The sequence below is a fragment of the Nipponia nippon genome, unplaced genomic scaffold, assembly GCF_047370975.1.
Source record: "Nipponia nippon isolate SJK-2023a ecotype South Korea unplaced genomic scaffold, ASM4737097v1 scaffold_6, whole genome shotgun sequence".
In the NCBI taxonomy this organism is placed as follows: domain Eukaryota; kingdom Metazoa; phylum Chordata; class Aves; order Pelecaniformes; family Threskiornithidae; genus Nipponia; species Nipponia nippon.
This window is the reverse complement of record NW_028262380.1, coordinates 72,924,296-72,992,631: the sequence shown is the minus strand read 5'-3', so window position 1 is coordinate 72,992,631 and position 68,336 is coordinate 72,924,296. Positions and strand designations below refer to the sequence as shown.

Below are 68,336 nucleotides of genomic sequence, written 5' to 3'. Positions count from 1 at the left end.
TTGCTGTCTTGAGTGCCGGAGTCGATCAGCCTCTCCCGAGACCTTGGAAGTGCGTTGAATTAAAAGACGTTGCCTCTCACTAGAGGCAGGATCGGTTTTGTATTGGCCGTTGCTCCTCCTGAACTCAATTGCAGCGGCATTCCCCTCTCCCCCCCCCCCCCCCCCCCCATCTTGCAGTACTGTCATTTCTTTCCAAGCTCAACATCAAGGTTCATGTAATTACATATAAGCATACGTATATGATTGTATATGCATGTGTTACTTCAAAAAGATTTGCATAGTAAAGCCTGCAAAATGAGAAAACACCAGTATTAAAGGAAGCAGGTGTGATCCAGCAGCTTGTTGTGGGCATGTTAGGAGACAGTCACATGTGGCTGCAGACTTCTTCAGTGCATATCATGCCAACCCTCCGCTTCCTATAGAATTGTAATCATCTCCGGAGCTCTTCCCATCGTACTCCAGTGTTTCACAAGTATTCATCCATTCATGTCAAAATATATTCAGCAATACTGTTATAGCCCTTCTTAAAACGGAGGAACCAGGGCGTACGTTACATATGTTAACACACAACAGCATTTGGCATTCAACATATTTGACTACGAGACCTTTCTTTTCCTTCCTCGTGCGTTGTATACTGTTAACAGAAGCTGAAGTCCTGCAGGTACTAACCAGCTCTGATTCAACATCAGCTGCACTGCTCGCAGTGTACACTGATCAAACAACAAAAGCTTTCTTGGAAAAGATCTTGTCTCAGAATAAAAACCTGGTACCGGTTGCGTCCCTCATTCCAATGAACAAACTGCAGGACTGATGGGCAGCGGGGAGGGATCTTTTAGCAACAGATCACCACAACGCACAGGCTCATTAGAAGCAACATCATAAGTAACTTTGAAATCAAACATTTCTTAAGTCTGATTATGCAACTTGCATACTTTGTTAATAATTTTTCCAAAGTTTTGCTGAGTGAGGCGTATCATCCCTGTCCTGCATAGCTGCAAGATCCTGCTGATCCGAGCAACCTTGCAGCTGCGTGAGGCGGTGGCTGCTGGGCCCACACAGCCCCCAGAGATCCCACGTTTAGCACGGACTTCTGTTGAGAGAGACAATCTTTTGTTTTGATTTCTTAATTGAAAAACTGTAATTGTAGCAACACCAGGCCCCAACTTGCATAATGAATAGAGTGTGGACCATTGAGATCTATAGCACAGCCTACTCCTCCTTCACCTAATTAAGTAAGAGCTAGCAGTTGTGAGCTTTGCCGTATGCATATGTAAAGCCTGCTGATAAAAATGGAAGGGGAACTCTCACAGCTTTTTCTGTTGTTAGGCTGCAGGAACTTAGGAAGCTGCTGAAAAGTCTGGTAGGATATTTAGCTTTGTGTTTATAGTCTGATTGGTTTTACTTTTAAGTCTAAATGCTTTTTAAAATTTTTCTCTTTTATCTTTGCTTTTGCTGCACTTATCCTTTTATAGTAATTTCTCTATACAGTAGTACTTGTGATCTCCTTTTTCTGCTATTCTATGTGTTGTTCTATATGTATGCTTTTCTTTTTCTTTCTCCTGCTTCCCTACCACTAGTGGGAGTAGTAAGTGTACGGATGAGAAGTGTATACATGCTTCAAATCTATATCCAGCTCTACAGGGAGCCCGCAGAACCCTAGAAATAATTATTCTGAGAAAAATGGCATTCATCCTCCACAGCAATTGTGTGGAACATATGAACTTGCAGTTTCTGTCATGCAGTCCAGCCACTAAGCAGGAGTTGTGAAAGGAGACGTCTCATACAGATTTTTCAAGGACCAACTTAAAAATTTCTGAGAGTGTGTAAGCTGAGGCTTTTCAAGGACTTATCACTTTGGTGTATCTTCCTGAGAATGACAAAAAGCACTCTTGAGACCTCCATCTGCTAAAGTCACTCTTCCAAAATGTGGAGGTGGTAACATTTCTGAATTGAATGTTGCAATATTTTAGCATAGACAAAATAATGTGTTTTCCTTGATCGTTGCCTCATAAATGACTAAACTGCTTTCCAACTGGAACTTCCTCAATACTGAAATTGGGGTGGGTAACACTACAGAAAAGCTGATGCTAGCCAGATGCAATCTGAGGAGAAAAAGCAAGCACCTGAGTATAGAGTCTTATCATGTGAAGACTCAAATAGGAAAATGCAGTCTTAACGATTAGTAGTGAAAGCAGCTCCACCAAGAATAGGTATAAAAATACAGATGTGTGCTCTCTTTCTGAGTGACTACATAATTATAACCGTTTTCCCCATCTTTCTCCTTTCCCTTCCTAGTCGGTGCTATTGTTATCTGCTGTGTAGTTGGTATGATGACTCAGATGATAGAATTATGCTGGAGATTATGTATACATGGAACACTGAGGCCCAAGAATGCAAATTCTTCCGGGCAAACAGTCTAGGGTTTTTTTGTATTTATTCTGCCAAGCACAACACATACAGCATTATAAGGATAAGAATAAAAGTTTTATATTTTTAACTACTGCTTTCAAGCTGAACCTCAAAACAAGGTATGCTTTAGTTCAAGGCTTGAACTTGCTGTTGAAAAGAAAATCAACAGAGCAATTTTCTCTGTCTTGAGTAACTACATCTACCTATGGCTTTGAGTGTATAATAAGAAGCTTAACAGAGTTTCAAGCAACTGGAGTGTTCCACTGCAGTTTTGTCCTCATTTGCTCCAGTAATCGTTCAAGCTTAGCAGCGTTTGTTAAATTCAGATACAGGTCAACTGTATTTCGATGAAGTTCAAAGAAATGGGTGCAGCTGATTGAGCCATATCATGAAAAAAAAAAAAAATTATACAGAAAATAGTGGCTTGATGATGCCTGTCTTGATAAATGTGATAACATATTTCTTCTGAGCTGATGCAATACCAGGTGTCTATGGAGTAAACCATCTTTCTGAAAATTCTAGTCAGATGATAAGTAATTTGCCTTATTGTAAAGTATTTTGTCAAGAAATATCTTCTGTGAGGTAAGTTAGATACAGATGTCATCTCTCATCTGCAAGTAAACAGATAAATTACAAGGAATATGTATTTTTCACTGATCACCTTGTGTAAAGTCATTTTTGTTGGTTTATAATGTATCTGCAGCACTACAATAAGTGGTAAGTTCAAGATTGTCAGATTTGCCACTAATTGAGTAAAAATAATGGGACATAAGGCAAGCTCATGGGAATCGGGCCCAATGTATGTTGGTTAGTGTCGAGCCATGCATACAGAAATGAGCATTTTGAAGTGACCAGGGCCTTGGCTTGCCTGATCTGCACACTGTAAAAAGGCCTGGTTTCTAGAAAATGTTGAGAGCTTAACTGTGAAAAAAGTTTTCTTAGATTTATTTCAATACAGACCTGAATCAGCTAAAAATGCAAGTCATTAAAACAGGCTGGGATTTTTTTTTTGCAATAAACATTATGATAGACTCTGAAAGCTGGAGAAGGTGGGATAATTGCAATGGACTGCACCAGTCTACTGTTTCACAGTGAACAGCTTCTTGCTGCTTGAGTGGTCTCCCTGAGATCTGTATGAACGTTTAGGGGCAAGGAAGAGGAGGCAGAAGCTGGCCTTAAGAAACCCCTATAGGATGCATCCGCTGTAATTCTGTTCTGGACTGTGGTGCATCCACTGCAATTCTTATTCAGAAAGACTCCCAGCACCTTCTGGAGAGGCTCTATCATATCTGATCACTAGTGCAGCACAGAGCATGTAATGAAGTAATACTTTATCTTCATTTATTAAAACAGCTGTCTAAGGTCATAAATACAGCGAGTTGTTTTTATCACCAGGAGTCCTCCCATAAGCATGAGGATGATGATTAACATCATCTCTCCGGTTCTGCTTACATTTGCAACCTCGCAGCAGATGCTTGGTTCCAGTGTTGTTTAAAAGCCATCAGAAAATGTCTCGATCGCTGGTGACCTCTGCAAGAACTTTGGTGGCTGCTACATCGATCTGACCCAAGGAGTGCTCCTCAGGCAAACATGAAGCCAGGCTTTTTTTTATTGATTAGCCAAATGGTCTAGCCTTCCTGTTTTGTCTCCTCATTGGCAATTAAGAAAGAAATCCATTGAGGGAGTGGTGGCAGTGAACCTTTCCCTCTGACACAAATAACCTTAATCAGACCTCTTAGTTAATTTCTGAAATTGTTCTGTATCGACCTCTGTTTGAAGCAGGATTTTCATCCTACGACCCTATCAGTAAAACACACACATCTTCCTGTTAGCAAAGCAGGCTTTTTCTAATGGTGACATCTTTTACTTCTTATTTACAATCCTAATCACATCATTGATTCCGGTAATCTTTCCTGCACTAAGAGCTGTTAATAATTCTCTCAAAGGAGAACCTGGGTGGGTTTTGTTGTGTGTTTGGTTTTTTTGGTTTTTTCTTAAACCTAGATAATTAAAATTAAATCAAGTAATGACAATCTAGGAGATTTCGGGGGAGGAAGTCCAATTCTCAACGTGTTTTTAACATCCAGACAGTGAAGAGGCCACAATGTTCCTCAGCCTAAAACTAAGACTGATACCTAAAATAGAACCAAAAGATAATTTTGGTGACTCAACTAAACAATGGGGATTAGCTTTCTCCACCCAAAGCTATGATTGTCCAGGTTAGGAAAGCGATTGTTTAATCCAAAACCCAGCATTTGGGCATTTCCTTACTTGTGTGAGTCCTTTTGTGTCTGAGCAATGGAAATACTACACTTGGGTAATGAGAAATGGAGCATTTCCTCTCCTCTTCCCCAATAATCACTGATTTAACCCCCTGCAAATGAACATATTAATCCCCTGCCTCCATCTTCCCCATCTCTGTTTTATACTGTTTCATGAAAGGCCAGGGCTTGTTTGTCCTTCTTAATGTCAAGTGATATTTTAGACTAGGAACCATGGAAATAATCAGGAATGTTCATAGCTTATGTCACTATGACTTCATCGCTACTCTGTGATGAAGGGCAAAAGAACTTGGTTGCAGGAGAGGGGAAGCCCTGGCCTGGGGGCACTAATGCAGGCTGAATCTGGGGCTAAGCCCCCTCCTTATCCGACAGCTGCTCTTCCCCTTACGCACACGGGTTTTCGTGTCGATTCGCTCTCCCAGCGTTGTGCGAGTTAAATGCAAAGTTTTTTCTCTTTAAGATAATCCGTGAGATTTGGTAAATGGAAATGCTAGGGAAGTTCCGGTTGAGCAGGAGTCCTATTTATCCTATGTTCTCCTTGCTAGAAAATGCCCCTTTCTACTTGGGGTGTCAAAGAGGCACTTGAGGATTTTGGCAGGGAGGGAAGGCTTGACTTACCCAGGTGCTAGCCCTGTCAGCACGGTAGATTTACAAACCTGACGTCATCTATTTACATTTCTAAATCGCGGCATGGAGCGAAATGCAGCGATATGAAAGATTAGTCTTCATTTGGCAAAGTAACTGCCAAATTAAATGATGACAGATGGAAAAACTAAAAGCCACGGTGTCAGGGGTCCGATGATAGCCCTCTGCTTTAGCGAGAGGTAAATATATGAACCTCAGCTGGTGCCTGCAGAAGATACGTCTCCGGTTTAAAGACGGCCCTCGGACTTTTTATTTAATCAATACCCCCTATCGAAGAGAGCAGCGTACAGCATTAGAACTAAAACAGTGTTATTAGAAAATGATATACTGCGCATTAGGATGTATAATTCATGTCGCCTTCATCTGCTCAGACCGTCGTGAAAATCCATAAATCATTTTCTCGTTCATGTATTGCCTAAGTGCAATTTGTCATTTCGCATTAGAGGGCTGCCTCAGATCATCGGCTCCTTTAATTCACTGCTCGGGCTCTAACACGGCGCGGAGCCGGCGGAGGGACCGGCGCTGCCTCCGCCGCCTCGCACAAGATGGAGACCCGCCTGCGCCTGGAAGCGCGGAGCGGCGGCGGGAGGGGGCTCCGCGGCGCCTACGGATGTATAGGAATGTATATACGGACGTCCCCGCCTGCTTATGGCCGCTGTACAAAAGCGCTGCGGGGGTGCCGCGCCCGGGGAGCGCCCCGACGCCGCGGCGGCGGCGGCAGCGCGGCCCCCCCGCCCCCCCTTACCTCCGGCCCCGGGGCGGGTTCGGTCACGGTCACGGCCCCGGGCGGGAGCCCCTCCGCTTCCGAGGTCGCCCGCTTTCCTCGAAGGCAAGAGATCTCGCCGTTCCCGGGGCTCCGGCGGTGGGGGGTTAGAGACGGGCTGCCGCGGGCCACCTTAACGACGGGAAGCGGCCGTTTCTGTAAGGGCAGCTTGGAAAACCGGTCCCTTGCCCCCGGGTGCGAGAAGCGCCCCGGCTCTGTTGGCTGTGCTCCAAGTTGGTGGGGAGGTCGCGCCTGGGCGCGGGGAGGGAGCGCGGCGAGCTCCCGTCCGCATCCAACAGGCAGCGGCGGCCAGGGTTTTCCTGACGAAATCCGTGTTACTGGAAAACGCCCACCGAAATCGACCCGCCGGCTCTGCTCAGATCTGCCGTGAGCGCCGAGAGGCGGGCGGGGGGCTGGGGAGGACAAGGTGGTGTTCGGGTGGCATTTCCCTGCCCGCAGCACCGGCGGCTCCCCCGCACACACGCACGGTTGCCGCTTTCCCGCCGCCCCCGCCCCGCGGCGAGGCGGCACCGTGCGCCGCTGGAGCGGGCTTCAAAGCTGCTTGCGGGCGGGAGCGCGGTAGCGGGAGCGCCGCGGGGGGCTCGGGGGCTACGGGAGAGGAGAGGCAGGAGCAGGGGGCTCGGGGGGTACGGGTGAGGGGAGGCAGGAGCAGGGGGCTCGGGCCCGGGGAGCGGGGACGCCGCGGCGGGGACGCAGCTCCGCAGCCCCGCGGCGCGGAGGCGCAGTGCGCCGCTGCCGCCGCTGGGGGGCGCCCGCCGCCCGCGAGTGCGGCCGCTGGCGGGGGCGGGGCGGGGCGGGGCCGCCGCGGGCTCCGGGGGCCGCCGCAGCCCCGGAGCGGAGCGGCCGGGGCCGCCGTCCGGAGGCCTCCCGGCCCCCGGCGCCACGCCGAGCTCGGTTTGGCCGCGGCGGCGTGAGCTTGGCTGTGCCCCGGGCTGGGCTGAGGGCGGCCCCGGGACCCCCTCCCCGGGGAGGGCGGGCAAAGGCGAAAGTGTTTTTGGCAGACGCGCAAGTTTGGAGATGTGGGGTCCTGCGTGTCCGCGGCGGGAAGCGCACCTGAGCACATCGCTCGCTGACGTGTACGGGAGGGAGCCGCTGCTCACTGTCGGATTGAAGATGGGGTCAAAGCAGAAGCTGCTCCTACCCGCTTTGTGGTGCTCTTTAGAAACAATAAAATAACACTTTGGAAAAGAAAAACCAATGACAAACATTTAATCCTTTTTACTCTTACTTTCCTCCTTTTGTAAAGTGAGGGACGGCGCGAAGGGCCCCGGGCAGCGCGGGGCTGCGGGGTCTGCCAAGGCCCGGCCCCGGCTGCGCCCCGCGGCGCGCCGCCCGCTGCTCCGCGCCAGCCCGGCTTCGCAGCCAAGCGCAGCGATCACGAACGTGTCAGTCGAGCACTTGACGTGCTATAGACACTACTGGTAGGATCGACTTTATTTAGCGCCGAGCTGTCTTCTCGCTGTCTGATGGCAAGGGGAGGGAAACCGCCCTGTTGCCGTGTGAGCAGAGGGGCACCGGCGCGGGTTCCTAAAACCTGCGAGAAGCCGCAAGCCCGAGCCTCGGCGGCGGCTGCGACCGCCGGCTCGGAGCCCTCGGTACCGGCGCTGGCAGCGTGGAAAGCTCGGCTGCGGCGAGCACCGGCACCCGGCACCGCAGCCTTTCGCTGGAGAACGCACAGACGGGCGGCTGCCGGCCTCTGCCCGCTGTCCCCCGGGTAGCCAGGGACGGCGCCGTGCCCGGCTCCCCTCTGCCCTCCTACCCCACAGCCGCCTCTGCCGTTAGTGGAAATTCCGAAGTGTAAATGGGGAAAAATTGGAGTACTTTAAATTGGCTGGAGCTGGAAACACTGCACAGACGTTACGATGGAAAGTTGCACTTTCTCCGCCGTTAAACAAACTAATTAGCTACGGCAGCCCGCGGGCGGGGGGGAGAGGAATAATCATCTCAAGTTTTCCCTTGTTTATGCTTTTTCTAAAAGCGTTACTGCGCCCAGCCCAGGGTAGGAAAGTTAGGAGCTGGTGGAAACTCCCTCTCCAAGGAGAGGGTTGTTTACCATTACCCGTCTGTGCGCGCTGATGACGAGCGGTGATCTCCCTGCCCAGCCACTGCGCTGGGGGAACAGCCGCTCTCGGCGGCAGGCAGGCAGGGAGGCAGGCAGGGAGGCAGGCAGGGAGGCAGGCAGGGAGGCAGTCCCCAGCAGCGCCTCGGGAGCTGCAGGCTTAGCCTTGCGCGGCCCAAGCTCTGCCTGCCGCTCTGCCTGCCGCTCTGCCTGCCGCTCTGCCTGCCGCTCTGCCTGCCGCTCTGCCTGCCGCTCTGCCTGCCGCTCTGCCTGCCGCTCTGCCTGCCGCTCTGCCTGCCTGCCCGCTCTCCCGCCCGTGACGCAGCCTACTTGACGTGCGCCGCGGCCAATGGGGTGCCGCCCCCGGGGGCGTTGCTGCCGGCTGATTGGTTGGCAGGAGCCGAGCGCTGCGCAAAAACAGAAAAGCCGAGCGCTGCCGGCTCAGAAACTGCCGGCAGAGATCAGAGGAGCCGGGGCCGGGACCGGGGCCGGAGCCGGGACGGGAGGCGAGCGGCGGCGGCGGCAGCAGCAGCAGCAGCAGCAGCAAGCAGAGACAGAGAGAGAGGGAGAGGGGCTAGACGCAAAAGCAGCAAGAGAGGAAAAAACCTGATCAGCACGTCCATAAAAAGCAGAGTGATGATGATGAACATAATAATAGCAATAAAAGAAGAAAATGAAAGACTATTAATAGAAGAGAGAAAAATCTAAAATCTTTAAATAAAAAAGAGGAAATCCCAGAGAAATCAGGGAATGAAAGTTTTGGGTAGCAAAGCTGTTCTCTGCCTTTTTTTGATATGAAATCTTTTTGCGGGTTCTAATTTTTTTTTTTTTTTATTTCGCGGTTTTCTGCCTTTTTCTTGCATCTAAAGAGGGCATGTCCACCGGCTCTTCCAGCAGCATCTACCCCTCCAGCTCCCACCAGGAAGACAAACCGAGGACAATCTTGAAATATAAAAATTTCCTCCTTGGGATTTGCTGCTGCTGCCGCCTCCGCCGCCACTGCTGCTGCCGCGGTGCAGTGCCAAGACTCTCGGAATAAATAAAAGCGGGCTGCTGTGTATCTCTAGATACATCCAGCTAATAGCTATTATTAGTTGGCCATTTATTTCGAAGATCACAGATGAAGTGGGGACGCCTGTCTTCTTCATTTGGTCAGCGTGTGAAACAATAATACTCGTAACAAAAAGGAGGGAGATGGGGGAGAAAAAATCCTAACATGAATCAGAAGAAATAATATCTAGCACCCCCCTAAATCAACCTTCCCCCCCTTTCCTTCCCCCTCCCCCGCTCCCTCTCTCTCCACACGCTCGCAGGCGCGGACGCGCGCAGACAGACAGACAGACAGGCACATAGATAGACGCGCACAGGCACACACACTGTACTGGGTATTTTCGGAGGAGAAGGTGGTGGTGGTGGTGGCTTTTGGAAGAGGAGGAAGAGGTGGTGTTGGGGAGGGGGGATCTCTTTCCCCGGTTGGAGATGATTGTGCTATTCCTCTTTGCCTTGCTCTGGATGGTGGAGGGGGCCCTTTGCCAGCTCCATTACACGGTGCAGGAAGAGCAGGAGCATGGCACGTTCGTGGGGAATATCGCCGAGGACCTGGGCTTGGACATTACAAAACTTTCGGCTCGCCGCTTCCAGACGGCGCCCAACTCCCGCAGCCCTTACCTGGAGCTCAACCTGGAAACCGGGGTGCTCTACGTGAATGAGAAGATCGACCGGGAGCAGATCTGCAAGCAGAGCCCCTCCTGCCTGCTGCACCTGGAGGTCTTCCTGGAGAACCCCCTCGAGCTGTTCCGGGTGGAGATCGAGGTGCTGGACATCAACGACAACCCGCCCGCCTTCCCGGAGCCCGACCTGACGGTGGAGATCTCGGAGAGCGCCACGCCGGGCACCCGCTTCCCCCTGGAGAGCGCCTTCGACCCCGACGTGGGCACCAACTCGCTGCGCACCTACGAGATCACCCCCAACAGCTACTTCTCCCTCGACGTGCAGACGCAGGGGGACGGCAACCGCTTCGCCGAGCTGGTGCTGGACAAGCCGCTGGACCGGGAGCAGCAAGCGGTGCACCGCTACGTGCTGACCGCGGTGGACGGCGGGCAGCCCCAGCAGCGCACCGGCACCGCCCTGCTCACCATCAGGGTGCTGGACTCCAACGACAACGTCCCCGCCTTCGAGCAGCCCGTCTACACCGTGTCGCTGCCGGAGAACTCGCCGCCGGGCACCCTGGTGCTGCAGCTCAACGCCACCGACCCCGACGAGGGCCAGAACGGCGAGGTGATCTACTCCTTCAGCAGCCACATCTCGGCCCGCGCCCGGGAGCTCTTCGGCATCGCGCCGCGCACCGGGCGGCTGGAGGTGAGCGGCGAGCTGGACTACGAGGAGAGCAGCGTCTACCAGGTGTACGTGCAAGCCAAGGACCTGGGGCCCAACGCCGTGCCGGCGCACTGCAAGGTGCTGGTGCGGGTGCTGGACGCCAACGACAACGCGCCCGAGATCAGCTTCTCCACCGTCAAGGAGGCGGTGAGCGAGGCGGCGGCGCCGGGCACCGTGGTGGCCCTCTTCAGCGTCTCGGACCGCGACTCGGAGGAGAACGGGCAGGTGCAGTGCGAGCTGCTGCAGGGCGACGCGCCCTTCCGCCTCAAGAGCTCCTTCAAGAACTACTACACCATCGTCACCGAGGGGCCGCTGGACCGCGAGCAGCCGGGCGGCGACGCCTACACCCTGACGGTGGTGGCCCGGGACCGCGGCGAGCCGCCGCTGAGCACCAGCAAGTCCATCCAGGTGCGGGTGAGCGACGTGAACGACAACGCGCCGCGCTTCAGCCAGCCCGTCTACCAGGTCTACGTGAGCGAGAACAACGTGCCCGGCGCCTACATCTACGCCGTCAGCGCCACCGACCGGGACCAGGGCGCCAACGCCCAGCTCGCCTACTCCATCCTGGAGAGCCAGATCCAGGGCATGTCCGTCTTCACCTACGTCTCCATCAACTCCGAGAACGGCTTCCTCTACGCCCTCCGCTCCTTCGACTACGAGCAGCTCAAGGAGTTCAGCTTCCAGGTGGAGGCCCGCGACGCCGGCGAGGAGCCGCAGCCGCTGGCCGGCAACGCCACCGTCAACATCGTCGTGGTGGACCAGAACGACAACGCCCCCGCCATCGTCAGCCCCCTGCCCGGCCGCAACGGCACCCCGGCGCGGGAGGCGCTGCCCCGCGGCGCCGAGCCGGGCTACCTGGTCAGCCGGGTGGCGGCGGTGGACGCCGACGACGGGGAGAACGCCCGCCTCACCTACAGCATCCTGCGGGGCAACGAGGCCAGCCTCTTCCGCATGGACTGGCGCACCGGGGAGCTGCGGACGGCCCGCAGGGTGCCGGCCAAGCGCGACCCCCAGCGCCCCTACGAGCTGGTCATCGAGGTGCGCGACCACGGCCAGCCGCCGCTCTCCTCCACCGCCGCCATCCAGGTGGTGCTGGTGGACGGCGCGGCCGAGCGGCCCGGCGGCGGCGGCGGCGGCGGCCTGGGCGCGGGGGCGGGCGCGGGGGGCGGCGGCGGCGGCGGCTCCGGCGAGCATCGCCCCAGCCGCTCCGGGGGGGACACCTCGCTCGACCTCACCCTCATCCTCATCATCGCCCTGGGCTCCGTCTCCTTCATCTTCCTGCTGGCCATGATCGTCCTGGCCGTGCGCTGCCAGAAGGAGAAGAAGCTCAACATCTACACCTGCCTGGCCAGCGACTGCTGCCTGGGCTGCTGCTGCTGCTGCCCCTGCTGCAGCCGCCAGGCGCGGGCCCGCAAGAAGAAGCTCAGCAAGTCGGACATCATGCTGGTGCAGAGCTCCAACGTCCCCAGCAACCCGGCGCAGGTGCCGGTGGAGGAGTCGGGCAGCTTCGGCTCCCACCACCACAACCAGAACTACTGCTACCAGGTCTGCCTCACCCCCGAGTCCGCCAAGACCGACCTGATGTTCCTCAAGCCCTGCAGCCCCTCCCGCAGCACCGACGCCGAGCACAACCCCTGCGGGGCCATCGTCACCGGCTACGCCGACCAGCAGCCCGACATCATCTCCAACGGCAGCATTTTGTCCAGCGAGGTAAGGCCCGGCCGCCCCCCGCCACCCCCCCCGCGCCGGGCCGTTGGGCGGGCGGCCGTTGGGCGGGCGGCCGTGCCCCGCCGCTGCACTGCGGGCTTTCCCCGAGCCCCGCGTCGCTTTCCCGTCGTCTGCCCGAGCTCCCGCCCCTCCTCTCCCGGCGGGGAAAGGCACTCGGCTTTCCCTCTTCGCCCTTCTTTTCCCTTTAATTCAGCCGCCCGCCGCCTCTCTCCCCGTGGGCCCCTAACGTTTGGGAGGCTTCAGCGGCGGGCGAGGGAGAGGTGAGTGCGGGGCAGCCCCCGGCCCTCCCCGGCCAGCCGCGGGCTCCCTCTCACCCGGGCTCAGCAACTGTTGCAGCCAAGCCTGTCCCGTCCCCGTCCCCGTCCCCGTCCCCGTCCCCCCCCGGTGCCGGTGAAGGGAGCTGGACCCGTCCGGGCAGCAGCGGGGCGCAGAGATCCCCCCGAGCCGATGGCTGCAAGCGGATCGCCTGTGGCTTGGGGCGAGGGGGGGTTACTGCCTTTCGCAGAGTCGCTGCAGCTGACAGGAGTAAAACGCCGTGAGGCGTCATCACAGGGTTTTCTGAAGCAACGTTTTCAAACCGTGCCTTTTTTCTTCCTGAAGTCTTTGCATGTGCAAGTAAGGCTTTGGGGGAACCCCCCTCTGGGACTGTGACAATCTCTACAGTTAGCAGGAACTTTAATTAATTTGTGAATTAGGGTTTATTAATTGACTTCTCTTTACTCTGTCTGAACAGCTCTTTATAACCCAAAAGCTGGGTTCGCAAAGGAAAGCATCAAGAGTTCCGTGAAATTCTATGCCGAGACTTAACGTCTCCTCCTGCTAAACATGTTGCCTATATTGTGTTATCTAGTGTGTAGAGAATTTCTACCAAAGCGTATGCCATACCGTAACACTCCCCTGTTAATCATTTTCTGCTGGGTTAGCTCATACACGCTCTCAGTACCTCTCTGCCTGGGCCCTAATGAAAACAACACGCCCTCTCTTAACATGAATACTGAAACTTGAATACTGCCCAGTCTGGCAAAAGTGGTTTGAATGATGTTTCCTAAAGCATTAAGTTTTGCCGTAAAATTTCTAATATTGGCTTGTAAGATTGACCTTTCCTCAAAATGTCTAGAAAACTCTGTCTTCTGTTGCCTTTTTAAGGACTTGAGGGTATCTCAATCTATTTCCTTCCTTAGGGTGCAGTAACTGTACTGTCTCCCCCTATTTTTATACACTGCAATTAAAAACAGGCTGAAAACTAGATTACAATAAGTTTTTCCTCAGACTGAGTAGTACACAACTCCAGAAATAGTTCTGTTGATTTTTGTGGGAGTCCTTGTGATGCTCGACAGCATGCACTGTGAGAAAACGTGTCAGAATCTCATCCCAAAAAACTCAGGAAAAAATCCCTCATGCCTTCCCATCTGTGCGAATAAGAGCTGTTTTTTGTTTTTTTTCCCCTTACATCCCAGAAACAGATTGTGTAGGCCTACTTGCAGCTAAACGTTACCATTTATAGTGAATATGGTGAGCTGCTCTGGTATATTTTCTGATGCTGGTTACAGAAATATCAAGAGTTAAAATATTTCCCAATATTTTCTTTTTCCTAGACAAAACATCAGCGTGCTGAGCTCAGTTACCTAGTTGACAGACCCCGGCGAGTGAACAGGTATGAGCTCCTTAGCCTTGTTTTCCTAACGCATGCTTTAGCAAGTCTGAATGGGGTGCAGAGATGTGTTTACTGCAGATGTAAAATAGTAGTAAAGCAATGGGAAACTGAATGTATGTAGAGGTATTAAATAAAACGCTGTCGACTAAATGCGTTTGAATTACGGCTTTTCTGAACTGGTTTCAAAACCAACTGAAAAGAGAACAAAATCTCGTTTTGTATTAGTCTAAAACGTGCTTTAAATACTTATGAATGCTTCTGTAGGGTCTTCCAGAAAACATTGGTCTCTCGGAGTTAAAATTGAGCTATCCAGCTTAAGTAAAGGCTACCAAATTACTTATACCAATTACATGCAAACCAGGCGGCGTACTAATGCTTGCTGTCCGTTTCAGCTAGACTACCAAGGTCTGAAAATGCCACTTTTGTTCATGGTGGCCAGAGCACCTCTGCAGAAGCAGTGCAGCAGGCAGGAGTGGGTGAATGCAGCACCGTGTTTGGCCATGTGATGGCAGAAGAATGTTTTATGAGTTCCTCTTTCATGTTTATTCTAATGTAAAGATGTTTCTGTGTCTAGTTCTGCATTCCAGGAAGCAGACATAGTAAGCTCTAAGGACAGTGGTCATGGAGACAGTGAGCAAGGAGACAGTGATCATGATGCCACTAATCGAGGTCAATCCTCTGGTAAGTCTGATAAGAGAATGGAAATAGTAGATCTTTAAGTAGGGAGACTAGAAAGAACAGTTACTTATAGGAACGTAATACAAGAGCGGCATAAATGACGTGAGCATATTGTATGGGAGTATGTTTAAGTCAGCTTGCTACTGCAGTTACCCGGGCAAGGAGACAATTTTGAACCCCTTTCATTCACGGGGCAGAGTTTATTTTATTCATTTAGTTGTGGGGCGGGGCGTGATATGCTATTCTGTATCATCTGCTGTAGCAAAACTTCCCGCACATTAAAACAAAGTTGTTGGTACATTTTACAGTGTATTTTTTTTCCACGGCAGATTTGCAGAATTTCAAAGCGTTAGGCAATTTTGTTTAGTAGGCACTTCAGCTGGCATGGCAGTGTGAAGTGCAGGGGGAGTTCCCAAGGGAAAGAATGAACCCAGTGACTGAATGACAGCCAGACTGTGAGGATTTTTGCTGGGGATCAGTGGAGACACATTGGGTGCTCTGAATGTGTAATACCTTAGCATTTTCTGAGGATTGTTTTTAATTCAAACTGAGGCACCGTATAGCATAAGTGATCTCCATGTTAATAAGCCTGAGGTATTCTTCAGTACATTTCCTTCCGTCCTGACAAAGGAAAGAAATGCTTTAAAAGACTATGATTTGAATCACCTAGAAAATATATACGTTGCAGTGTTATTCACATGTGTACAGCTTGCTGTCTTTGCTCTCATACTGCCAGTTTTCCTCTGAAAGGGACATTTGTTTAGAGCCTATGCATTAGAATTCATTCTCACCCTCCCACTGCATTTTAGCACAAATGCTTGTGCTTTCTTCCCTACCACAGTCTCCAAAGGTCTGGTATGTCTTGATTCAATACAGTGATTTCTTTCCCCTTGTTTCCTCTGTGCTCTATCATGTATAAGGATTTGCTACAAGTGTGTCATACAAAATACTGCCAGAGTTTCTCCAGTTGTCCATTTTTTTCCCCTGACCCCCTGTCTTAGAAGATACCAGGGCAAGGGACTCGGTGCTGTCATAGCAGTGCTGCCTCACCCGCGTGCTCTGTTAAGGTCCTCTATTTTCTTGCTGCTGTAGTCACTGTGCCCTTAACGATGGGAAACCCAGGCACCAGGGGAAGAGGAGGCTGCTACAGGGCCCCTTTATATTGCTGCAAGTCATTAATATGCAGACCTAATGAGACTCGAGAAGAGCCAAGAGTCTCCGGAGCTCCCTGCTTCTTGCAGGGCTTCATGCTAAGTGAACAGAGTGCCTATTTTGTGTCTGGGAACCTGACAACAAACCAGGTCTTGCCAGAAGTTTACATCTGAACACAGAGCCTCTTTCATTTTTGGCCTATATATGGCGTATGATTTATTGTTGTTTTAAAAAGCCATGTATTTAGCCTCCCCCCACCCTTTCTTTTGCACTGTTTCTGATGCAGCAATCAGTGCTACTGAGTTATAAAAAGCTCCCTCTCCTCCTGCCCTCCCTGCATTCCTTTTTTTTTCTTTTTTTCTTTTACGCATTTTACTGCAGCAGTCATCTCAATGAACATTTCAATCAGCTTAGTCCCTCAACATAATGAACCATAATAACCAAACAGGAGAGAAAAGAATAAACATCTGCAGAAGGGGCTGGATTTGACTGATGGTGGGAATATAATCATATAGTTGCACATCAACCGAAAGCTATTTTCTTTTTGATGCATTCAGTGCCGTTATTGTTGTGCCTCTGCTCTTTATTCTTTCTCTCCATTTTAAAAGTAGTCTATCTCAGATATGAACACTGGAACTACTGTCAAACTTGGCATTCGTCCTTAGCAGGGTAAATTCTTCATTTTCTTCTGTTCTATTTTATAAAACTAGGGAGAAAATCTAGTCTATACTTTGAAAACAATTTCAAATCATTTAAGAATCTGATGTCATTTGTGAACTTCTGTGTCTTCAATGGTGACTCCACATGAAATAATGAAAGCTGACAATTAGGTTTGGTCTACTCACAATTAACAGTTTGAACTGAAACCTCAATTACACAGAACTTTCAATTTAATATATTGGTGCTGTGATTTGAGAATAATTTGCACACACAATTTTTAAAATGCTAGTTCCAAATTGGTATTTAAATGCAAATCTCTGTAGAAACTGCTTTAATCTTCTACATACATATAATATAGTTTTCCTGTAAGTTTTGGGCTGGATCCTGCTGTTGTGATGCAAAGAACGTGCCCCTTGACCTCAGTGATGACAAGATATTTTGATATAAAAACTTCACTCTTGCTATTAGCTTTTGGTGATGAATTTTATGGGGGAAAAAAAAGGAGCATAAATCTTGTTTGATCTTGAATGGCCAGAGGAAACATCTGAGGGAATGCCTTCTCAGTTTTTCAGTTGTTCTGGTGCTCTATAATCAATTCTTTCTAAATTATTGAAGGCAAATACACTGGTTGATAACATGGCAGAAGTTTGGGCTGGTTTTTTCAAGATGTTACCTGATACCATGCAGCATCACATTTGTTTTCAAAAGCATTGTATTTGCATCCAAAAATATTTAGTAGATAATTCACACTGACAAATAAAACTCACTCCCTGCCAGTTTTAGTCAGCAGCATGTTCTGCTCACAAAACATCTCTTTACTGTTCTGTACATGGCTTCTGTTACTGTCACCAGTGAGCAGTCCTGTGGCACACAAGTAGCTATTCTATAGTAGTCCACTGCTAGCCAAGCTGACTGTCAAAAGTCATGGTCAATTATTAATTGGGAAGGAAAACATGCAGGATGAAAATCTTATCACTGTGTCGTAAATTTATCCTGCGCAATTATTTAGGGAAAATTCTGAACTAAGTTGTTCTATGTATCATAAAATGTTTTGTTATGTTTTGAAATAAGATTCTAGTTCACCTTTTCACAAAATATATTTTCTTAATAGTGACTTAATCATGGTTTCAAATGTGCTGGAATGTATGCAGGGGATTCATATTGTTCCCATTAAAGTACCACCTGAACGCCTTGTAATTATCCACGTTCTTGTCTACCTTAACATCCACGAAGTACAAAAGTACTGTCATCCGCATTTAGCGGGGAATGGCAAGTAGTGGGATACTTGAGAGCCTAATTTTCATGGACTGAACAGTCATTTCATTGACTGGGATAGGAATCTGAGCTTTTTGGAAAATGACTTTCCAAAGGTGAAGAAGCGCAAGAAGTTGTTGGCAAACAGAGGAGGGGTTTCTCAAACCCCAAGTGCGTGTTCTAATTACTTGTGCTCTTCTTTGTCTGAAAATTGTTGAGACAAAAGCTGCCATTTGTTGTAGAATAAATGCAACTAATACAGCACTACTACCTATTATTAACACACTGTATTTCAATCATGTTCCATAGGAGTAATTTCTAAGCATGAGGTTAGTTTATTTCCCATGGTTGATTAAATTCTTGGCCTCCCTTGTGAAATTGCCGACTTGGGTGCCAATTAATACTCTGCGTGTGTGTATGTTTAAATTGTATGATTAGACACCTGTCCTGTAAGATCTGGACTCATGCCATCAACTTCTTTCATATGGCTGCTCACTAGCTACTCAGCTTTCTCAAGCCGAACACGCAGAGTTCTTCACAATATTACCTTTGTTTCACGTTTTTCACTGAATTGGCATGATGCACTTCAGGAAGGAATATCCAAGATGTGAAGCTAAGAAAATGTACTGTAATGACGGGTTCCCTTTCCCTGGGGATGGCAGGGGGGTTGGAACTGGATGACCTGTAAGGCCCCTTCCAACCCAAACCATTCTATGATTCTATGTATATACTATAAAATGCACCAGCTTTTTTGCTAATCTTCTCTGTGCAGTACTGGACAGTCTGCATTGGTGACCGGGTGAGATCTAAAATCAGGCTTCCACTAGTGGACTTTATGAAGGGAATTGAGAGGGGTCTAATACAAAGGCACAGGGTGAAACATTGCCTCACACCTTTTCAGTACAGATTAGGTAAACTCCAAGAGGGTTAGTATGCATTATTGCAGAAGAGCTATGATATTTCAGTGTTCGTAAGGAGAAGAATTTGAGAAGCCAGAAGAGGAATTTTAGCGATAAGGGGACAGAGAAAACCAGCATTCCTTCTGAGCCTATGCAGGGTGATAGCTAAATCCTGTTTTGAAGATCACTTGGGCTAAAAGTCTGCCTTGGATAAAGTGAGAGCAAACATGAAAATGGCTTAGAAAAGTGCTTTGACTCAAGCTGAGGGCGGTTTCTTTTTCTTTTTTTTCTCTTCTTTCCTTGGGCTGCATGCTTCATACATGAATAATGTTCACATCTCAATGGTCCAGATAGGGCTTTGAAGCTGAGATTTGGAAAAGCTGAATATTGAAGATGTTTGAGTCTTTATTCATGTTCTCATGCAGATGAAGTCAGTTTTATCCAAGGCAGCACACCAATTACTTAGCAAGAAAGAATGATAACTTTATGAAACAAAGTCCAGTTCTCCAGTAGATCAAGTCTTCTACAAAGGAGGTTAACATCATTATCCTTATTTACTGACACAAAACATAAATCATAGGGAAATGAGTAACTTGTTCAAGGATTATCTAACCAAGTGGATAGTTGTTCTGGTAATGGAGCTCTGAAAAGGAGGCCTGGTTCCCTGTGTCACACCTGTCTTGCATCTAACTAGCTTTTTTTAAGAAAAACTACCACAGAAGAAATGGAAAATGCCATTTAATTCCAAGTAAAAGCCAAAGTAATGGAAAAAATGACACATGTTGGGGAAAAAAAACCCCTCTCAATAACAATACTATGAAAATACTTTGTCAACATTTAATTTTTTATTTTTGCTTTTTATGACATCATTTATTCAGTAATACATATGAATGTTTTCACTCATTGCTCTAAAGGCTTGGTGTATGGCTCTTCTCCCTTAATTAAATTAAGAAAGAATACATTATTTAAAAATGGTTTTAGGCCTAATTTTTGCTTTGATCTAAACTGTCTTTCAAACCAATTAGAATTCATGCACATAGAAATTTTGATTTTCTCCTTTTGAAATACAAAAAGGAAGCAAATTGGGAATAGGCTTCAGAAATGCAACACTACCAAGTATCTGATTCAAAGCACCTGAGTTCAGGAAAGTCAGATGCAGATATCAAACTCAATATTTAACTCCTTTCCTAGTTTTTGGTTTCCTTTGAGGGAGGGGCAGGGTCTTGTTTTCCTTCGAAATCTGCAAAGTTAATGTTTTGTGAGGGCTTGTATTGCCCACTGGCCTATCCAGTAATAAGGCTTGAACAAATAGGAATGAACTAGTGGCCTTTGCCCTGAGCTTTTACGTGTATGCTGTATTTGGAATAGTGCAATGCTTATCATTTTTCAGCACTTCAGTGCACTATACTATCTATTTGTATCCACAAAGGACATTTGAAATTCATAACTCAGAGTCACCTTTAAAATCTCAGTTTATCTGTATGCAAGGTCTAATATGATAACTAAGTGAAAAATATAAAGCATTTTTCTTTAATGTGGATTTGCAATTATGATGGATAGTTTAGTTCTGAAGGATCATATATATAACCAGATTTATGAGGGAGATGAGATGGAAGTGTTACACTGCTGAACGTTTCTTTTTGTTATAAATCAAGAACATGATTCTTGGTGTATGAAGGAGTTCTGTGCTGAATGTCTTACTTCATTTACCATGATATATCCTTCCTTCTTGGAAAATAGAAAATAGCCTTCCCCTCCACCCTGTTTTAAATGTTTTTCAATTAGAAACAAAGAATTCTATACCATGACCCACAGGAAAAAGGTGGAGGAAGAATAGCCAGCATTTATATCATAGTCAGTGTAAATATACATAGGTGCTCAGGGATTTAAAAATCAGACTGCTAATTTGAATTTATTTTTTGTGAAAATGCTAAAACCAAGGGCTTGGTTCAGCACTCATTAAACTCTTAGGGAATGCTGTGACTGGTTCAAGTAGGAACAATACCCAACCCAGGCCTCTCTGAACATTTTGTTCCCATCCTAAACAAGCATTTACATTCTAGCTGTGTTTTCCAGCAGTGTATATTAAAATTCAGATGTATATGTATATAAAGTTTTTTTTTTCCTTTTACAAGTTCTCATCTTCAAGGGGGAAAAGTTTGTCATACAAGTTTACATTTTATATCCCCTACATTCATGACTTTGTTTATTCAAAATCCTGATTTGTAGTGGTTATAACATTTCTTTTATAATAAGCTGTTATATAATACTATTCAGTGCACTGCAGTAGACAAGCAGTATTCAAAAGGGAACTAAAAAATAATATTTGGATAGAGACATTTTGCAGTTTAGCAGCTGATGTGAAAACAAAATAGTAAAATGGAGGGTAATTTTCTAGGGGAAATAAAAATCCATGAAGGGAAAAAAAGGGTCCATCTTTGAATATATATCTTAAAACCAATATTATTATCATGTCTCCCTCCCCACTGACTAAAGAATGTAATTTAATATTTATCCGTAAGTTTTTCTTTCTCCTGCTGTCGTTCAGGAAATGCTGAATGAATATGGTCTTGATACACTAAGTGAAATGTAACTGTAATAATTTTCCTATTAAAAGTAGGGTTATTTGTTGTTTACATGTAACTTTGCTAGGAAGTCTGAAGATTGAAATAACCATTTTGTGATAATTGTCACTTAAATCTTCTGAATGGCAAAAAGTTAGATTCATAAAATATGTCTTTTCTTGCATAAGATAAATTTTTGTGCAGACGTTTCAATATATGAGATACATACACACACGGTTTCATAGACATTGTTACACGTTAGTTTCTTTCCGGGAAGCCTGCATCTGAGTCTTTCATTTCAGTCTGTGGTAGCTACTACCACTACAGAATTTAGAACTATACAATTTGTACACCTTGCCTGATGATCTTCATTTGATTCCTTAATCATATCTGCAGTGCACGTTTGCATTCTTTAACAGTTCACTGATCAGTAATTTATTTTCAGACTTCTGCATGCCAATTATCAATGCAAGGTTCTAATCGAAACTGGACCTTGCATTGCATATTACTTAATTTAAAATTAAAAAGTCATTATAAAGTGAGATTAATCTGAGGTAAAAAGCTTTTTTTTCTTGATGTTTTTTCTAAGTGACTGCCTTTAGTACTCAAGCACTTGTTGATAGCTCAGAAAGATTCTTGCTTGCTGAAGAGATTGGTTTTTTGTAGTGTGAGATATTGCATAAATATTACTAATGTAAGTCAAATTATGTTTCAAAACAGTGGTGGAATTCTTAATACTAATCCTCACATTGGAGATCAAGCTAATCCAGTTCTTTACAATGTTGGCTGGTGAATGAGCTACATTACATGAATCTTATTACAGCTGTTCAAAATTTTTTCCTATTCCTTTTGCAAGTAGTGTCATTTTTTGTAATTCTAATGCAATGCTTGTAAATGCAATGTTTATAACAGATTTAGTTCGGTTTTGACATACACCTATTCTAAGACACTCAGTTCTCTTTATAAATACAGGAAAAAGATATTTCTTTACTGTTCTGCTTTTCTGTACAATGTTGAACATCAACTTGGAGATGCTGGTATTTATTTTACTCTATGCCTATGATTTCATACACCATTCCTCTCAAAACAAGTATAATCCAACAACTTAGTGACTCACAGTCAGGAAATATTCTTTTGGAAGGCCGATCCGAAGGCAGTCAATAGAAGCATAGCTTGTCATTTGAAATCTTAATAGCATTAAAGGATTTGTAAGCAAACAGTTCTGTGTTGGCAGGGACAAGTGTTTGCTTATATAGGGGAAGCATTAACAATTTTGTCAATAGTATCCACAGCCATGTCACATCGGACTACGGCTATCTTTGTACCGCTAATTACAGTAATTTATTATAGGATTCTTGGATGACTTGCTGATAGTAAGGACTGCTGCAGTAGCAATGAAAACTTTCTGTGAAAGGATGATGTAACAATTGATTAAATAAGCCATCCTGATCACTTGATTCCTACTTTGTAAGATCCACTTTTAATATCGATAGGCTCTAATAGGTGTATACTAATGTATGCACAGATAGTTCCTTTCCAGGACTCATTAATATTTCATTTTCATAAATGAAATCTGCGATTCCTCAGTCACGACATTTCATTTCTTTGGTCAGAGATACATTTATGTAGGAACAATTCCTTCATGCTCTTAAGCAAGTACTTTCAACTGGTGAACCACAGACATCAAGCTACAAGTGGAATTGAACTTTATTTGAACGGGTTCTAAACAGTGAGCTCTGCAAGTGATTTCGTGAGACAGAACCACCAATACCCTTCTTCTTGTGATATTTTTGTGTGTGTGACATTCTGGCATTTAGTTACACTTATTAAATGGTGTCTTTGACTTCTGAAGACTGGACAATCAGATTTTTTTTTGTTGTTGTTGAGGAGATGAAAGTAGTGGAAGAAGTTCTTACGACATTTCTCTCTCCACTTCTCTCTTTTCTCGGCATAAGCTTTCTTATCTGTCAGCAGCTGTTCGTGATGCTGAAGCTTATATCTGTAGTTTCTTTTTCTCTCATGCTTGCAGGCATGGATCTCTTCTCCAATTGCACGGAGGAATGTAAAGCACTGGGCCACTCAGATCGGTGCTGGATGCCTTCCTTTGTTCCATCTGATGGACGCCAAGCTGCAGATTACCGCAGCAATCTGCATGTACCTGGCATGGACTCCGTTCCAGACACTGAAGTGTTTGAAACACCAGAAGCCCAGCCGGGGGCAGAAAGGTCCTTCTCCACCTTCGGCAAAGAGAAGGCCCTTCACAACACTCTGGAGAGGAAGGAGTTGGATGGACTGCTGTCTAATACACGAGCGCCTTACAAACCACCATATTTGAGTAAGTACTATTCAAAAAGCTGTGTGAAAGTGTTCCCTTTGCGGGAATAAAAATGAGCTCTTTCTGCTATTCATAGTAGGAATAATACAGACACAATTTTAGGAGCAATGGGGAAAAATGGCTTCTCTTGGATTCAGGCACCACTGAAGAAGGCATTGTTCCATGCTTTTAGAAAAAGACAAAACCCTGATTGTTTTTAGTGTGACATGATTGTCAACAACAAAAGTATCAGCTGATGTTAGTGGGGGAGTTGCTCAGTTTTGTTTTCTGACGCTGGATTATTTTCAAAGTTTTCTTGGATAGATGGTTTAAACATTGACATTGCCAGGATAACATTTTTTAAGACTAAAATTAAGTCGAGAGAACTGTCCTAGGAGTTTCTTTTTATCATTGAGCAGTATCTTGTGAATAAACAGTATGTGTATTACTTTGAAGTAACTAATTACATAGTTAACATTAAGGGTTTGGAAGGAAGAAGACAAAACTTTTGGCCTTCGGTCTGATCATCTTTCAGCCTACACAGTATTGACTTTTGTCAGTGCTCCTCCGTGCCTTCTGTCTTGTTCCAAAATCTTGCCTCTTTCTTTCGTCAACTTTTGACTGTGGTTGGGTGGCATGAAAAAGCGTGTTAGATCTCAAAAAGACCTTCATAATTCCTTTTGGAGTCTGAGACAGTTATAGAACCCTACGGGTAATACTTTGATCTAATATGTCTTTTCATTCTATTTAGCAGCCTTCTGTATTTTATTAGAGACTGTAATCTTCTTGACTTCAAGAGTCTATGATGTTTATCTCATCCAAATAAGCCAAAGACATTAACATTGCAATACTGACCCTTTTTAAAGCAACAAAAGTCTTTTAGGACAGCAGATCAAGGGTAAAAAAAAAAGAATGTCACTGAATGGTATTAATTTATTTATTTTTATAAAGCCTTTAGTTGTTCTGAAAGGTGCTGCACTGACAGTCCTGGCGTGTGAAGATCTTTGCTACAGATCATTCTCAGCACAGACAGCTCAGTTCTCCCTTCCTAATTAGCTGTCCAGGTATTTCAGTCCTTCAGAGAGGTCTTTATACCAGTTCACTCTTTAGATTTGCTTTACTGAAAGCTTCTAAATTTGGATATCAATTCTGATATGTGAAAGCCATTCCTAAAAAACCTGTCCTGAGACAATCAGCTTATTTTGTGTAGGCTAAAATGTCCGGCGTCAATCATCTGGTCATACTCTAAAGACCAATGTGAAATTTCAGTTAGCTATGACCTAACGCCTCATGACTCTCTCTTTCCCTATCTGGTCTTCCATCATTTACCTCTAAGAAACATTTTTTAGTACTTAGCTGTAATCTAGCAGTACTAATTTCATCTCTATCACTTCAGTTAAAAATTTTGAGTTTTGTAGCACTGATGTCTAGTCTAAATCACAGCAGAGATCCGATGCAGTATGTGCATTACAATGGTGATTGTATCTGGTGACACCACAATGGTAGTTCTGTTCCGTTTTGTTCTAGGCCTGGGACTTTTATTTCAAATAACAATGAAATATTTATTTTATTGATAGTTTAGGGATTTTAAATTTTGTTCAGCTAACATAAGTAGTGTTGTTGAACAATGTGTTTACATATAGACATTGGTCTACATTTTACACTTTTCTGGTATAAGGGCGTAAAAAATTGGAGGTAAAATGTCAGAAGTAAACAATATAAATGAGTGGTATTACATAATCCACACCTGAGCATCCAGATTTAGTTTTGCTTTTTTTCATTGGACCTCGAAGCTAAAACTGCTACAAAACCAGAGTAATATTTCTTTGTTTTATTTTCGCTTATTTAATATTTTCTTTAGTAAAACTTTAGATTATAATTGTATAGCAAATAAAAGGGGCGAAGAAAAGAAAGTGAGCACAACAGTTGTAGTAATGAGTAAATAATTCATTATTAATAATGTATTCAATGAATAAGGCAAGAGGAATGCATAAGAGGAAGTTGATTCAGGAAGGAACTTTAGCTGAGCCACTGGGTAATTGCAATTGTAAGAAATTCAACTTCTTAACAGAGAAGATCACATCAAAATCAGTTTGTTGGTAGAATGATTTTTTTAAAGAAGTGATTAAAACGTATGAAACAGAACCCTCATATTCTGCAAAAATGTATATAATATATGTATAAAAAGTTGCAGCATGTAGGAAAATGGCCATATGAAAAAACAGTAGCAAAGAAGAAAAAGTATATTGCAGAATGCAAGAACTATTTGAACTAAAAAGGTCTCTTAAAAAAAGAGAGATTCTTAAGCAAAATGGTAAGAAAAGAGCATAAGTTCTAGCAGGTAAACTTTAGGAGTGGAGATCAGAGGGACTTCTTAGAGCACATAGCCAAAGGCATGCAAATAAATATGGACAATTTTTAAGATGTCAAGCGTAGTAAGCTAGGAGAGAATTGGTGGGTCTCTTGAGCTCCAGTTTGTGAGGACAAGGACGTTGCAGAGATTCTAAACTGTTTCTTTGCATTTGTATTTACCAGAGGAGGGACGGAGAAAGACAGACGGGCATATTTAGGAAGCCACCCATCCCAGGTAATCGTTTCAAATAAACGTGCAAGACTGAGTGATGGAAGAGGATGTTGTTGAAAAATTGACTAAAACAAATAGGAATAAGTCAGTGGATTACGTGTTTCTTTAATTTTCAGTTTCTAACAAAAGCTAGTAAGCAAAGAATGTCAGAAGTTGTGTTTATCATTAAAGAAGGTACTAGAAAATCTTGTAAATTAGAGACCAGTGAGAAACCTTAGCATAGGACATAAAATGGTAACTCGGGGGTTTTAGGAACAAGGTAGCTGGCATCTGCCGAGGAAAATTGCACAGAAAGATTGTCAATCTATTAGAATTTTGATAGAGCGGGTGAGAATTAATCAATATAGTGTATCTGAACTGTCAAAAAAACCCTTTAGCATAGCTTCTGTGTAGTAGAAGAAGCTGCTAAAGTAAGCAAGTGTTGTCACAGGGCAAAGCGCTACCAGACTTTCAGTGCCTAAGAGAAAAAATCCATAAGGATAAATGGAACATTTTAGCAGAGCTCTCCAATTGCCTATGCGGAGATCCATGGAGTTTAAAAAATTAATTATCTAGAAATGGAAACAAGAAAAAGTGGGCTGTATTTGCAGATGACATAAAATGGTTTAGGTCAATCAAGTCTCTAATAGCCTACATATGCCCACATCGTGCACCGAAGCATGATCCAGCAAACCCAGCCTGCTTCTGACCTAGCTCGCTCTGGAATTGAAAGCTGCAGAGCAGTGTCAGCACAGTGGAATAGCTGAGCAAACTTACTCGCTTAAGCTGTGCCACTTGTGCAACAGCTACAAATGTGTAAACTGGTAGCTCTACGTGGAGCCTTCACTGTGCCATATGAGTGTACCTGCTCCAGTTTGTGTCTGCTTGGTGATGCCTGCACTGCGTTCCAATGGGTACGTTCAGTGCAGAACCTTAGAAAAGATAAATGAGGAAGGCGATGTATATTATCATGAGAAATTTGAACTCTTCTTGAGAAAAAAGACCATGGAATAATTCCCTGAAAAGTGTCCCCCAATGTACAAAGCCAGCAAGAAGGAAATAAAATGCTAGGTTGTAAAAAGGAATTGAATTGAAAAGACGCTAAAAAAGTATTACAAAACATGTCACTATGTTGCTCTAGCCAGTCTATTAGTTCCATCGAAATACATAGCATAATGGCAAAAATACTGAAAATATTTCTAGGCAAAGTCATACCAAAAGCTTAGTACTAATTAATTTATATGAGCTGTGGTAGGGACATGAAGTAAACAGGAGACTGCATGAAAACAGAGCTGGGTGCTTTCGTTTTGCCATTCTCAGTAACAAGAGAGCAGCAAGGCAGCAAAACAACTGAAGGACAACCAGGTCGTGAACTGATAAGATCATACACATTTGACAAAATGATACACATTTGACACAAATAATACAGCAATCTGTTGAACTTATGATTATGGGGTGTGATTGAAACCAAAGGCTTAATAGTGGGGATTTGGGTGGTTGCTTCTTTGTTCTTTGAAGTTTAGGTCATTGCATGGATAAATGAAAAGAGCAGCAGGTATATTACAAATTATAATGTAGAAAAAGATATAAATCCTCATACCTGAACGGGTTTCTTTATGTCCCATTATCAAATTTTCACCTTACTGGTCTAAGCCATTGGACTTATTCGTCCACTAATTTCCACATAAACATACATATTCTGTATATTATTCAGAGCAGAATACACCAAAAGTAGATTTCTTTGTACTCAAATAATATCTTTTGAAGAATATATTTTTTACATATGGTTTTTTATTATGAATACAAGTTATAAAATTGTGATGGGATCTATAAATTGTAGGGGTTTTGAAAAAGTTTTCTCATAGACTGACTCCAGGATTCTTCTAACTTGCATATTCTTACTGCGTAACTTACACTTATTTCTTCTTATTCATCTGTGTGATTTGAATGCTGCCTTTCTGCAAACAGTTAAGAAATTTTCATAATGACTTGAATGTTCATAGAACATGAAAGACATTCTGAATTTGACTGGAGAAAATAAAACAAGTGAAATAACGTTGGTGAGGAAAATAAAATGTAGCTTTTGAACAACTCCTATATTTAAAAAAAATATTCTAACCATTTCTATCTAATTTTTCATTCAATGGTGGTTATATTAGCCATTATTTTTATAAGTATTTTTACTGTAGTGACCAAAACCCCTAATCCAAGATTCAAACTCTGTTGTACCAGATTCTGTAGGATATCTAACAGAGACTATCTTCACAGTGAATACCTGATGAGTCTGATTCTGATCTATTTCTAATACTTTGGGCTAGGTCCTGAGATGGTAACAGTAGGAATAGCACCATTACATCCATCTCAGTAGTGTTTTGGTCTGTAACTGATGATAAGAAGTAGCTTTAATTTTTTTTTTCCTGTAATTGTGGATCATTCTAGATGTGCATTTATTTTATAATGCTTTAGAGCTTTCCTAAAGTTACATAGTGACATTAGTGATAGAATATTTTTTTCTTCCTATTAAGAGGATAGGATTTTTAAATATGTATCAAAACAGTCCAATATTGACATAATACCTTAACTTTCTCTGTAGAAATGCTTATTTTGCTGTAAAAAAATTACTTCGGCATAGCTTAATCTACTTTGGAAGCAAGTTAAAATAAACTACACAAAGGCACAATTTACTACACAGAATAACAGTGTGTATACAGGGAGACATTCCGGAATAATAATTGTGTTCTAAAGTAGCCCCCTAACTAGCTCTGCAATATTTTCTATGTACACGCAAGCACCTTCATCTTCACTGATGAAACTATATCATTATCATGGTAATTATTGCCAACACCATCAATATATTTTATGTATGAATCAGGATTTTACCATGTTAGGTATGACATATACATAGAGACAGAATAAAAAAGCTGGTCTCTTCCCCAAAGAGCTGGCCGCCTAAGCAAGGTGCATTGGAAGGGAAAAAAATCCCTCTCTTTCTTTGGCTAACTGTTTTGATTTGTCTGGCATTGTTACTAAACATCAACACCAGCTTTGATAGATGCACATCAGTTTAGGCTTTCAGAGTCAAATGATTTGCATAAGACTTGCTTGTATATTCCAAAAAATTCAAAGGTAAGCTTGCCCTCAATCTGTGCCTCTGTTTCTTAGCCTGGATAGCCACTGACTCACTCTGCAGTAGAGGTACAACGAAGGTCTGTACACAATCAGGGAGACTGGGCTAGGGTCTGAGCACAAGTCCCTGTGTTTATGGGAAAGTGTAGATGTAATCCACAGTTCCCATTCTACAAAATATTTGTCACCTGCTCAACTTGACCTATCCAAGTCAAGCTGGTTTACAAATAAAATTAAAAAGCTTTCAAAAGTCTTTGCACAGCTGAATGTTTAGGAATTGGACCATCAATTTATTTCAAATCATCTACCACGGAGGTAGCGCAAAGAACGGTTTAACTTACAATCATTATCCATCTCCCTGAATTAGATTAGAACAAATGACCTAGAGGAGAAAAATGTTCATGTCTTTATACCAGGACAAGAAGTGTCTCACAATCCTTTGATTATTTTTCAAAGGAATAAAAAAAGTACATGTAAATATTTTTGGGGTATTTTGATCTAGTTAGCATCAGAGAGGCCTATTTCTGTATGGCAGGATATGTAACAGAACATTTTCTGCTGATGTTTAACATCAATATATGAAAAGATGTTTTGACCAAGAAGTCTTTACTGTTTTGGAAAAGTTTCAAAAAAAAAAAAAAAAAAAAGAAGGAAATTACAATTTTGTACATTTAATATAATGGAAGAAGAATTTTCTTTGTTTTTTGTTCAGTTACATCTCATTTCTGGGAATTATTTGTGTAGTTTTATCACAGCTGTGATAGATGTTATAGTATTACATTTGCATACACATAAATAACAGCCATTTTGAATGAGACACTTGATTAATTTTAAAGAATGAGGCCTCTCTACATTTTTGCTTTTAAAATTAGCCTACTTGAGTTCTAATACAGATCAGGTAAACTTTTGAGCTGTCTGATCCCTTCATTAATCATTTTTAACTCAATTGGTGATTTTCACACATACTTGAAGTAAAAATGCACAGAAGTAAAAGCAAACAAATTAGCACCAATAAGTTGCACGTACATATTATAGGTTTGGGGGTAAGAAGAAAGAAAGCATTGTAATGCCGGATTAAAAAAAAGTTGCATTGAAATGCAATTTTTATGAGTATGAATAAACAAATGATATGTGCATAGTAAAAGAGTTGTTTCTTTGTGAATAGTACAGTTTTGTGCTCAAAAAGCATGTTAAAATTGTATCTTTCAACTTTCAATCTGATCTGCATAGCTGAATATCCTGCATATCCTGTCACAGACAGTGGAACTCTTCACTCATATTCAGGAATTTATCTCTGGGACAGGATACAGCTCTCATATCGGCACAAATGAGGATGACTCTGTACAGGCAAATTTGCTCAGCAACAATGGAGGCTGAGTTGAAAAGCCAACATCTAATAATGCTAAGAAACCTAACTGAATACTTTTCTAAAAAAATCTAATAGAGCATTCCCATTTTTGCTGTATCTGAAATGCTAAGAGATTTATTCACTTATAGCTCAAGTTTGCCACTTCAGATACATCATCTCTATTAGATAAATAAAGCTTACAAAAAAAAACCCAAACCTGAAATAAAACTTAAACAGGTAATACTAATTAAAATATAAGGGGAGAGCAAGACTGTGATGCATTTTGACTCATTATTGTAGGTGCTTGATGATCTTGAATAAACCACTTATGATGATTCACTGTTCAGTGATCATTGCATAACTTCTGAAAGGTATTTTTATCTCACATTCATGACGGGTTTGCATTCTTCATCTGAACGTATTCCTCTTGCAGCTCTCGCTCAAAGGGAAGAACACTTACACAGTATTACTGCAATAATAGAAAGGAAACGGATAATTCAGAAAGCAAAATCAGAAAGGAATATATAAATATGCAAAACCAACTTGGTCATAGCCCAATAAAACCTATAAATTACATTAGTTTTATCAATTTTTATGAAAATAATGACTATAAGAAAAAGAAATAAGCATTCTTCTTTTAATTTTAAAGCACAGGTATTAGCTGTTCTATTTGCAAATACTATTTGCTTGAATCTCTTTATAGAATTGAGATCTTGGACAGAATTAACAGTACCCTGTGCTGTACACAAAATACTGATAAAAAAATGTACCTGTCATTAGGCTTGCATAGCATCTTTTATCTTAGACAACTCTACAGCTCTTTGCAACTAGAGTGCGGGAAAAAGTTAGACAAACTTGAGTAACTTTTATTTAAAAAAAAATATATTTTTAGTTTGTCTTAAAAATATATCATTTCAACTATTTCTTTTCCTGTAATAGCTGTAAAAGTCTGTATTTGCCAGTTCTGACTGGAACACATACAAATCTTGTGTATCTAACTATCTCAGACTGGTGCTATATTTATTCATTTTTCAATTTTGAGAGTGCTTATGTCTGCTGTGAATATACCATCTGTGGAGATTTTTTTTTTAAAATAACGAAATACCATTTTCTTGATTCCTACCAGTGGGATATGAAAAAAACCAGCAGAAAGATTGCTTGAAACTTTAGGAGTAATTTTTGAGATTACTGTGTCATGCTGGTTTAAAATTCCAAAATGCCTCTTGTCCTATAAATTTAAATCCTATGACAAAAGTAATTTAGCCACTTATGGACATGAGTCTCTTTGGAAAGCAATGAGATGTTTGCAGTTAAAATTTTCAAAGGCACTAAAGTTATTTATTTTTGATAGGCAAATTCTATTCATTATGAATAAATGCTATTCTGACATGTACAAACCTCCTTATTGTGACAGTCAGGAGCTGGAGAACTGAATGTGAGCCTAATCTTGGGTTTAGGCGCAGCAAAGTCTTTTCCTCTCTGCTTGCCTCTATCTGCGGAACTCCGTGGCCTGCACAGCAGAGGAAATTATTCTTGTTTCTGGCTCTTTTGCTGCACACAATAACTCTGATTTTCCGCTGTCATTTCCACTGCTTTAATTTTTGAGGGCTTCCCTTCCCTTTTTTTTGTTTGTTTCTTGATGAAAGGAGGAAAAATAGGGAAAGCCATTTAAAGAATGCAACAAATAGCCAGTAAGAGAAGGAACTGCATCTATTTATTGTGTTTGGACAAGCACACTATAGGGTTCGGTGTTCCTATTTATCTGGCAAGCCAGTAAACAACTCTATTTGTACACTAGCCAGCGAGAACCCACAGTTTCATGCTAGCAGTAGGATGACTGCTGCTGGGAAGTAGCTGTCAATATATTTAATTTGTTTCAGAAACATAGTATGGTGAAGTCAGAAGAGTGAGAAATGATGTATTTGGTACCTTCTTGTAAGACAAGAAGTAGGAGATACAGACAATCAGAATATAATTTTTAACTTCAGTACCTAATAAATTGTTGGAAGAACTAACTACGATGAGAGTAATCAATGTGGATTCACTGAAAATCCCAGCTCTCCTAAGGTAATTTAATTTCCTTCTTTGATAGGATAATGGTCTTTATTGGTTGAAGAAAATATTGTGAACATGGGGAAGCAAATCTTCAGAACTCGCTTCCTAAATTCTGGCTGAAAATTACGTGCCTGTATGAGTTGCAAGAGTAAATCTGCATTTCTTGCGTACACATGAATCTGTTTCATATGTGTAAATCATGTTATTTTACACGACATTTTCACAGGTTATCAGGAGTAATGTGGATTAGAAAGAAAAAAAAAATGGATGCAGAGTAGATTCACCAAAGAAGTTACGGGGATGACAGACTCCTGTTTTAGCAAGTGACCTGAGTCCTCTGACCTTATCTTTTCACCTCCAGCATCATGGCTGCATTCAGCACTGGAAAAGGATTCATTATGAAACTGCTTGAATGCAACCTTTCTTTATTCATAAGGAATTTGATAGATGCTGATATTGTGGATTGATCTTACGTCAGAGTAAAATTCTGTCACTTTGTGACTTTTTTAGTTGCCTATTGGTGCTTTAATTTGACATCCATCTATTCTCAATTGGAATTCAGATGACACAGTTCCTATCAATTCTTTATGTCCAATATGGCTACACTGCTTCAAATTAACTAAACAGGATCCTTCCCGGCACTGGAATGTTATGGTCTGTACTCTACACTCTCTGGCATGCCTTTAGCCTGTGTCAACTAGCTTTCTTCCCTAACAAGTCCTGGACATGGTGCGGGTGTCAGAACATGGGCCAGGGACCATTCCTGAAAGCAGAATGAGTATGATCACACTATATGGCCCCCACATATTGCTTGATATGGCTGAGAAATTTCAATAATGTGGCTATAAAGCATTCCATTCTGGTAGTCTTAAGTGACAGAGAATGGTCATGGGCAAATTTCATTCATGGATAGGAACCGAGCCAATATGTCTTTTTGAATAAGAGAAGTTTTGAAAGGATTGTGAGAAGTTTATATGATACACTTAAGTATGTTATCTTGGTAAAGTGGGAAGGACTTCTGAGTGTATGCTGCTCATGAAAACCAATGTTAAGTACTATGCTTTAGAAATGGAAGATAAAACGTTCACAAAAAGAGAGGGGACATACCTGCCAGGTCCTAATGCCACCTAATCCCTGCTAGGAGAGAGGGGTGGTGGAAAAAACATCGTGGCAAAGATAAATTGGATAGGAATACAAAGTGTGATGCTGGTGTAATACTGGAATGGATGGTACCTCATGTAAGAACAAGTAAATTTACAGTATTTCAGGCCAAATCCAGCATGATCAATTTAGGCACCTCTGAAGGCTACCAAACAGTGACTTATACATGTCTGCTTCTCCCTTGAATCTATAAGGAACTTAGGCACTTAAGAGCAATTTAGGAGGAATGGTTCATATCACTCTTTTTCTCCCCAGGGCACTGAAAATTTTAAGTCACGTTGTAGCCAGTCTTTAGTGTATCCTGCACTGGTTAACTCTCAAACTGACATGTTCATTTTCAGGCTTGTCAGCTTAAAGAGATGTACATTGTAGATTTCAGAAGAGTGCAATCAAATGGTGAATTTTGGAAAAAAAACCAAAACAAAACAAAAAAACCAAACCAAAATGCATGGAGGAAGAAGAAAAGAAGATCGAGAAGAAATGATTGTTGTGTACAAATACATAAGCAATTTTTATAAAAGAAGAAAGGAATCAAATACTGGTATTACTAAGGATAGTACCAAAATTATTAGTTTACAGTGAATTGTGAATAATGTGAATTTGCTACTAGAACATGTATGCAATTAGAATAAGTTGTTGATGGAGAATTTGGAAATATTCTTAGGGAATATGCTCTGTGCTAAGTTTGACATACATCAGGAATAATTTAGGAGTTTTTTAACTGGTCTTAATACAGTACATAATTATAAGAACTCTTGCAAAATTAAATGTTCCGTAATTCTCTGAATATAATGGTAATTTCATGTATTATCTTTAGTGTTTTCAGGTAGATAATATGGTTATAATAGTACAGAAAGACAAAAATGCTTTCTTCTGCTCACTGTATCTTGTGGGAAAACTGTCTTTGGTATTTTTATGGTACATTATAGAATATAGCTTAGCACTTTCTGTGCTGAATTGTAGCTACTAAAAAGCATTGTTTCTGTAGTAAATAATGGCAACCAGAGATAAATCAAATCTGACATGTACTATGCCACTGGGTTGTTGCTGGCAGTGAGAAAAAAAAAATCGTCAGCATTTAGAACAGAAAATCAAATGCACATAAAAGTATCTTATGTACCACAGAACATTGATGACAAAATCCAGGACTTGATTCAAAAGAAAATCCTTCTCAATCATATGTTTGATGTAAAGCACATGTTGATTAAGGTCAGTGCTTAAACTTAAGCCTATGCTTGAGGATAGTCCTAAACAGAGAGAAATTTTATCTGGTGCTTACATGAACTGGGACTTGGATACTTATTCTTAAGAACTGAAATGCTTTTTTTTTTTTCAGAGGATCAGCTAAGTCCAGGTAGAATATAAATCTTGGAGCACTCACTAGCACTAGAGAAACATTGTTTCAGTGACTGTCACGATGTGTCAACATTTGTATCAGGTATCCCACTTGCCCTACGAAAATATTTACCAAGACATGTTCCAAACATCAAAAATATCTTTTAAGTGTGTATTTTCCGATTTTGAAATGAAGCTAACAGAAGTGGCAACATGTGTCAGGCAGAAATTTGGTCAGTAAACTTTTTTCAAGAGAGTGATAATCTGTTTAAGTCGTGGATACAGAATTCAACACTACGTTCAAATTTGAAAAGTGGCAGTTTTGCATTTAAGTGCAAAGGACAAACCTCTTTCCCTCTTTTCATGGAGCAGGTAACACTATTTGTCATGTTCACTGGATTATGGTCAGTGCAGTGTCCACCACTGTCAAATTTTGCCTTGGCTGGGAATTGCTGTTTCTTGAACTCATTTAAATGAATATAGACATGGAAATGTATGCACTTAATGCAAGACAAAAGGAACGGACAATAAATGTGGTTACATTGTTTACTTTATACAAAAGAGAGCTTTTTGGCATAATCATCTTTGTTCGAGAAGTAAAGATGTATTCTCAAAGGAAGGAAAGATTTTAATGGTCTGTGAGGTTTATTTATTTAGCGAAAAGTAAGTCTGTTCCCAGAAAAGATTCAGTGCAACAATTACAGACTTTTGCATTTTGGCCTACTTTATTTATTCACAGCCTGAAGACCTAATGCTCACTATTTTTTCTTTTGTTTCACATGAAATCTGGCTAATTGTACCCATCAGTCCAAATGCTGTTTGTTTATTTTAGAAACAATATTTATATTTTGGGTTTTGCAGATGCCAGAAAGAACATTTCAGTCATACCAAATTCCATGTCTTTATTAGGGACAAATTCTGCCGTGGTGCAACTTACACGTTCACATGTGGGAGCTTCTCCTGCCTTTCCTATCTTGTCAGATGGCAGAAATGGCCAGACAGAATGTGGCCTCAGTCTTACCTAACTCCCTTGGTGGCCTTCAGGAGTCATCAGACAGATACATAAGCACATGAACAGCGGCCACCAGAGCCCACCGATTCACTGACATTAGGGGAGAGTTGGCCTTTTTTTTATTTTTTAAAGTACAAAAGTAAGTATGTTCCATCTTCCTTTTTTCACCCATTTGGTATAATACAGAGTTACAGCCACATTAATTGTGTAAAATGTAACAGGGGCATCTGGAACGCAAGCTATGTTGTCCAAGTGTGCTCTACAGAGTACATAGATTTGAAGCACAAAATCTCTTAAATAAAGCCTTGAAAGAAAAGAAAAAAAAAGTTCCCCTTAAACTAATTCATGAGGAAAAGATGTATGAGAAAAATATTCTTTTCATATCTGTGTACCAAAGTTTATCAGACTGGATAAGACAATCTCTTTTTATAATGCCATTAGTGGAGTTTTCACAAAATATTATTAGCAATGTTTTAAAAAAATCTTTAAGTAATAACTCATTAAAAAAAAAGACTTTATGGATTGCAAAAGATACTGAATTGACACCTGCAATGACTGGAATACTTTTTTATCCACAGAACATGGGTGGCAGCAGAGTAATCCCCATCCTACATCCCCCAGCCCCAGCCCCAGCCGTGTGTCTCACCCTTTACCTGGATACACCACTACAAAGGGTGAGGGAGCTATGGTAGTTTACTCTGCATTCCCATTCACTTGTTGACCTTTTTCCAAAAATATAGTTGCTGATAACTGAACTAGAGCTCCAGGTTAACTGAAACAGCCAGGTTATTTCATATAGAATACCTGCTACCACTACTTAAATCCTGGTCTCTGTTCAATTGGGCTGAGATAAAACAAGAATGCTGAATTTGCAGTCTGTTGGTTGTCACTAGAATTATCCATTCTTGGCTCTGTCAAGGCTAATGGGACTTGGTGAAGGGCAATATTTCATGTGCTACAGTTAACGTATAGACTGTAAAGCAAACCACAAAAATATAAAGAGAGTTAAAATTAATAATGCAAATTTAAAACCAACATTGCCATAATGTATATGAGGTAATTAACTCCTTTTTGAATTATTGTTCACTACAAGTGAAAGGCATTCACTGTAAAGCCTGAATAGCTGGGCTATTTCTGAGTGGAAAGCAGGAGGTTACAGCCTCCCGTAATCTCTGTATCAGTTGCAGTGTTGTGTGGGGACCGCCTGATCTGCATAAACGTGGCATGGTGAGGCACACTTTTTTTTACAGGGTACCCACGAGAAAAAACGTAGTGCATTGAGTGCTTGCATAGAAGCCCATATCTGAAAGCCCATATGAAGACAAATATTACTTGGATATTGTGCTTACTTACAGAATTTGGATCTGAAATAGCAAGATGGCAGTTTACGTACTGGCTTTTCCCCCTGTTCTCCTGTTGCATAGCTTGCTTTGATTTAAAAGAGAGTTTTTTAGGTTCAAGTGTCTTTCTCCTAAGTGAAGGGGAAACAGCAATATTTCTGTAACAGCAGCAGCATGCCTGGCGTTTCATATTCTTTGGAGGTTTTATTATCTAGGGGTTCATTTGGATCTTTAGACTGTTGGCACTTGGGGGAACCCAGCAGTCATTCTGTTATAGCAGATGTAATGCTGTGGGAGTTGATGGAGCTCTGAACTATAGTATAGAGTGCAAGTGACAACAGTTACAAAAGGTATAGGATGTGTCTTCTTTTGCTGCTTTGGTTGCCAGCTGTGGAGGGATGCAGTGGGCCTTCTCTCCATCCTAGTTAGATTAGCTAGCAATACTAAGCAGGGGAAAAATTTTATTCAGAGAGTTTGAAGGTCTTCCAAGTACAGGCAAACCCTTCTAGGGTTTGCCAAAAGAGGAAATGTATATGACTATTCATGGTTGCAAAGTAGTAGTCTGACATCAAGTTTGGATGCAATAGGATGATTCACAACAGGGTGAAAGGAAGCTTTATTAAAGAGACTATACAGTATTTTCTGTTCATTTCTGATTCATAAGCTAGAAATAATCATTGCATACTTTATTTTCTCCTTTCTGTTTCCTCTGTTAGTGTTTTTCATTTCTTTTTCTGTTCATCTACCACTGATGTCTTTACATGTCTTCTCTCGTCAGTCTACACAGAACTAGCTCACTGTGAACGGGAGGCTTACTAATGTGTACTGAGGAACAAATGAATCTTAATAAACTCTTGCTGTTTTTTATTTCCAGTTTTTATTGCAATTCCATATAAATTTTATGCATTGAGCACTCTTACTGTAACACTCAAAATCTTTGTTATGGTCTTTGGGGAAGGATCAATAGTCAGTACAGCACAAATCGTGTACCCTAAGAATTTTAATTGGAATACTTGTGATTATTTAATCATCTTGTTCGCCTCAAACACTATTAGAATTTATGTACAAATAGTAGAATTACATTAACAGAATTATGAAACTGCTTATTATTAAATCCCTCTTTCTAACTAATACCTGTACTCACATAGACTTGAAGCTTCCCTATGCACTAGTTTGACAGTTTGAAACAGGAGATAAAATAGGGATGAAGGAGAGAGCTGTGATCTCAGAGGAGATATTAGGCACCAGAAATTATGGTGTTCTTGTTCCAGCTCTTACACTGACTCTGATACTTCCATTTCTATAGCACTTGCCATCTCTGGATCTCAAAGTGGATTATAAAGAATAGTGATTTAAACCTTCCTGCACCTCTAGGAGATAGGTAAGCAATATTATTCCCATTTTACAGATGGAGAAATTGTGATACAGAGAGGCTTAGTGTTTCTTATTAAAGTTTATTTATGAACACACATGCATGCACACACACAGAGCCAGAAACAGATGTCAGAACTTTCATTGCCCTCTGTCTTAAGCTAAGTCCATCCTCCTTTCCATTTAACCTCTCTGATTTATATTCCCCATCTGTAAAAAGACGGAAACAGGTATAGACATGGAGAGATTTGCTTGCACATAGATTTCTGTGCAAATACAGAGAAAACCCGTCATGGAGGACAAAAGTTGCCTTTGAAATCCAATGCATTTTATGTGTTGGCAGAGGATACTTCAGGGTTTGGGACAAGGATTGTTGTAGGTGGGGAGCGTTGCAGGTGTTCTGCACCCTGATGTGTAACATTTAGTTATTGCTATTAAATGGCCCGATTGTTTTGTAATATAAGCATATGAACTGAAGTTTAAAAATTAAAAAATGCACTAATTTATGTGGCGAGAGACTAGACGCAGCCAGTAACTCAATCTCTGTATTATCTGAGCAAATATCATAAACAGATTTTGCTGTGCACCTCAAGTGCCACATCAACACCATCAATGCGCTGTGTCAGACAGGAGCAGAAGGACCGTAGTGCTGCACGAAAGCAGCAGTTGCCCCAGCTGCATATCTGTATCGTTTTCTCCCATGAAAGTCCTGCTATGTCTGTACTGCAGCATGAGTTCCTCAATGGCAGACAGCAATCTAGACTACTGTACTTACATCTTTACAAGAGAATTGAAATTATTAGTGAACTGTTGGAAAAAAGTTTTGAAGATCAAATATAAGTCTTGTTATTACTATTATTGGAATGATTGTTTCTTGCAATATTTAAAAAGATATCTTAAAAGATACCTAGAAACTTGATTGGTCTCATCATATACTGCATCAAAACATCGTCAAGATCCTGATCTCACTAATCTTAACTACAATGTTAAAAAAATATCTTGCGGAAGCTTCCAAAAATCCTTTCTAATTCTGCTCCTAATTTGCTACAGAATTGAAATATCCGAAACATAATATACTAGATGTTTTAGTTTTAATGTTAATAACACGTCTGGCAATTGTCCGTATGTTGCACAGATAGCTTATACATAAACGTGTTTCACATTTTCCTGCGGGTATCCTACGGCATAGGCAGGCTAGATCAGACGAACATACAACACTCCCGTTAACATTTTCCTGTAAGTAATCTAACTTCCCTGTGATACCGTAAATACATTTAATATGTTTACCAGTGAATACATATAGCAAATAAGACTGGCTAATATATACATTTATGTTAAATGGAACGGAGACTGGATGTGTTTGTGTGTCAGCATGCAAGCATCAACATGTATCTATGGATGGCTTGATTCAAAGATTCATTCTAAAGTTAAGATTCCTTTTTGTTTTAGTTGTAACTCTTCATGCACAGAAATATACTGAATTTCAGGTAGGGATTTAGTTGATTTGGAGCTAAGGTAAAACCTGATTTTATCATTAAAAAGCTTTACTAAACAACAATGATAATGATGACCATGATAATAATAATACTTCAGCAAGTGAGTTAGTTCCTTGTCTCAACTTTCATGTGTGACTGAGATCAGAATTTAACCCAGGGTCTTCCTGAATGCTAGTACAAATCATTTGTTACCTTTGCTCCCAATTACAGCTAAAATAGCCAGTGTCTTGAGGTAATATAGCTACCACAGCTGGTGGATTAGGATATGGGTTTGCTAATGCATTGACCTTCTTCATCTGTGTAACACGAGTTAATTTCCAGCCTGACAGTAAATGCTAAAATTTGAATTGTAGCACTAATGCACCATTTTTTTGTCTCTGTCAAACCAGACTAAAGGGTCATTTGGTGATGAGGATAATGGTTCACTTTGAAAGAGAAGGAAAACCGGCTTCTGAATCTTTGGGGGATTCTAGATCTTGCTGCAAATAACAAGCTGAACTAGGAAAAAATAGGCTTGGAAGTTCCAGTAATATTGAACCTGCAAGTCTGACTATTTGCCTTGTTCTTATACTGATTCTGTATAGGCACATTGGAATACTTGCCATGACATGTTAGACAGAATAATAAACCAGCATGTGAAGTTTGGTTTTCAGGCTATCAAGCCTCAAAAAGACTCTTCTCTGAAAAGTGAATCAACATTAAACTGTTTGCTACAATGGGAATTTTAAGCGACAGCCTGTGACAAGTTTTGCTTGTTTCTCTACGCTCTAAGAAATGCTAAACCTAAGAACTGTTGGAGACTGATTTTTTTTTTTTTCTCTCAGAAGTGTCTTTCTTTCTTTCCTGCAGCACGGAAAAGGATATGCTAGTCACTTCTACAGGACTTACCTGAAGCAGCATGATTTGCACAAAAGTCGACCAACAAAAAGCATCAACTTTCAACTTCATTATCTTGGCCATCCAGTTCTGTGTAACTGAAGGATTTGTGTGCTGTTGGAGACATCATGGCCAACAATAGGACCTAATTGCTCTCAGCAGGCCTGAGAAATGAGTTGAAATGTGTAGAACTGTAGAAACTTCAGAGGCAACTGATCTTGCCTCTCTGATCAGTGTGTGCCTGTTTACAGCACTATATATCTTTCTCTCTCCAAAATGTCACTGAGCCCTTTAGATGTTTATATTCACCACAAGAAGCCAATCGTACAGATAAAAGAAATGTGCATTATAAATGCAATATCACTGTTTTAAACTTGACTGTTTTATATTATTTTTGTGTGATCAAGTGTTCCCCAAACTATTCCAACTTTACAAGAGAGATTGTGATCATGTTCTTTTCACCTGTGGGTCATAAAAATGTTGTTAATCTGAAGACCCACAAAATTATCAAAGACATTCTGTAGTTTATACACCGTGTTGCAAAGTGTTTACTGTACTATTTCAAAGCTTCTAAATAAATATAAAATATATATATATTATATTATATATAATTTTCCGAAAAACGTGGTACAACTTAGTTGATTTTTAAATGGATTCATACAGTCTACACCATACACTAAAGTGAGAAGGTAATTCAGGGTTCCTAAGCTATCCTTGCTAAAAACAAAAACAAAATAAACCTTTAATAGTACTTCCCCAATATTCGTATTTTGGTCAATCCTGTTTTTCTTGTTTAAAAAAAAAAGGCTGTAAGCAACAACATTTTGTCTAAAAGTTGTAATGAATTTTCAATGCCAAAGATGCAGCTGTCAATATTACCAGAATGAGCGCTATGTACTATCAGAGGTATAAATCACTGTCCATTATTTTGATTATATTTCTATGGTTTTTAATTTGGAATCACAAAATCTTTTATAAGGCTCTATAAACTCACCTGTATATGTTGTTAAAAAGAACACTGGGTGTCTGTACATTTTGCAATGTAAGATATAATGTAAGTGAAGTTAAGTATTTTAAGAAAATCATCCCAAACTCATAAGTATGCATACATACATACGTACATACACACACACAAACACCCACACATCTCTCTCTGACATAGTTTTGTGAAACTATACAAATATATTGCCTAAAAATATTTCTCTTGTGGCTAGGAATAGTTGTCGATAGAATTCAAATTACAAAGGCAAAGTATATGCCAAACTATTGACTCTTTATCACAAAGGAGATTTGAAATTAGGAACATGGCACATTTTCAGCTGACCCCTCTCCCATTGGAGTTAAAATGGGGTTGGCTACCATCTTTGTTGGGAAAAGGATTAAGCCCTTGCATATAATCTTTATGTTCTGTAATAATTCTGTGGTCTGAAACGGTATCTTAGAGCGTTTCTTTTCTATGAAATATGGAAAAAGGTAAAATTTCAAAGGTAAAGTTTAAAATTACCTTCATGTCCATGGAGTTTAAGTACCATTTACTAAATGTAAAAATCCAGTAAAATGTTTTTTTCTTTTTTTTTCCTTTTTGTGTTGTGTTTTTTTCCCCACTGTATCTTAATATGTCAAATATTGAAAACAAATGAGAGAACACTGTGTTATCAACCAACGTCTAGCCAAATTTGAACAAATTCCTAGCAATGATTCAATATTGAGTAAGACAAGAGAAAACCTCTCATTGATTGCAGTGGAATTTGGATCATGCCGTTATACAGAAATTCTGATATCCCTACCAATGCTGCCACAGGACGAATGTGTGAGAAGCTGAATTTAGCCACTGCTATGTCCTAATAGCGTTTGTGTTTCTTCCTTTTGTTTGTTTGTTTTTGTTTGTTTATAATGACAGTTTCTGTCAGATAGAAGTATATAAATCATCTGTATGGAAACCATCCTGCTATGGATCCAAACAAGACTCCTGATCAAAGAGCTCTCTGTACAAACAGCTACTGGACCGAGCCCTGAAGTTGTTAATTTAATACGCTGAACAAAAAAATATGCTTGTTAAACACTTTTAATGTGGACGTCTAGCACATTTGTATAACTGCAAAATATTTTGTGGGATCCTTTTAAAAATGTATATATTAGACAAAGCACAATCAAAAAAAAGCACCAACAACAGCTATTGATTGGAGCAAACACAACAGTGAATTGTTTCTCTAGCTGTAGGGAGCGGGACTTTTAGTCACCTGCAGGCTTTGTTAATTTTATGAAGAAAAGCAATGAAATTTGTCACAAATATTTCATTTAAAGGAGTTTCTTAAATTCTTGTTTCTGCTTTTAAAGCAAGAAAGTCCTTGCCCTTCTTAGAACTGGTTTTTCTTTATTTCCAAGTATCTCTTTCATGTTAGACGTATACTGTAAATTAAGGTTGTTTTCAGTCTTTGGGCGGAAAAGGACATGTTTTTCCTTTCTATGTCATGGACAGTTGAAGTGGTTTTATTTACTGAAACTGCCTTCACATTTTGCATGCCATTTTTTCTGAAAAACTTAACCGTATCATACCCTGTCATTCATTTCTGAACTCTCTCCATGAACAGTGTATGTGATAAACATACTCACTTATTTTCTTTTTTTTTTTTTTTTTTAATGGTAAATAATGTAGACATTGGTCCATGTATGCACAGAAATCCTTCTGAGTTCATTGGGAGAGTCCCAGAGGGAATGATGGTAGGATGCGGAACTGTTGAGGAAAGGGAAGGTTTTAAGTACTACAGCCTGGGCTCCCAAGATATTTAAAGACGTAGCTTTTTCTGATTTCCCTAGCTCCCTGTGAATTTCAGTACGATAACATTTGACGACACAAGCTTTAGGACACATTACAAACCAGTACCTAGCTGCCGTGTCCCAAGAGAAGTGCTGAGAAGCACACTGGGCAGTACAGAGGCTCAATTTCTCCCCTGTTTCTTTGTTTTAGTGGGGAAGAGCCCTGGTGCATCCAGCCACCTCCCGCTGAAATTGACTTGTTCAGCATCTCCCATGTATTTCATCATGCTACTAGTGCCTATCTGCAGGGATAGGTATGTAAATGCCTTTAAACATGAGCTTTTGTATTTGCCTCTTCCTTTAAGCGTATGTGATGCAAATGTCTAAGGACTCTGATTTGCATATTGGACACAAAAGTAAACTGAAGCAGTCAGAAAATGTTTCAATTGGACATCAAGGGGAAATTTCTGTACCCATAAGCTTGGATAAGGAAGGTTCTGAAATCTCCTTCATTAAAGGTTTTCAAAAATAGTTCAAAAAATACCTGTCAGGGATGATACAAGTGTACTTAAACTTGCCTCAGAGAAAAAGCGTGGAGTAGCCTCTCAGTCCTGTTGTTCTGTAATGTTCCTAGTAGGGCATGCTAAGCTTTGGAGGATGTGATCTGTACACAGCTGTAGGGATAAGAATGGTCTGTCCTTCAGTTAGCTATCAGAAGCAATATTTAATGTTTAAATTTATGATTTATGAGCATAATAGAACAAGCTGTCTGTGTGAAGCACTGGAGTAAATTAGAGTTCCAGCACAGAAGACAGGATCTTATAAAGGAAACAAAATGGAATCAGATCTGTAAATCTTTTTCTTTTTTTTTCAATTCCTGATTTAGATATGTAGCAATGGATTTCTAAGCAGCTTGCCTATTGAATTTCTTCAAAACCAGACTTTAGTTTCTTCCGGACAGATTCTTCCAAAACTTAGAAATATTACAACATTTCACTACTTGAAATAAATTTCCGATTATTTAATGCAAGTTTTTAATAAGCTGCCTACTGAGAGAAAGAAAAAAAGAAAAGAGGTATTTCTGTTAATACATTCTCTGCTGATTTGAACAAGGTGTAGTAATTTTTCATCAGTATTGTTGCAAAATTAAGTGAAACGACAATGCACAGATAAATAGAATTTGTAAAGATTATGCTTCCTGCATTATAGTCGCTATATATCTGGGGGAGGGGGGGAGGTATGTGTGTGTGTATATAATTATAGTTAAAAATCTGGTGAGTTGCCACTGGATTTTTTCTTACAGGAGTACGCTCCTATCAGTAAATGCAAACAGAAGGGTAGAAACACATTTATGGTACTACAAAGTTAGACTTGTTCCTTAGCGTAGAATGGAGTTTTGCATTCAAGATTTGAATTCAGCCCCTTCTTCATGCGTTATACCCACAACCAAGCGCACATTTCAGTACTTGACTTTCCAAATTTTACCTGCTTAAAGTAGGCTTTTTTTTTCTTTTTTTAAGTGCTATCATTCCTCAGGGTAAAGGGTGGATAAATAGATAGTCTTCCTAGGCTGATAAATTGTCATTGCAATTTTGCAAGGCTGTTAAATATTTGTATGTCTTATATGGAGAAAGCTGATCATATCCTGCCGTTGTTCCATGTTCAAGTCTCGAGTTTTATGGCATTGGGACTTTTGAATTAAAATCTATACAGAGGCGTAGGGGCCAAAATAAGCATCTTTGATATACATTTAGTTATTGCAATTTCATTGCAAAAGATTGGCATCAGATGTCTATAAAGAACAGAAAGTTGTTTATTCTGTTTGCAGTAATGTAAAAGACAGCCAGTAAGACTTTATTATAATATTATGCTATGAGAAATTCTGAAACTGTGAGTTAAATCCATTGCACTGATCCCTACAATCAGAGCTCAAATTCTTCTTAAAGAGCTCCTTCGTTTTATTTTGTCTCTAATCTGCTAATCTGTCTTGGTATGAAATGGATACATCTATATAAACAAATACACACATCCATTAAAATCCATTGTTGAGCATCTGTGTTTTTGTAGATATCCTCATATGTAAGAAATAAGCAAGAACTAACTTGGACAGCTTTCTGGAATTGAGATTGTTTTTGAATTTGAATTTGTTAATAAAGTTCATGATATTGATAGACATCAGGAAAAATGAAATCTATGTGGGTGTAGTTCTCCAGAAGGGAAATGCTTCATTTAGGAAGCATCCTGTCAAAAATGTATAAATGTGAGTGCTGGAAATCTTGCGGAGTCAAGATGAAAGTTACTGTGCTAAAGCTTTCGTCTTCGCTGTGTCAGCACGGATTGCACTGTCCTCTGGATGCCAACCACTTTAGCCAGCCAGAAGGTACCAAAATTGCCATAACATTCACCAGTTTTACTCAAGAGAGCCGAAGGCAAATAGGTGAATAGATACTAAAATATTTATGTCCATTATAGAATATTGAAAATTCAGTTAAGCAAACAATTAATGAAACAGTATGCTTCCAAACACATGCACTTCAAAGATCAAAGTTCATCTGATGCTCAACTTAAAAGCAGATTTTGGATAACTCATCTTTGAGTCGCACCAACAGCGAAGAGTAATGTATTGTTTAACAAAGCCTTACGACAACATGATAAAGGGAGTGTAAGCAAACCAACCCTAAGTTTGAGAAGTCTTGGATCCAAACATTCAGGTTGCAAACCTGAACTGTATTTTATATGCATCAGAGCCTAATTCCATTAAAGGCAATGGCCCAAGCCACAGTGATTTGAAGGAAAGCAAAAGGAAGTTTTCATTTCTTTCTTTATGCACATGCATTTTTAAGCAAGAGCAGCCTACAATAAAATTATGTGACACCAGAAAAAGGGAAACTTCACTAGCTCTGTTTTTAACAAGCTGCACAATCGAGTTTGGAAATTTGGATATGGCTATGTGTCAGTTTAAAACAGACATGTTTCTAATAATTTTATCTCAAAGCAAAATAACACGAGTTAAATGATATCACTGTTCAGATTTTCTAAGAAGACAAAGACAGAAATGCAGACCTGAAAAGACAGAGTCATGTTTTTATATGCAGAAGGGCAGAGAATTAAAAATTCATTGGAGCGGAGTATTCTTACACTGCCATAGCTGTTGTTAGAAAATGTGGGCAAAGCAAGCAAAGAAAATACCAACCTCAACAATTAATGTTTCAGAAAGTTTTGCTTTGGAAGGCAACAAACAGATCCTAAGCACGTTATCATCTCCTTTCAGACATAGACTGAAACACATTTCCTATCATCTTTTCTGGTCTAACTTTTACTTGGAGTATACAAGCAGTCCTCTGAAGGGCTCACATGTTCCCCTCTGTGGGGGGCGGGTATGCCCATTTGATGACAACAGAACAGAAAAATAGACCTAGATGAAGTCTGATGTCAAAATTACCTAGTAATTCCATCCCCATCACTACAGCTTTTCTAGACAGGTATCAGAATAATTTAGGGCAGAAACTTTATGGGATGCTGACAGAAGAGCAGTGGTGTGGCACTGTTCCACTGTGAAGAAGAAAAAGGGGGAGAGAGAGAAAACGAGAGAGAACATTCTCTGCTTTTCCTAGTCTCGCAGATGACATTAATTGGTACTTAAATAGTGCTTTGTTCAGGAACATAAATATCACGAAAGAGAGAGATTTCACCATGAGAGCAATATATTTGTTGTGGCTTATGCTATCTGCAAAAAAATGATGAATGCAAGCAAACATTCTCCTGCTCAAACCCCTGAAGATGAGGCTAAATGATGCCCTTGGAGCTCACGGCCATTCAGTTTTTGTGAGAAGCTTGGTTTGATTTATATTCTGACTGTCAACAAAGAAAGAGAAGAGAGACAGAGTACTGGAAGTAAAAGGTAGTTAATTAATATAATCTAGGGAGAAAATGCAATATACCTTGTAATGATATCATTAAACCTCACTGAGCTTCTGGAAACAATCTGTTAAAAATTAAACAAACAAACAAACAAACCCCCCAAAATAAAAAATAAATCCGCTCCTTGACACTCCAAGTACACATTTAAATTAGATCAGTCACAGTCGAGTTGAAAAATGATGGCATGCGAATATCATATTCTTTCTTACACTTCTTTCCGGGGGACAGTGGGGGACAGACCCAGCATCCAGCACCTCCCAGGGGACAGGGATGGGCTGAGGCTGAGGCGGGCTGTTGGCCCATGGGGGGGGAGGGGTCAGGATCAGGCCCAGTGCAGGGAACCAGGGTCAGACACATCCCTGGGACAGCTGGGCTGGGGGTGGGCCCTGGCCATGGCCACGGCCACGGCCACGGCCACGGCCACGGCCACTCCATGGCATGTCAGGGAGCCTCTCCCACAGCTCCCAGAAGGATGGGGCCACCCTTGGCCGCACTGGTGATAAGTCAGCCCCGAGCCCCCAAAATCAAACCCCCAGGAGCATTTCTCACCCTATTGTGAAAACTTAACAATTTACAAACTTCCTTCCTGCTGCTTATGGCTTGGACGGGCATACTCTTCGCTGGGTAAAAAGCTGGCTGGATGGCTGGGCCCAAAGAGTGGTGGTGAATGGAGTCAAATCCAGTTGGCGGCCAGTCACAAGTGGTGTTCCCCAGGGCTCAGTATTGGGGCCAGTTCTGTTTATCTTTACCAATGATCTGGACAAGGAGATCGAGTGCACCCCCAGTAAGTTTGCAGGTGCCACCAAGTTGGGTGGAAGCATTGATCTGCTGGAGGGTAGAAAGGCCCTACAGAGGGACCTGGACAGGCTGGATCGATGGGTCGAGGCCAACTGTATGAGGTTCAACAAGGCTCAGTGCCAGGTCCTGCACTTGGGGCACAACAACCCCAGGCAACGCTACAGGCTTGGGGAGGAGTGGCTGGAGAGCTGCCTGGCGGAAAAGGACCTAGGGGTGCTGGTCGACAGCCGGCTGAATATGAGCCAGCAGTGTGCCCAGGTGGCCAAGAAGGCCAATGGCATCCTGGCTTGTATCAGGAATAGTGTGGCCAGCAGGACCAGGGAGGTGACAGTGCCTCTGTACTCAGCACTGGTGAGGCCGCACCTCGAATCCTGTGCTCAGTTTTTGGCCCCTCACTCCAAGAAGGACATTGAGGTGCTGGAGCGTGTCCAGAGAAGAGCAACGAAGCTGGTGAAGGGTCTAGAGCGCAAGTCTTACGAGGAGCAGCTGAGGGAGCTGGGGTTGTTTAGCCTGGAGAAAACGAGGCTGAGGGGAGACCTTATCACTCTCTACAGCTATCTGAAAGGAGGCTGTAGCGAGGTGGGGGTCAGTCAAGTAACCAAGCGATAGGACAAGAGGAAACGGCCTCAAGTTGCGCCAGGGGAGGTTTAGGTTGGATATTAGGAAAAATTTCTTCACCGAAAGGGTAGTCAGGCACTGGACCAGGCTGCCCAGGGAAGTGGTTGAGTCCCCATCCCTGGAGGTATTTAAAAGACAGGTAGACGTGGTGCTTGAGGACATGGCTTAATGGTGGACTTGGCTGTGCTAGGTTAACGGCTGGACTCGATGATCTTAAAGGTCTTTTCCAACCTAAACGACTCTGTGATTCTATATATCATTATATCCTGCTTCAAATACTACTTTTTAATGGATGTTACTCCATTGTGCTTTTCACCATTTATGTCAGCTGTTTTTTGGGGGTTCCTGGCATTATGTATAGTTAAGTAATAGACATACCAGTCTAACTTTTAAATTATACCTTTATAATTATAGGTGGAGTTCAATTAGCCCTTATCATATAGAAACTAATATTAAGGTTTCTGCATTTAATTTTGCTACTCTAATTCCTGTTGTCAATTCCTGTGTGACAACACAGGAATTAATTTCATTTTATTATTAATGAAATAAAATGTTGTTTTACTCAGTAAATCTGATCCAAGAAGTACCACTTATCCAGAAAAAATTCCAGGCAAAACCAGGTAGTTTACCTTTTTTCTTTTTTATGCAAATAATTTCCGGACCTCCCACTCTTCAGAGATAAGGACATGAAATGCAGTAACAGAAAATATTTGAAGTCTGCACGGTGTTTTACTGGACTGGGGAAATTTCTTTCCTGTGTCCATTCTATCTGGACTAAAGTGGAAACCACCATTTGCATGCAAACTTGTTAGGTGTTTAATTCTTCATTTGCAGAATGAAATCTACAACTCCACTGAACACGTTTCCAATATTCACAGATCTAAAGCTTCAGGAAAAAAACAAAACAAAAAATCTTACTGTTCTCATCCAAAAAATAACCTTGAGCACTGGAAAATCTATGCATAGCTGGAAATTGAAAAAACATTTATTTTAAAGTTAGATTTCTATTGACCGCTGTTCTGTGTGCTTTATGTCCTTTATTAGTAAGCAATACATACTCCAGTGTGATGACAGATGCCTGTATCGCTATCCTTATTTTACTGAAGCATAATTGAGAAATTTCATAATGCAGTTTATTGCAGAGGTGGGAATAGAACCTAGCTCCTACATCAAAATCATAAGAAAAAAACCACAACAACAGTGATTATAATATAAAATAATCTAAAACCACATGGGTGCTACGCTACTGAGACCTCCCCACATGCAGGTTAATGAGCTAACTAGTAGTCTAGAGAGCAATATGTAATTTGGTGCCCTTGGTCTCTCTGTCAAAAGAATATATAATTATTCTTTGCAAAATGGGACAGCTTCAAAGAGAAAAATGAAGAGCTCTTCATCCTTCCACTCAGAGCCTAAATCCTTTTGGATCTGATGATTAGGGAGGGTTGGGAAAAGAAAATTGGGTCTAGGTCCCATCATACAAAAGAAGTGTTTGTCCTCAGTGGCCAACATCACGGGCAAATACTATGATCAGTATGGTATAAAAAGGGCTTCTATCAGCATTTCTTTCTCTGGTAGTTTTCTGTTCAATATATGTCTTCCGAGAACACCTAAAAATAGGATCCTATTTTGTTAAGATGTTTGTTAAGATGTTAAAGACTAAGTACCTACTATTTCCAGAGCAGATGGTATGACTTTTGGAATATTTTTTCAGGATGTGAGAAATCTGTATTCAGTTCTCTCCATCTCAGATAATTTCTGCATCCATATTCAGCTTAGAAGAGTTTCTAAACAGCAAGTTAAGGATTATCTCCTGTTTTGCTGTTGCAGTCTACAAAAGCATTTAAACATCCCTTGGTGCAGGAACTAGGCCCATGTGCCACCTTCTACGGCTAATCACTGATTAAATATAGAGTCATTTGCTTGCTCTCCAGTGAGTATTTAGTATTGTAAAAAAAATTTTGCTCGGTAGGTATTTGTAGATGACACAGAGAGTGGAACCATTAGAGAGTTTGCCCTCTTGCCAAAGGGAGAGATCAAGAGAGCAAACCACACCTGACACGTTAGTCATACAGATGAATGTATGATCAGAAAATACTTGGACATAATGGTGGTAAGGGCCGTCTAAAAATCTTACACTAACAGAATGCATTACTGGGAAGGACTTCCATGTATTTACCTGGCATTTACCTGGCAGATGTTGAAAAGTTCAGAGATTCTGGACAATTGGATAAATTTCCAGAAGGTAAGTCTTTCCTAAGTCATCCTATCGACAACAACAGAATAACTGTACCATTTAAGTTGGGAAACAATATTTATTCGCCGTTTCCCTGGAGTAAGTAAGTACCCTGTCTCTCCCTCTTTCCCCAATCTCCTCCCCCTCCAAGACACTTAAATTGGCCTGGCAGCACCTTGAACAAGTAAGATAATGAGAGAAACTGTAGGAGACATATGAAAATAAATTCATTTGAAGAATTTTGAACACTTGTTGCTGTGCAGGTAAAATCCTACTTCAATTCCAGCTTAGTCTAAGTAAACCAAGGAGAATAGAGGTAGGTTCTTACCCTAGTGTGTATTCGTGTAATTCCAGGCTACTACAGGTGAACACCTTGCCCTGCCAGGTCCATTGTGAAGAAGGCAAACTGACCCATTAATCAAAATACCAAACATCTATGTAGAACTACAATTTTATAGTTGAGTGAATATACATAAATAATCAATAAATGCAAACTGAATTAAAAAGTGAGATATGGGCTTGTCCCTCTCAAAGTCACAGCACAGAACTCACAACTTAGAGAAGAAGAAATGAGATAGTATAAAAGGGTATCTGAATTAATCACTCGGCACCCTTGATATAAGCTGATTATACCAGAAGTTTTTGTCAATTTTTCAGCAGCCATCCAGACTATGTTGCTTCCAGACTATATTGCTAGAAGTGAAGATGCTATTCCCAGGATTTGTGTTCCCCTAGGGCTTTTGAGAAGAAAGAAGACGGCAACAGAGACTGTTCTGTCTTGCTGCTGGTGAGAATACCTCTCTGGACTGATCTTGTATTTTAACACCCTGTTGTATTCCCCCTGCACTTACTCAACATACAGAAGCTAAATTGGGAGAAAATGGCTTGCTTAGAAGATCAAAATCTCAGAAGGCTTTGAACCCTTAAATAATATGGAAGATCACAAGAAGCCCATTCAAGTTAGAAGAATCTGTTCATCACCTTGAATTATACAGTACCATCCTTCTCTTTATTGCCCTTAGAGTGTGCGGAGTCAAAGACAAAATGGCATAATAAATGACGCTCTGCGGCCTGCTGATTTCTGGCTGCCATTTGTACGTTAAATCACCAGCAGCTGTCACGATCAGAAAGAGCGGTAGTCAGTGTTGGAGGGGATAAACATACACAGACAAAAACGAGGGTTTGATTCCTTAGGGGAAGAAAGCAAAACGAAATAGAGATGGAGTGGTCTAGACAATACAGGTGGTGAATGAATAACTCACGATGTTGTAAAAGGAATATGGGGCAAGTGCTTTAGAAGGATCATTTACATATCTCAGTACTTCTGTCTGAAGTTGTATTGTGTGCTGCCTCTCAAAAAGTGAATGGAAAATGCTTTTAAATGTCAGGCATTTTTATTAGGACTGTTTACGTATGCTTATGTCATACAATAGTTACTACAATAAGCAGAAGTTTGGAGTTTCAGAAGGTTACAGCTAACTCTCATATTTAGGGAGCAATGCCATCTGCTTCTTAGCACAGTCAGCTCACTTCACTGAGACGCCACCGTGGAGCCACTTTTTGGTTAGCCTTCTCTGAATGAACTGGGGAGCAGGCCATTGCTATGGAACCGTCACTTCCTCTGTACGCGGGCTGAAGAGAGGTTCCTTCACAACTCACAACCGAAAAGAAATTAGTTGTTGAACATATTTTTTATCTAAAAATACTTCATGTCTCCAAAGGCTGATTTTAAAAATTTCTGAGCAACCAGAGGTCAAAAGGTACCAGGTATACTCAATGTTTTTCAGAAGTACGTTAGTACATTAATAGTCTGACTTCCTTTCTCCCACAATTACGGATGCAGTATTTCCATGATCTTTATTTCAATGTTAAGCTTTCTTTGTTCAATAAACATAGGATACATTGACAAATGTCTGCTGGGAAGGTACCGTGAATTTTTCTTCCTCCCTTAGCTGCATATTTATGCAATCCATGCTGAGCACTGTTTTGCAGGTAGGAACTTAGGCATGAAACAATGTTGAATTCCTCTTGTTTGTAGATTGGGTACCTTTCAACTAATTGAGTCTCACCTGCCACATCTGTTAGCACTTCACTGGAAAGTGTCTTTCCTTGATGGCCTGTCACTCTTCGAGAACGATCCTTCCCTTTTGTTCCTAATCTCTGCACAGCATTGCTTTCTCTTTGTTAGATGGATCACTTCTCCAGAATTCACAATCTTTAATAAACACATCATCGACAAAATGCTTTCATCTATTCTTTAGATTTTGTAACATCTCTAGAAATTATTTCGCTCCTTCTACGTGTTTTGCATAAACTTGTCAGCAAATCTGTTTACCTCACTCTCACAGAACTAAAGTTTTTACTTTTAAAAAAATCTTTGTTCTTCTCCCAGCTCAGTCAGTATTCATCAGGTGGCTTGCACTCTTTGGCAGTGGTTTTTGAACCACTCACCGTGACAACTGAATTGATCATACACAAGCCCAGGGCTCAGATATCCCACTGGTATCAGTGTAAAAGAAAAATCTAAGAAGATCCAGATTTTTATTATATGTAAAATACCTGCAGCAGAGTCTTGAACTTTGAAGTTTTAGTTTTAGCGTGTGTTACAAATTGACACCATCCAATGTCCCCATGCCAATATACTTGACATTCTGTATTACATATAACAAAGTTACTTGCATGTATCATAAAAATTCTGCTTCACATTGTATGTGATTTGCCGATTAATGAAATGCATGCAATGTATCAGTACAAGGACAAAATACCTTTTCTCACTTATATTTGGGTGTGGACAGCAGATTTTTATTTATCAGTATTGGTAAAACAATAGCACATAGGAGACCCATTCGTAGGCAGAGCCGCTTGTACTAGTGAATGCACAGACACACTAATAAAGGATGCCCTCACCATACTGATCTTACAGTTGAATTATTGAAGTCAACAGCAGGATTTAGACAAACAAACAAAGGACCACAAGGGAGAATACCCAACACCGAGAAGTGGGAACCTAATCTATACGGTACTGAAATTCAGTAGTGCTTCATAAAAGATGTGTTGGAAAGATGGCCTGCTGGCAGAGGATGAGCAGGGATGAAAGAAGTTGAAGATTAGAGCTTTCCTCCACAGAAATATTAAGCCCGGTACTTGTGCAAGACCAGAGATCTGTCCGGGAACTCACAGCTTTCAGAACTAATGAAGACAAAATGCTGAAGTTTAAGGTGTAGCTGACCTGGAAAGTCACAAGTTTGAATTGTGGCTGCATGTCATAGCCCAGATCCATCCCATCCAAGCTTAGACATCGACATTAGGTGACCTCATTAGGATACAGCAGTAAGGTGCTAAATAATACAGGGAAAGAGAGAAGAGTATCAGGGGAAGGTGAAATTGAAGCAGCACTGCAATGACTGCTGGTGCTGCTTACCTGGCCAAGAGGGAGCTAAAGATAACTATGCTCCAAATTTTGACACTTCATTTAAGTACCAAAACTTCAATACAATAAACTCAATTTTAGGAGCCCTATCTTCTTAAGTCCTAAGGCAGAGAGTCCTCTTCAGAAGCTGCACATTGACCAGAGAAAGCTGCACTTTTAAAATCTTGGCTAAACTGAGCAATTGTGTTTGTACACATTGTTCCGGTGTTGGTGCCAAGGTCAGAGCCCGTACCCGGGAAGTGGCATGCCCATCGTCTCCCCCCATCCACAGCCCTGGCTGGTTCCCTTCGTGCCACCGTCATGTGCGCAGGGCACGTGAGGTGAGGGTGACTGCACACCGGCCCGTTTTGGAGATCAGTGAAGTACATTTAATCACTCTTTTCTCTTGGGACACACCATCTAATACAGGTCTCTCAGATACTAACTAGCCAGTCAGTAGGACTTGAAACTATAATCTGTTGTGGGGCTGTTAACAATGAAGACGGAGCTTTTCTACTAGTATGAAATTGTATTTCTTTTTCACATTTTAATTGCTGCTAACCATTATTTTAAAATAGAAGATAGCAGCTAAAGTTTTAAATCAACAACAGAAACTCAAATAGTTACTGCAGTTCATTATTAGCTTGGAAGAAAACAGAGCAGCGATTATTTCCCTAATTGTCCTTAAAGTCATTATTACATATGCAAGTACAATTTGGTACTCTCCAGAGTCTTTCCCTCATTACACTGTGTGATTCACTAAATTACACGATTGTGATTAGTGCGGCAATCGGTGTCCAAGTGGTATCAGGCAACTACTGGGCTCCTTTTGCGGAGGTCAATTTAATTACATTGTGCATGACAGAAACCAGGCCAACTGAGTATTGCCTTTGCCACCAGCAATTGACACCTGAGTGTTAATGAGCTGGTAATTAAGAGTTGGCACAGACAGGCACATTTCAGTGTTTGGGACTGGGATTACCATATGCTTCAATGCCTCTATGCTAAAAGCCTGAAGTTATCCATTTTCTAAAATATACAGGATTTTAAAATAAAGGCAAATTATGGCATTTGCAAATAACAGCAAGAAAACACATTTAATCAGGACTGAGTGCTGCCTCTCATGAACTTCTGAGAAACCCCCTCTTTCTACTCGTAATCTTTTTGCTAGCATTTTATTTTTTGTAATACATGTTTACCAATACATGCTTACACTGGAATTGCCTATAATCAAAGGGATGTTTTCAAGTTTGTTTAAAAGTAAACAATCATTGTTATTAATTTCACTACTGTAGTTTGGCCTAGAAATTTTAATCAGAGCTGAACCTGTACTGAAAGATCTTTCTTAGAATTTAGAAATCAATGCAATATCTTTCTCAAAGAAGAGAAAAACCAAAGCTGGTAAACAGACACGCATTTTATTACTAAGAGTCTATAAATACAGAAACGTTAGTTGTACATTTCCTGTTTTTTTACGATTTCCCTAAGTTCTTCCAGTACCATTGAGGGTCTGGACTATTGTCATTTGCCATTATTAAAACAAAATCTTGTGTTCCAGCCTCTTCACAATACAGCTTTATAGAAAAGTCATATGCCTCTGCATTTCTAGATACCCAGGATGCAAATTCTCTAATCTTTGGTATCACTGACAATATTGGTTTTAACTTTTTGTGAGGCTCTTCTCAGTCAAACAATGATTACCAGGCTCTTCCTAGAAAAAACGAAAGGCGTGGGTTTGTCTGCAGCATGTCACCTAAGGAGGGTGAAATGGTTGGCTGCTTTTGCAGAAGGTAGTGGGAGAGGCAAAAGGCAGCTCTGCTGGAATTGCCTTCCCAGTGCCTTTATGCTCCTTTGAAAACAACCTCTACATACTGTCTAAATTTATGAAGAAGAAAGAAGCTGATGAAGGAGACTGAGCTTAAGGAGAACGGAAAACTGACTGGCATAAAGGAGAGTGTGATGACAAGTCGGCAGGGGGAAGGCGGGGAAGGAGACTGGAAAATTAGAGACAAGGAAAAGCTATATGGTAGGGAAACCACCTCTGAAACATAATCCCAGAAACATAAACACCAGAAACATAAACCCCAGAAAACATAATCCCAGAAAAATTAGCAAGGGGGAAAAGGAGAAGCTGTGTCATAGGGAAACCACCTCTGGAACATAATCCCAGAAAATCATTATTACCAGCACTCATGATTAAGTTGCAAATATTCCAATTTTAATTCGTTATAATGTTCCTCAAGTCCTGTGACTATATGCAACTCAACTTCATATTTAAAAAATTATATATTTCTAACTGTCAGAGAGATTTTAAGCCAAGTGCGAAAAGCGAGTAAGGTAAATTAAAAACACTCCAATGATTTTTAGCATTTTTATGAGTTTACTGAGGTTAACTCTGCATGTTCAGTGTAAGGAATATTACGAATGAGCTGTTTTCTGTGATGCAGCATGAATAGCATTTGTGGCTATAATTCCTGCATCTCAATTTTTTAATATAATAGGGTGGTATGATGCAGTCAAACCCTAACAATTTTATACAATTCATTATCACAGCAATTTTTTTTTTTTGTGAAGACCTCTTGATGGATGTACCTATTTAATAGTACTCTTCCATATCTCTTTCACGACATCTTAAGCAAGTAGCATTGCTACGGACCCCTCCTTCCTCAACAGCCTGCAACAGCCCCCAGCATGAAAGGTGCTTAAGCTCTCGGAGAGTCCTTAGGAGCTCATTTCAACAAACCCACCTTGCAGGGTGCCTTGAAGTCAACAAGGGACCCGCCACGCACCCTGGCCGGCAGCAAGCTTTGAAGCTGCGGGCCCCTTGTAGCAGCTACACTTTTTTTATGTATGCAGACTGACTTGGTGCAGCGGCTTAGACAATTTTCCGGTGGCTTTACGAATCCAGACTGTTCACATCAGATGAAAAATGTATTAACTTTACTGAATCTTAGTTGTGGGATTTACTCCTAATTTTCTTCTTTTGAGGAGTTTGCTTTTTTCCGCTGAACCCTCCGTAGGACACATAGCCTTTTATATGCAGATTGCTATAATTATGCTTTGAAATAGCTTTGAATTCCCAGTGGCTTAAAGGAGAACATGAAAGGGCAAATGTTAGGCTGAGCTGAAGGATATGAAAGTGGCACGTACATCCGTCTAAAATGAGATATAGGGACGAACAGCTCTTTACACAGCGACGTCAGTTCTTGGCAGGTTATTGAAGGATCTTTGCAGCCACAGAGGCTGTCTTGGGCAGCACAGAAACGCTGCCTAGGGACAGCTTATCAGCTTACATTTTTCTTTTTTAATACCGGAAGGCGAGTAGGTGCTAAGCGAGGCGGGAGAAGCAGACCCTCACGAAAGCTGCAGTCTTCCCCACCTCAGGCTGGCCCCAGGCCCCAGGCAGGCACCAGGCTCCTGGGCTGGGGGGCAGCCGGGCCACCGCCACCCCTGGCGGTCCCCCACAGTCATGGCTATTATATTATTTTATATAATATAAAAATATTATATTTTTAATACCACTGTGGCTGTGTCCCATGGCCTGGGACACCCCAGGCCTTGAGGCCGCCCTCGCTGTGGCCACAGAGGCCTGGGAGTGAGGGCCTGAGGGCCTCTTTTTGGCGGGAAGCCGCAAAGCCACCCACCACCTTCTGGCTTTGTTTATTTATTTATTACTTTATATTTTTGTTTACATGGAGAGACTACTCCTGGCCCTAACAGTCAAGAGGTGCTTAAAGCCAGCCCGCGGTGTGCGGGGCCGGGCAGGCAGCAGCGAGGCTCTGCCTCTCCCTCACGGAGGAGCCCACGACTGCTTCCACAACATGGCCGGCGCTGAGGCGGCAGTGCAGAAGAAATGGGAAACGTATATGCCCTGTATAGACGTATATGCAGCCTGCCAGAGTACGTGTATATATATTCCATTTTTGTTTAAAACGTGTTGCCTACAGAATTATTAAGATTTTTTTTTCATTCATGTTTGCACAGAAAGGATTTGCATTCAGCCCCTCTGAAACACTTGCACGCTTTTTTAAATTGTTGAGTTGCACAAAAGTGTGAAGTTTTCGATTCAGAGCTTTTTAAAAACTTCCTGTAAGGTATTCAATTGGCACCTAAAGGCTTCAAGGCCAAGCCCTCCTCTTGCTGGTGTGGGGTGAGCCGCCCTGGCCGGGCAGGGGAGGGTCCCCCGGCCGCCCGAGCCCACGCCCTGCATGGGGATAATTTTTAAGGGAGAAGGCAAGGCCTGACAGGGAGCTGCAGCCGCGACGAGGTGGGTGTAAGAGAGACGAGGGCGGCCGGTGCTGGGCGGGGGGGAAAGGTGGCGGCTGTCGGCTGTGGCCTGGAGCTGGGGCAGGGAGCGGTGAGGGCTCCGGAGCGGGGCCTCGGCGGCTGTGGCCTGGAGCTGGGGCAGGGAGCGGTGAGGGCTCCGGAGCGGGGCCTCGGCGGCTGCCGCGGCGCTCGGCAGCGGGGCTGAGCCGCCTGCCTCTGTCGCTGGAAGTCTGAGCTCTTCTGTGAGGTGGGGATGTTCAAAGGCAATAAAAACAGGTTAGACAATAATAATGGGAAATCTGGGCTGGGAGGCATCGTCTGGCTGGAGCAAACAGCTCCAGCTGGGCGGGCTTCGTCCGCTGAGGAGGCGGTGTCAGGCGGGGGGGTGGCTCGCAGGGCTGGAGGCGCCGTCTGCTAATGGATGGCCAAGAGCTCTGGTCACGCCCTGCCCTTGCAGGAGGTTTAAAAATAAAAGAAACGCCCAAACCCCGGCGAGGTACTACGACCAAGGGGCTGGTGGGGGCTTGGGGGTATGTAGGATGGTGTTCTTGAGTGTTACTCCAGATGCATTTCCCTTCCAGGCTGTGTCAGGCATTGGACCTCAGCACTGGGATTTTTTTGGTTGATAGAAGCTAACGTCTGCGCTCTTCTTATTGTTATTTCCTCTAAAAGTAGAGGCATAATAAATAATGAAATAGAGCTGAGTAGAAAATAACTATTCTGGAGGTAATACTTTCTGAATCTTGAAATTATTTATGTTTATTGATGAAAGCTTTTTCTTTAAAGGGTGAAACAATAGGAGGTTTGCTTTGACTAAGCACAGGCTGAAATCTAAGGACTTAAACTTGCTCTGTCATGGGCTGGTGGTGGTTGTGTACAAGCTTCAGAAATATCCCCCCTTCTTTTTCATTCCACCTCCATGGAAAGCCTCTGTCTTGATCTAGCCAGTTTGAAGACTTTAATGGATAGGCTGGTTGAAAAACCTTCATTTTCCTTTGATACTTGAAAACGGACTATGTGTGTTCAGAGATTATAAAGGAACAAAGAGAAAACTGAATGTGCGCTAGGATTTTGTTGTATTATAGCTAGATGCATTTAACTGGTACTATTACTGAATTGCCTGTTACTGTTTGGTATGGCTTGGAGATGGAACAGAAAATTGTGGTAGCTCTGGATGTTTGAGAAGGGTTTACATGCTTTACAGATGCTAAGAATGTTACTTTTGGATGGATGCACTGTTTAGAGCAGCTCCCCAAACTTTTTTGATCGTACACCCCTAACAGTAAAAAAAATGCATGTCCAATATATGAGTATGTATTTATAAATTATATACATCTACTACCGTACTAATATGTTATGGGCATTATAAAATGTACACAAAAATAGAAATTAAAAAAGGATGAGATAAAGATGAAACAAACTCTATTTTAAAAATACACTTATTTATTCAGGGTACAGACATCTCTTTCCCTGCACCTCAGTGGATTGTCTTGCGTGCACACCACTTTGGGGACCACTGACTTAAAGCATCTTTATAGTTGACCAAGTAAAGAAACCAACTCTCAGTGTGGTAGAAACAAGTGATGATGTAATTTGAAATAAATACTGTTACAACTGCAGAGTTCTCTGTCCTGTTTCTAACACCCTCTTTTCTTTTCCCCCTTTCTCTGTATTCAAATTTTTCACTAGGTTATCAGCTTCATGAGGTCAAATATGCTAATTCAAATTCACTGGCAGTGAGAACTGAATTTGGCTCAGCTGTGGCAATACTTAATGAACTTAGTTACACCCTTTGCTGATACTCTCTGCTATGATCGTTATCTTGCAGCTGCTGCCAGAGTTCAAGTTTTGTGAAGGTGAGGGAAGTTTTAATGAAGTTCTTAGATGGCAGCAATAGCTGAAAACTTGGTTATTTAAAGTTTTTTGAAGGCATCTTGAGATCAAGACCTATTAATTTCTGGGAAACTGGCCACAAGTTTGTATATTGAAGTTCAGGCATCTGTTCTGCTTTCATTTTTGTGTGCTAGTTTTTTTCTCTGCTGAAAGCTGCTCTTCTGCAATGAAAAAAGTGTCAGGAACGCCAGTATGAACAATACATTTTTCTTCTCTGTAACCAACAAATTTCTGGCAGTGGGAAATGAGAGTGAACTTAATGAGAAGTCTGATTTATCTGGTAAGGACTCATATCTTAGAATTATTTGGTGTAAGAGTTTGCCTTTTGCTTTTAGTGAAGGAAATTATTTTAAAACGAAGTTGTCCTTGGCCTACCACTTCAGAAAATTGCAGGAAAATTCTCATGGAAATGAGAAAGCAATAGGACATACGTTTTCATTCTGAAAGTGAATCCTTGCTCCCAACAGGTGTGTAGTAACTTCACTCACTCTATCAAATGAAAGAGGACATGTTTATCAATGTTTGTTCGGAACAATGATTAAGAAGGTTTATATTTCCTTCTAAGGGGACATGTTCAGCAGCTCATTGGCCCTATAATCTCACAGAGAACTGATCCGGTGTTCAGTGTGTACCTTAAAGGGCTAAACTCAAAAGGGGAGATACCGCATGTCGGCTCTTTAACGCAGTGCAATGCAGAGATCCTTCAGCTAGCTCGGATGTCTCCAGCATGAAATCCTACCCTCAGTAACAAGTTTTCCTCCCTCCCACTTAAGATAGACGCAGTCCTGCGCTGTAGCCGCTGTTTTACTTCTGGGGCCTGAACCGGTGTCTTTGCATTGCAGTACACTATGCTGTCTTTTTTATTAACCTTTTGCTGTGATCTCTGGACTGAGATGTACAAACTGGTGTCTATGTACATTATGGCTCCTGAAAGTTTCTGTTTAGCTGAATAATCCTTGCAGAATCTTTAAGTAGTATATAGAGCATGATGGACATTAAAAACTGGATTCGGAGAAATGAGTGCACTGAATGCAAGACCTCTCCAGTTAACTGACAGGGAATGCTGACTGAAAACAGGATGCCACTGTCTATGTAAATCTCACTTTTGCACTCATGATTTAACTTTTATTTATTCATTACATAGGAAATCTGGAAAGCAAAGATCTGATTTAGGCAATTATCACGCAAGCTGGCACTGAGTTCAGATAGTGTGTTTTAAATTGTAAGAGGTGAAATATTCAAAGAACAGGTTGAGTGCTCAGTGTTTGGAGTAGCACATCCAGGGTACATGACAAGGGTTTTGCTGATCAAGCAAGCTGAACAGTGTATGTTATGTTAAGTTGTGGCTGGACAGGGAAGAGAAACTGTATATGATGTCCTGGCTGCTACTGTACTCTTGGACATATTTTACTTTCATTGGAAAGGGGAAGAGGGAGAAATTGCTCCTTTCCTAGTGTGTGCAGACTGGGGAAGGCTCCACTGAGCAGCGTGAAGTGGTCAGCTAGCAAGATGGGCAGCAAGAGGAGATCCTACTTTCAGTAGAGAGCTGCTGGCCAAGCCTGACTTCAGGAGCAATGACAGACTTTAGAGACCTAAGAGAGGGTTGTCTCATGTCCGCTCAGCTTGAAAGGGCTGAAAGCTGTTGGGCTAGTAATCAGGGCTGGGAGGGACCCCTCCCCTTATTTCAGAGGCAGAGGGGAGGCAGATGTTCCTCCTACCTCAGCAGTTTCTTTAGTCTGATCACGCACTGGATTTAAGATTTTTTTTTTTCTGCTTATGTGCTGTCTTGCAAAATGATGTCTTGGTGCATTCTAATAAAACACTGTTCGAGTCTGTAAGCCTGCTGTCTTTGAAGAAGAGGCATAAAAAGAGTAGGCAGCAACCTCTCCAAGTCTTGTTGAGCTCAAGTCTCAGTATGGTTCTGGATTTTGTTCCAACTTGGACTCTCTTTCCTTTAAAATGGAGAAAAAATTTGAATGGAGGAGAAGAGGGATCAGAAATAATTTCTTTGAATAGCAAAGATGCAAACTTTGAAATTTCAAAGTTACAGATGCTACTTTGGAAAAAGGCTACTTTGGAAAAGAGAAATCTGTAAGCAATTTAATTCATAGAGGGTAAGGTTTCTGAACTTGTCTGATCAAAATAACCTCACTTAATTTGAAAGAAATAGCATTTCATACTGCTGTTTTTAAAGTACCTGGTTATTGTTATTGCATACAATAAAACTGCTGCTTAAAAGTCCTTTCCCGTGAAAACTCCTTTAATCATGCTGGGGAGAAAGTAATTTTCCCTAGTGCTATCTTCTTGCTTAATACATATCCATCTTCCCCACTAGATTTGTGAGCTCAGATGTATGTAAACAAACGAACATGCCATTGGAAGGTTCAAGAAGTGATTTAACGATTACATCCCTTATCCACCCTTCTGATTATTGAGACTGCTTTATATTAGACTTATTTTGGGGATGCTACACTGATGGCTGTGTGGGCTAGTATGTTGCATCTCACTATCCAGTGATTTATTTCTTTGAAAATTTACGCTTAAGAGCTGACTGTGTAGAAAAGAAGGTAGATGCCAAAACTAAAGCTCTTAATTGCTTGCTGTCTTACAAGAAAATGCAAACAGGTGGGCTGGTAAGTACCACTTGCAGGGTGATGTCGGTGTGTGTGAACACCAGTGGGCTCAGTCCCACAGCTTGCAGGTAATTCATTTCATGATACGTCACCAAGCAACTGTCAGACTGTGATTAGCTTCAAACATTCCTGAGGCTTAAGATGCTGAGCTGTAGCACATGCTATGCTGTTCATCCCTTGAGCCTGTTTCTGTCTCTTGCAGATGCTCTAGAATATGTAAGAAAAGGCTGGATTTTGAGGGCTGAAGTGACACCCTGGTAGTTTTGCTATTAGACTGACTTTTGTAGGCAGAATAAATAGATATGCAAATTCAAAATATGCCCCATCCATTCTGACCTTTTCTTACTATTCTTTAACAACAATAAGCTTATATATAAATCTGAGGTCTTGACCCCCTCCATTTAAATCACTTTCATATCTCTTATCCTCTTGCTTTTGGCAAAACGTCCTTCCTTTCACTTTGACTCGTAAGACTAGATTATCTTTGACACGAGAGCTGTGTGTATGTAGTGAGAGGCAAGAGTCAGAAGGCAGCTTCATGCATCTACTGATCCACAAACCAATGTTCCTCTTAAAATGCAACTGTGTAGGTTTACAAGGTACCCTCTGCAGGCTTGCTCAGAAGCATACAAGGTTGTGAAATGCCCATAGCTTGCTTAGTTCCACCCTTTCATATGTTGGGAAGCATTGATTTTGTCGATTTCAGTATCTCAGGAGGCAAACTATGGTACTTAGTGATTCAGATCCTGGGCTACAATCATGTGAAAGAATGTACATCCATTTGCATGAAAGTGAGACAGTTATGTATTTTATGATGTTTAATTCTTAACTGCTATTAGGAGACAGACTAAGATTTGTACAGCTCTCAGAACAGTAGAGAGGACAGACATCCAGGTGCTGTTAGGACCACTCCTCTCACATTGAACCTCAACTCTCTTGGGAATCATAGAGCCACTACATGCTTCGCATCCAGGAAAGATGGACTTACATGAGTCTGTTCTGTCAGTCTCCAAGACAAGCAGTCCTGTCTGGCACTCTGTGGCTGCTGGGGATTAAATCATCCCCTGCCCTCTTCTTGAGTCTCTCACATGTCTGTCTGTGGTGGTATTACCTTCAAGAAATGTCACTCCTTTGAAAGCCTGTCTTCTCTCTGCATTTCAAACTAGTGCATGGTTGGATGACGATTGCTATTCGGCTCTTCCTGTGAAAAGCTAGGTTTGAATTGATGACCAAATTGACTTTTCATGCACAAATTTGGGCATGACAGTAAAGAATTATTTCTGAGCTTTGCAATAAATATGGTAATTATAACAACAGTTATTATACAGATAGAGAGCTGGAAGAAAATTGATAGTCTAGATGGAGAAGTACACTCCATTTCCTCCTGTGTTGCCATAGGTGAAGTGGACAAGTAGTATCCGCCTGTGGATCGCTTTATGTTCTTTGTTTAATCCTGGGAGCAAGGAGGACTGGAGAAGCCCATCCAGCACACTTTTTGAGTGACCTGATTCATAGTTTCTGTTCAGGTTGATGGTGGTAGTTTGAAGAGTTATTTTGTTTTTTTTTAAATAGCTTTCTTTTCTATGCTAGATAATCTTTCAAAACTCAGTTTTCAAAGATAAAATTTGTAAAACAACTCGAAAAGTGAAGTTCTTCATAGTGAATATTCCAGACTGACTTGAAGGGAAATCTGCAGAAAACATGAAAGTTAACCAGATGAGCACTAGGTAAAGTTTTTTCATGGATTTCATTATGTACCTGATGAAAAATGAAAAGATAACGCTTGTCTATTTGATCAGCTGGATTTTGATTAATGAAGAGCAGAAGGAACTAAACCTTCAGAATACTGTTGTCCTTGAAAGGAGGAAAAAAGTGGTGAACTTCATTCCCTGCAATGTTGAACCTAAACTGTAACTAGCAGTGCTAGCAAAATAATAAAAAGGAAAGAGGAGAGAGACAAGAATAACTTGTATAATTCAATAAGATGATGTCAACTTTCAGAATATGTTTGCACGTATAGCAATGCAATTTTTTCCTTTTTGAAAAAAAGGAAGCAACCCTGATGTCTTATATTCATTCACAGTTCTTAACTCTCTAGACATCTGAAGAACCTGATCCTGCATACTGTTACTTTATGTATTAAGCTTGGAGTTCAGTGTTTCATTTCTGGTATAACTTTGGATTATATAATTGATCTGAAATAAGCTTTAGCTGAATGTGATTTGAGATGCATCACTTCCGAGAAGCGAAAGAGATGATTACTCTATCATAGAAGGACGAAGGACTCATACTGGGGCAAAGAAGAAGGCACTAATGTGCTCAGAACTAGTATGTGTGTGTATATATATGATATTGCAGAACTATTACAGAAGGAGAACTGTTAGGTATTTATTTACATAACTCTGTTTTACATAACTCTTCCTGTTGCAGAAAATGTGCTGGATTGAAAGAAGTTGCAAGTTATTTAATGTGACAGAATGAAAATCTAGTTGCTGCTGAAAACAGAAGGTGAAAATACAGAATGGACGGGTGATATTTAATGAACAGTAGCTGTGTATTATTGAACATCAGAAAAGGATCTATATAGCCAGATTAAAGACAGATGACCTTTTTAGAGTTTAGTTAACCTTTTGGTCACTTTTGAGAGTTATCACTTATGAAGATAAAGGTCAAACTGGAGCTTGGTCTTCATATATTATCTTTTTCCTGCAATGAAAGGTATGCCTCTCAGTTCTGCTTTCTTAAGGAGCTATAGGAGTTGTTCAGTTAAACAAGAGTAGTGTGTGGAATGCTTTTATGTTTTTCTAATCCTTGTCAAAATGATTTTGAAGGGGAAATCCTTTTATACAAAATGGATGGCCCTTGATCTTTAATCTTTTCAGTATCTTCCTGTTAGTGTAAAAAAAAAAGAAGTGAAAGGGGTCAATGCTTCATATACATTGATGCATTACTTTTGAAATCAATATAATTATGCAAACTTGCACTGAATAGCCTTTTAAAAATAGCTGCTGGTGGGAAGAAAGACAAACTATTGCACCCAAGAACTCAATAATAAAAACCAGCAATTATCTCAGTCATCTATGGATTAATAGACTCCTGATCAGCCAACTGTGCATGTGGCACACTAGTTTATAGCTGCTCCAAAGAAGGCAGTGGCTAGTCCTTTACTAGGAAACCTGTCCAGCAGTTGCTAATTCTGACAGGTTATTACTTTTTTGGTTTGGTGTTGAGCTTTTTGGTTTTATTTTTTGTATCCTTTAGTCCAGCATTTAGGTAAAATTGGAAGCCTACTTCAGACAGCTGTTTGACTAGTTTCAGCATTTAGGTTACTGTTACAGATGGACAGAATACTTTCTAAATTTCATAAGGCTTCTTTCATCTGCCCTTCTTTAGCTGATGTAGTTAGGATCAAAATGAAATTAAATTTTGCATCACACAGGAAACACATGCATATATGACTAGGTATCCAAGTACTTGTCTTGGTGGTTTCAGTGGAAATCTAATAGTTCTCTGCCAGAGTGAATTTCATACCCAGGGAAGAGGGGCTGTGGGTGAGATACAAAAGCTGCCACTGGTGCTTTCCCTTCTGTCTCTCATGAGAGCAGCAGGTGGGGAAACTGGATTGATTGTTAGAGGACTGTCAATGGTTCTGAGCATATAGACTTCATAAAAATAAATTACTGTTCTGTAAGTGCAAATAATGAAATATTTGCCAATGACCAATTTTTGTTTTGTTCTGAAAGTTTAACTTAGCATTTGCAGTGATCAAATAAGTCTTATTTGCTAAAATTAATTTTAGCGAATACTTTAGAAAAGATTTGAGTTGAATAGGAAAATAACTCCTCCACCATCCTTCTTGGAACATTACACAGACTGGTGTTCTGTGTGTTACACAAGAACTAGCCAAGTGAAAGTGTTTCCAGCCTGGCTTGAAATCTAAAAAAACCGAAACCAAACTACATGTTACATATGTAACACAGATAAAAATAATAGTTTTACAGGCTGTGTACATTTTGACTCCTTACAGAACTGGGGACACAACGGATACTGAGTTTTAGATTAAGAATGCAGAAAGGGTTGAGGGCTACTTGCTCTTCCCTTCAATGAATCATTAACAAAGCTGACTAAGAAAGACCTGATTATCTTTCCATTGTATCTAATCAGTTGCTATACCAGGTCCAACCAAGGATCTTTCTACCCTGCTGCCTCAGAGCTTGCAGCATTCACCAAGGAGAGTGCGAGGAGGTGCAAAGTATGTATCGCATGGGAAGTGTACTGCTACACTTGACTGGCATCTAGTCATCTGGAAGTTATGTCTGGGAAGTCATGTTGTAATGGTCATGCTAACTCTGCAAATCGATCAAATCTCAGATTTGTTGTTTTTGGCAGTGACTTCCAAAATTTTGATGAAAATTTGCATGAAAAGCAGAATTACCTTTAACTTCATTTTAAACCTCCTCAATGATGACTCTGCTGGGGGCTACTTAGTTCTTTCCCCCTGCCCTGCTGTAGAGGAGAGTAATCTCCTCTTCAGCTTCTTTAGACAATGCATAATTTTGTAGACTACTGCTCTCTCTCTCGCCTAGTTTTCTCTTCAGATGGCAAACTAATCTACTTAATCCCTTTCTAAAGAAGATTTTCCCATACCTTTGATTATCCTTGCA

At 41.4% G+C, this 68,336-nt stretch overlaps 1 protein-coding gene across 5 annotated transcripts; it reads left to right on the top strand.

Annotated features, from left to right (window-relative positions):
- Nucleotides 1-8,418: 8,418 nt before the first annotated feature.
- Nucleotides 8,419-41,731, top strand: PCDH10 (protocadherin 10). 5 transcript variants are annotated; one of them, XM_087737611.1, is made up of 7 exons: nucleotides 8,419-12,265; nucleotides 13,879-13,937; nucleotides 14,512-14,618; nucleotides 23,174-23,479; nucleotides 36,637-36,732; nucleotides 38,705-38,779; nucleotides 41,115-41,731. In XM_087737611.1, the coding sequence occupies exons 1-6, from the start codon at nucleotides 9,659-9,661 to the stop codon at nucleotides 38,737-38,739; spliced, it is 3,210 nt and encodes a 1,069-aa protein (XP_087593737.1). In that variant the 5' UTR covers nucleotides 8,419-9,658; the 3' UTR covers nucleotides 38,740-38,779; nucleotides 41,115-41,731. The 5 variants fall into 5 exon arrangements, with proteins under 5 accessions (XP_087593737.1, XP_087593738.1, XP_087593739.1 ...); XM_087737612.1 differs by lacking the exon at nucleotides 36,637-36,732; XM_087737613.1 differs by lacking the exons at nucleotides 36,637-36,732; nucleotides 41,115-41,731 and adding an exon at nucleotides 40,655-41,085.
- The last annotated feature ends 26,605 nt before the right edge of the window (nucleotides 41,732-68,336 follow it).

Bases quoted from the DNA above. Each gene is read 5' to 3' on its own strand.
- PCDH10 (XM_087737611.1), top strand. From the start codon at position 9,659: ATGATTGTGCTATTCCTCTTTGCCTTGCTCTGGATGGTGGAGGGGGCC. The intron at 12,266-13,878 runs GTAAGGCCCGGC...TCTTTTTCCTAG, and splicing joins GCAGCATTTTGTCCAGCGAG to ACAAAACATCAGCGTGCTGA. The intron at 13,938-14,511 runs GTATGAGCTCCT...TTCTGTGTCTAG, and splicing joins AGACCCCGGCGAGTGAACAG to TTCTGCATTCCAGGAAGCAG.